The sequence below is a fragment of the Pieris rapae genome, chromosome 9 (genome assembly GCF_905147795.1).
Source record: "Pieris rapae chromosome 9, ilPieRapa1.1, whole genome shotgun sequence".
Classification (NCBI taxonomy): Eukaryota; Metazoa; Arthropoda; class Insecta; order Lepidoptera; family Pieridae; genus Pieris; species Pieris rapae.
The window spans coordinates 8367581-8439669 of NC_059517.1; the positions used below are offsets into that span (position 1 = coordinate 8367581).

The window sequence follows — 72089 nt, forward strand, 5'->3', positions numbered from 1 at the left end:
CTCTCTTTTTTATTTTCAATTCATTCTGCAAATACATTAGTCTTTGTCATGTGCACTTTCTTTTTGAATCAAATTTATAGCGCAGAATTATAGATTCCATCCATATTGTATTCAAAGGCAAAAAACAAAATTACTTATATTATTAACAGCCCAAAGACATGCCAGCGTCTTCAAGATGTTTCAGAAAGCACCGTTCATTGCGGGCATGCAAAGAAAAATTAATTGGTTTAGCTGCGGTCGGAACACACATACTTAGGGTTTGTCTTTTATATATACATGTGTATATATAACATATGTTTAACTGCCATGCTACCTCTTAATGAGTTCATACAATAAACTAAGTACATAATTCATTTAGTACATAGACGGAAGAGTACTTCAGAGCGCAATTATACTAATTAATTGTTTTATTACTTGTATTTTAACACTTTAAGAATCCTGTGTTTCAGTTCCATCACGACATTGCATGCTTTTATTTAACCGTTTAATGGAGATTTATCCATTGAACCTGGGCTAATTACAGGAAGTAATTTATTTTCATGTTTTTGATGGACTTATAAGTTCTGCAAGAAGTTCATTTCGTACGTTTAAAATATTAAATTTATCCTTCTTTCCAAGTTAGAAGTTTTTTATAAAAAAAACTGTCCTCAGTCTATAAAAGCGTTCAAATGGGATTACTGAAACATGTTGTTTAAATGAAAAAGCCTTTAAGGATTCAAGATTATCCTTAATCCCTATAGTATCCTTATAAATGCAGTGAATGCACGTATGTCATATCTATAGCTTATTCTATGAGGGAAAATTGTTTTCACAAACAGTAGTCGCCCGGGCGCCGCCTCTAGTGGTTGTCTATGTTTCGATTTTAAATTTCGATTGCGCGGTCTCGTTTGTTTTTTGTTTGACATGAACTTGACAGTTTAAGAAGGTTTTATTGTGAATGTGATTTTGAACTTTACGGATCGAATAGTGTGCCGGTGAGTTTCTATTGTGTTAATAAATATTATTGGTGATATTAGCAATGGATAAGGCATCATTCCTAGAATAATGTTATCATTTGTTTATACCATGTCGTAAAATGATGAAGCTATATTCATTTTTAAGTTATTAATTTATTTGTATATACATAAGCTCTATTTTTTCTCATATCCGGGGTATGTACAGTACAAAAACAGAGTGTCTACCACTAAATAGTGACGGTAAAAGCGTTGTTGAACACTTTCTTATGTTAAATATCCTTATTAGTAAAATAGGTCAGACATAAAATACTTTAAAGAAATGTTAGATCATAATGTTACATGATTTAAAAAAAACATTGAGTGAAGCCTATTAAATATATAGTCAATATTAAAATTGTGCCGTTCTATAAATTACGATCTAATCTATAATTATAAATTTCCGATTAGATTATAAATGTTAATTTTTTAAATATGTATAAATTAAGTTTATTTTTGGAAGCCTTTCTGATAAAACAGAATATTGCAATGTGTAATATACTAAAATATTTATCTATCCACATAGATTCCAATAGAATTGTAGTTTTGAAACAGGTAATAAATAAATAGAACATCCATATATATCCCGTCTGTTATACAGCTGAGATGAAGAGCTCTTCATATATCATTCCCTTTTAAGTTGGAAATCTCTATGCCACCTCTATTCCAAGATCTATTTCATAGCAAGCTTTGAAAGGCCCACCATAGCCTTTTTCTGGAATGGAATATTTTAGCGAATAAATTCTAACAGTGGAAATAGAACTTACTTCCATGTCGCAATGACCACAGTAGATGGCGCTGCTCTGAGACGACATGCGGTAAGATATTTATGGGAGTAAAATTAAGTGTTATTAACACGAATTATTTGGCCATTTAGAAAGTGTTTACGTTATATAAAAATGTTTGCTAGTGTATGAACATTAATAGAAAGCATATATATATATACATACGATGCCTAAAAGAAGCATGGTATTGAATAGTGTCTGCGGCCAGGTCTCTGCCTGCCACTTTGACTAACTAATTCAGTAGTTATTTAGTTAATCGCGTTAATAGGCGTGGATGGAATTTCCGAAATCGTTATCAAAATTTGGAGATTATGCCCCAACGATCTCCAATAATCACAAACTACATTTTTTATACCTGGTGGCAAACGGGTTCATCTGATATCGCCGCACATACACAATCACCGTGGTAAAGGGCTCGCAAGTGCGTTGCCAGCCTTTGGTAGACTCTTTTCTTCAACGACCTGATGATAATATTACTATCTATATTTTCGATTTCTATACTTAAGAGTCCAATTAAACATTTTAAAGTCTTGAAATAAAACTAGAAAAATAAACACAAGGTTTTTTGCTTTGAGGTTAGATTTGTCTCGTCAACATTATTTTCGTTTCACATTTCACCCTAATAATTAATTTATCACAGGTAAAGTTTACACTCAGGTAAAAGGATGCTATAATCAGAAGCACCTGTTAAAAAAGTAATTCCCATGGCTTTGGGATCGGAACGGGTTTTGAGAAAAAAATACGCTGCGCTCGAAGGCGTGATTTTTTCCTTTTCGGGTTACAGTACATAAACAAACAGTAACACAAAAGAAGGTTAGATTTAATGGACACTCACTCTCTGTAAATAACTCGAAACGTTGACTGCTCTCTAGTCTTCTCCTTTATTCGTAACACTATTAATTACTATGAGTATGAACGTAAAGAATACGTTAGTATTTGCGGATAAAGACTAAAACAAATGTAAAAAAGTTTGGTCCATATGGCAGTGTACCTTTAATGCTGGCAGCATTTACTCGCTGTATTGCGATACTTATTCATTAAGCAAGGAAAACATCAGCTCTGGGGTCACCGGTACTAGATTTTACTCCAAAGGAAATAAAAAAAGTTAGTTTTTTTAATTAAATAATTAAATAATACTTTTGGTGTACAATTTATTGTCACGTTTAACAAAATTTAATTCATTCAGAATTATTCCGTAATTGAATTTTCTTAAATAACTAATAATTAATGTATGAAGTTATGTTAACAACTTCTAACCTAGATTAATTCAACAAAATATTACTGTGTTATATATTTCACAAACCAAAACATAAATTTATATACAATATATTTTTTTATATATTTTTGCTATATAGAATTTTAAAAGCACACTATAATATTATAAGCTTTTTAGAGTTACTGTTGTTCAATGTACTGTAGAACAGGTGTGGTAATTTTGACAAGGTCGGATACAACCTTATTTCCACTGGTTTTTGTAATGTATCCTTATAGGTCGTTAAGTATTGTATGTGAACCATGAATGAAGTTTTATGAGAATGAAGGGATAGTCGGCAGCATTTATTATGATTATATAATGTGTCTGTATGAGGTGATACAATTTGTATTTACAATAAATATAGACATGCAACATCGCTTGATAAACATAGCCGTGTTCGGGGCCAAACTTAGGGGAGGGCAACCGGGCCTCCACAAAATAGGCTCCCCCACCAATAGATACTTCGGATTTTTCTTTTCTTTTGATAAATTATTGATTGAAAAACTCGCCTGAAATTTTTTATTCATTTTATTTGGAAATAATGTTGGTCTAGGGGGCCTCTACTCCAGGGGGACATAACAATTTATAACATTATTATTGAAACAGATATAGAAAAGATCCTGTTTACTGTATAAATACACAAGAGACAGGACAAAGCTTTCAACCATTTACTTGGAAAACAACATTTAAATGGACTATAAACAGAAATTTTATTTGTTAACAGTTTGCATTAAAGATCCGGTCAGCGATCGCTGAACTAGTTTGTTAGTTAATTATTATATATCTCTGTATTGGTGTGTGTGTCAGCGTCCGAATGTGTAAACTTAGTTGTGTTTTATCAGACACCTCGACTTGAGAGAGCTTTCAGCTTTACATTATTTACTTGTTCGAGATATTCTAATTTCAAATTTAAAATATGCATGGTTTGCCTAGCTCAGTGTTTCCCAACGTGTGTCCCAGTGGGGCCCACGCCATACAGGGGGGTAATTTGATTGTTAAGGGGCAATTTGTTTGTTAAGGGGGCAATTTGATTGTTAAGGGGGCAATTTGAAGTTTTTCATTCTATGTTTAGAAATTAAAAATGTATTTCTGTTTTTCGTTTACGATTTCCCAGCGATGCTATAAGCCTATCATTTAAATTTTCTAAGTGTATAATTTCTACATTTAAGGCGCTAAAAGTGTTTATTTAATTTCGTTACACATGTCGTGATATAGGTACTTTTTTACTTTAAACAAATTGTACATATATTAATTCTAATATAACCAATAACAAATTCTAAAATTTAATAATTAAAATATATTATTAAAAGGAGTCCCTTTAGGCAATGTTCTGAAGATACTGGCAGCGTTCCCCCTTTGAATAGCTAGACTAAATCTTTGTGCGAGGTAGCTAATTATAATAATAATTATTATTATTAGCTGATTGTATAATTTAATTTTTAATAGGTATCAAAAATGATTTGTACTACATATGGTTTTATAAAAGGTCTAATTTAACAATCTTAAACCTATTTAATCTTCCTCATTGGTCTAATAGTATGTTCATTATGAAATGGCAGATATTTCTAAGAAATAAAATAATCTCTATCTCTCTATCTAATAAGTATAAATAATGTTAGTATGGATCGTAGATAACTTTGGGCTCGGACATGATACGCTGTCGGTCCTGCGTCTGCTTCTGTCGTCTCTCTGGACATTCCATGCTTTCCATCCCACTCATGGGACATGGGAACAGATCCAAGTTTGTTTGGTCATTCCTAATAGACTAGAATCGGAGAGCCCATTTATTACGGCATCATATTGTTTATGCATACATATACACATAACATCCATAAGAAGTGCTTAATTGAAGTGTGTGAAAATTTCAAACGTTTTTGACATTTGGAAGTTATAATCAGCACTATGTCTCAACTGGACATTTTAGCCGTAATTACGTAGGTTCAGGTACAGGCTGATCTAGCCTATTAAGATAAATAACTGATCACGAACTAGATAGAAATGAGGCCCAGACATTAAGGGACTGGTTTTTAAAATGTAAACTTGCTTTTTAAACCCACAGGAGATAAAATAAATCAGCTGTTCCTCTCCTGCAAAATCTTGCTTCCGATTTCCACGACAATTTATAAAAGAAATACTTGAATTTGAAGTAAATGTTGAAGAAAACAAGGACAATTTCAAATGCACTCCTCTGGGGACGGCGACTGTTGTTACACGTTGTCATGCCGACCGTTTATTTTCAGAAATGGAACGTTCTATTTTTGTTATTGAGTTTTAAACGGAAACTAAAGTGCGGTGCATAAAAAACAACTTTTTGTATAAAACTAGCGGACTCGGCCAAGCGATGTCTGAGGTTTTTGTTATATTACATAGTAGTACTATTCAAGGGAAACTAAGAGAACTTATAGGAAAGGTAGATAGAATGTCACGATGTAAGAATCCTAACAAATAATAAACAAATATTTGCAATAAAATAAAAATAAGTAAGCTATCCTTTGTTTTAAGTTAGATCAAACTGCACACGATGTGCAAATTTCATTGATATCGGTTCGGTAGTTTAGGAGTCCATAGCGGACAAACAACGTGACACGTAATTTATACCTTATATATGCATATATATTAAATCATTATAGGTATTTGAAACTGTGTTATACCGTGTTTGGATAATTTGCGTTTAGACTCGATCAGATATATCAAACATAAAAGAATCCTCAATTATAAGTTTTTATATTGAGTAACAGAACACTATTTTTTATAATATATATAACTTCCAGATACAGTTAATAAAAATCCATCAATTTGTTTAGTCCCAGCTTCTAAACAAACCCTTTAACGGATTCCACGTAAAAAGAACATTGATTGTTTTTCTTTGAACAAAACATCATTGTTACATCCACAAATAGATGTTCGAGGAATCTTCTACCTTGTTTCTAAAGGAAATTTACTGTAGGATTAAAATGTGTAGCCAATAGCCGAGTAGCTTCAGCGTACGACTCTCATTTCTTAGGTCGTAGGTTTGATCCCCAGCTGTGCAGCAAAGGATTTTCTGTCTACATCTAACAGTCCCCCGGGTCAACATACATCTGTCACACAGAAGCCTGATCAGTAACTTGTCTATAAAACAAAACTGAATCAAGCAACAAATGCCCTCGTGGAATTGTAACCCAAAGCACAATAACCGACTACAAAATTCACTAAACTATAAAATACCTCTATTTTTCGTTAATTATATTGTTGGATCCTGTATTAAAAAGAGAAATATATATTTAAAACGATTATTATATCGTTTTATATATGTAATCAAGGTCAAGAATCTCGAAAAATGAATTGAATGCTCCCTGAGACATCGTGGAACCTTCCGATCCAGCCTAACTTAAGACTAATAAGCGATTTAAGGATCTATCAGACCGCCAAAATCCAAAACAGTACACTTTTCTAAAAGGCCGGCAACGCACTCGCGAGCCCTCTAGCATCGAGAGTGTCCACGGGCGGCGGTATCACTTAACATCAGTTGAGCCTCTTGCCCGATTGCCCCCTGTTCTATAAAAAAAAATTTCAGTTAAGTCAAAGCTTGACGAGGTACAATTTTTCTCTTGTAACGTAAAAAGAGAGAGATCTGTTGTAGCCACTTTTTCAATTATATTGCTAATACTCACAGACCCATAACTGTATAAATTATGAGGTACATTATTATAAGTACTTCATAGGAATAAAGCTTAATATCGCATATTATTTTATCTACCTTTGTCACGTACGGGACAATTGTGCAACGTTTGCGTTTTGTACATCTGTGTATTTTGATTACGAGTGAAAATTGATTCGCAGGTGTTTCATTTACGTAGCGTGATATTAGATCCGCAAAGCTTTAGGGCCTGCGCACATTGGTAATGTTAATAATGAAACGTGTTGATCTACGTTTATATGTTTATATGTACGTAGTTTGCTCTTTGTTAGTTCAGATTTTTGTATGAAACGTTTGATATCAGACATGATGGTTTGAATAATATTTATTGCGATTTTTTTGCTTTATTCGAATTTCGTTTCGATTCCTGATTTAGGCCTCGTTTACGTACACGTACACGTAGACACTAACGGGGACAGAGTTTTTGATTTTCTTATTTTTGATGACAAAGGATGAATGTAAATGGTGATTACGATAGCAGTAATTATTTACTTCTTTAAAACACGTCTTCTTCGTCTTAATTTCTATATGCTTGTAAATGAAATGTATTTTCAAAGATTTGGATCAAGGCCTTCTTCTAAGCTTAATTTCTTATTTCTACATCGATATCTGCTGCCCAAGAACCAATAAAAAATATTATTAAAAGAAACATGAGACAAGGGAGTGGATGGATAAATAATTGTATTAAATCAGCTTACATAATAATTTAACGGCCACTTCATAGAAACATTCAGATAACATTAATATATATTGACAGCACCAAGTTTATAATATATCCTTGAAGCAGTTATGACTAAAAAGCATCCCAAATTATTCAAATCATTTAAAGAAACTGCCTAGTATATACCGAGGGATCCAACAAGCTGTGGGTACCGGCATGCTCTACTACGATGTATGCAAAAAACTGTTACGCCATGGCTATTAAAGTATTTAATCGCCTTCCTAGAGGTTATAGATCTGACGTGGAATTGTTTCAAGGGAAAGGTTAATATTTTGAAAGGCAAAGTGTTTTTTATAGCGTGAGCGATTATCTAGATAAGTTCGTCACAGATTTTAAGTACCTAACTTAACTTGCCTATTATTGTTTGTATTAAATATGATATTACAAAATAAGATGACATTTGCATGCTTATTTATATTTGGCGGATTGTGTGGATTTTTGTTATACCTACCAAATAAACAAATAATAAAATATTCTAGCAGATAAACGATTTGATATGATTTATGTGCCAGAATATTATTTTTCAATTAATCGCCTGGTATATTGCAATGCGTAATACGAAACCAAACAAAACATACGTCGTACTCATAAAAAGCTAAAGTGGATATGGGCAGGTCACATTGCCCGCGTTTGTGAACTAAAGGTGTTGGGATGGCCCAGTGGGAAGAGAGGAGCACAGCCACCAGAAACTGGGAAGATAGAATAAGCGATAGCTGATTGGATAAGTGTGGAGAGTACTAGACAAGTGGAAGAACTTGGCTGCCTTTAAGTCAGCTTAAACATTACTTAATGTTAATAAATAAATAAATATTGCAATGTAAACAATTCAAAACATTTAACCCTTTATAAGGTATACAATAAAGGGATGTTCTCCGTGATTGTAGTGTAAAATGTAGAGATTTCTATCAAATTACCTATTTCCGTTAACGACCACAAAACGTTTTATCGAGAATAGAAATTTATAGAATGTCTATCGGGCTTTCCTGTACAAAGGATTGTAGTCTAAGAGCTGAATTGTAATATCAACGGAGGAATTGGGGTGAATATAAAAAACGTTCTATTTCACCAAAATCAAGCAATGAGAATAGTGATGGCCCAGTGGTTTTAACGACTCTCATCACTGGGTCGCAGGTTCGATCCCCGGCTATGTAGTAATTAACTAAGTTGATTACTACATAGCCGGTAATTACATAGCCACATAATTACTACATTACTACATAACTTAAGTTTATTTTGTTGATACATGTTATTTTATGTTCTATATATAAAATAACATGTAAATCTACTATAATGGAGGTAGAAGATTGTTTATTAGATATTTTATTCTAAACATTATTTAGTACGAGTCAGTAAATTTGTCCGTTTGAATTAGGTACAGTATTTATCAGTGTTCATCTCCTGGACTATAAAGCATTTGGACATCACTACGTGACGTAAGGCCAACTAATGGCTAGGGATGTGCAAACGCTAATCGTGTTTAATGGCGGAGCGTGATTGCGATTTATTTAACTTTCATTACACGTAGCTATTTTATTTCTTTAGTAATACAGTATGGCTTAATAGAATTCATTCAGTTCGCTTGCAACTATTATTAACTAGTGCTTTCTATCTATAATATAGAAAATACAAATTAAAACGACTTAAACGACAATTAGCTGTCAGGATATATCTTGCTACAGATTGCAGCTAATATGCGGAAATATTCCGATAGAATTTTCAAATGTGTATCTAAGATCATCAAAAAGTCTGATTCGCATCTTACAGAGTTATACTAGTCATTAAATGTTAAGGATATTTCTGGAATAGTCATCGCCAGGTTCTGGTGACGCCATGCTGTGAGGAATATGTATACTAACAATACAATAATTTACCTATAATATATATATATATATATATAAAAAGCCTGCCTACCGAAGTATTTCCGAAGTAGCGTTCTTCAAGAAGAGTTCTTCTAAAAGAGCGTACAAATTCTTAAAAGGCCGGCAACCCACTTCCACCTACAAGTTTGCCTCCTATTACATATAAAAAAGATTACATATTTGTGCTAGTTAATCAATATACAGAGTATTTTTTCTATTATAACTGAAAATGAGACCACATAACAAATGAATGTACATTCATTTACGTCAATTAATATGCCTTTCAATATGTTTAAAATGTTTAACTTCAAAGTGCCAATTACGATAATGATTGGTAAAGATACTCTCAAATTATGTTCGGACATCGGTATTTTAAAAGCAATATTAAGTACCTTAATGAGATTTTTACAGTAAATGGACTGGTTTTACACATGTTGGGGTTAAAATTGTTTCCTGTATTTTGGTAAATTAACGATTACAGTTATTTTCGTATACTGATACAAAATATATCGCCAAAATATTGTAGATTTTTTTTATGTAAAGTATTAACTACCAATCTATATTTATATCCTAAAGGCCGACAATATACATATTATATAAAAACTTACTATTCTAGATACTTAAGCCTCAGACGCGCATTGTATTTGACAAACAAGAATGTCTTCTATAAAGATAAATGTGAGTTATTTATAAGAATGTTTTCAAACTAAAATCTTGAAGCGTAATTCGCTTGTTGTAAGTAACTGTATCTATTTCAAATATAAATGTATTCAATTCTTTGTAATCGTTTCATTGACGGAGTGGGCGTTATTATATGAATCTAGCGGCATATTCCGCACAGACATTTTTGGAAATAAATATAGCCTATGGATTATGTAGAGTTCTATTGATGAAATAATTTCAATAGGATTTTGTTATAAGCAATCATACAAATCTTTCCTCTTTGTGATATTTGAAGAAATATGAACATGTAGGTATAAGGATAAACAGCACTGTTGGCTTGGTGCTTTCAGGTGTTCATGCGTCTAAAAGAAGGAATGCTGACAAATCCCTATGAGCATTGTACCGGCCTCCTCCAGCTATATGGAACAGAGCGAGTTGGCCGATGTGAATGGCCCTTGCTGAGTCAAACGTCCATTCCGCATCATTCTTGGCCGCAGAAGACCGTGAATTTTAACGGCAGATCGCGTGGTTGGATGCGGATAAGGCTATGTTGTTACCCTGTCCTGCTTTGGGCGATTGCTGGTGACACCGTGGCGTTTTAGTGGGTATGCACAGTAGCGAGTCCCACATAACCCTTCACCACCAGGCAAGCGGTAGGTCCGATCGGTATATGTTGATAGACCTCTGTATGAAAAAGACAGTTCATCTGTGCCAATATCCTATATTAATATTTTTATTTACACCAGTTTTTAAAATTATTAAAAATCTATTTGATTTTAAACATAGGCAATGTATATTTTAATATTATCAAATATCTATCTGTCTAAAGAGCGAAGAGATTGCATTCTATCCGTCGCCAAAAAAGGATGGGTTATTGGGATGCAGATAGGAGATCGATCGAGTGTCATGGTCTGATCTCAGATTGAAAACGAAATTGCGGATACATTATTGGGTTCGGTTGTGAGTAGATCCACAAAATAAAGTGAGTAATCCGATTACAAAATGCTAGTTCGGCCTGTTTTCTGCTCCAGACTTATCTGAAATTTATTCGCATCCAACGATAATGGAGGCTAAAAATATTTTCTGGCACGTACCACAATAGAAAAAATAATAAACAAGGAAATATTGCATTGCAATTCAATCAGGGTAGAGAGCTCGATCGAAATAATCGAGATGTTTGAAGCTCTCAGCTATGAGTTAAACGAAGGCTGTTTATAGACTAAGCAACTTTGAAAAAGAAGCCTAAGTGCTGTGTATTTGTGAAATGAATACAATAATAAGTGAAGAATTAAGGAATACTTAAATTTCGGTAGTAGGTAACTAAAAATGTTTATCAAATGAAAACAAAATAAACGAACTGTTGCGGCTTCTTGGATTGAGGCGATTATCTCGGGCGATATCATCAGCCCATAACATCAGCAGTGATCGCTTTGATTGACCAATATGTTGTTAATATTACTATACTTAGATTTTTATATATACTCATTATTGTAATTTTAGGAAAAAAAATCCTTTTTTCCTATAACAAAATTTTACCTTCATTTTAACAACAAAGTAGTCATCCTCTTAGTGGAACAACTATCAATGATGAGAAATTTTTGTCAATTACGAAATAAACAAACAAAAACTTATTAATTGTAAATATTTTACTCCTATCTTACCCTTTAAAATTACTAAGAATTTTGAAATAGGTACTTGCAACAATTGCTCAATAAAATCATCTCGTGTATAACCAGCTTTAAGGGCTGAATTCCCATTGTTCAACCACAAATGAATGCAAGGAAGTCTACGGCTCATAAACAGTTAGTAGTATTGTGGTTTTCAACGATTCCGCGGTTTCCAGGCTTGAAGGAATGTCTTATACGACTTGCCTATGCCAAGTCTCCTGTTACAAGGTAAATGGAACGACAATACGACGTATACCAGTTGATTTAGTTGATTTGATATAGTGGCATAACTCATGTTTTAATGGGCGTTAAAGATGCTTAGCAGTTCCATAGCCAGAATAACTCAAACGGTATAACTAACTGGATTTATTTGATGTCAGCACCACCAGTCTTCTGCCTTTCTCTAGCCAAGTTTCTACTCCATAGCAATGTTCTAGCTTCAATTTCATTTTAAATTTATAAAGGAAAATTTGTACAAAGACGACTTGCATGATGATGATCACTAAAATATTTTTTCGAGTTTTGGAGTTTTTCCCACTACCGAGGTTCTGTATGGAAGGATGAAAAATTTAAAAAGTACATTAAGTTTTATGAACAAACAACCAAGTACATAATAAATAAAATAATTACACGATCTTAAGTAATCAACGCTTTCGTCTCTTTCTGTCTTAATGTGTTTACGCTTTATTAAATAGTTACAAAAACCATAAAGTTCGTCCACAGATATCTGTAAATTTTTCATGGTCTATTAGGTTTAGGTAAGTTTCGATTACTTTCTTCGCGATATTTTCCTTCACGGTATTTGAACCCTCAATTTCAGGCCACTACACTGCAGGTTCAATTAAACTAATTAAGGTGTTTTAAGAATATGTTTTGTACCGATTATTAATATTTATTTCTGAATTACCCTGTTTTACCGGTAATACAAAATTGAGTCTGTCAAGTAAGGAAGCACCTTAAGTATACTTAATGACTGTAATGAGTGACTGAGAAGTTGCACACATGCATATGACGTAACCATATTAAGAGAGGAATTGTCATAGATGTTGTAACTACAAAATTTTAACCCCTTTGCGGGTTGTAATGCAGTTTGTTGACGATTATGTTTATTTTTTGTTTTCTCTCTAACCTGTCGCTTCACTAGCCATTTTCTTTTGCGAAGTATAATACAGTATAGAAGCATACTCTCCCATCAAAGGCCGACAATGCAGCGACTAAATGGGCTATACGATTGCATCATATAAAAATTAAATTGTATTTAAAATTTTAAAAATTGTATCAATTCAATATTGTGAAGTATTAGATATTATTTGAATTGAATGTAAAATGGAATTTTATATGTAATACTTGGAAATCGTCAAAAAGGTAGAGTCTAACTGTAAGACAATAAAAATCATACCGATTACATATAATTAATCTACAATTTAATTTACTGGACAACTCTGAGTGGGCTGTACTTTTATAACGAACATAACTGAATCAGCTTTTTATATAAGTAATAAATTTTGCAATTTAAATTCTTAAACCTGTCCTCGTGGGAATATTATCGGAATGCAAATAGACTTCCTAAAAACAAGATTTTAATTTGTTTTTGTCATACAAATACGGATGCATTATAAAAACTACTTGTCCTGAGCTGTCACGTACGACATAGGTTATTATGAACTGTTATTGGAATTTGTGCTTTAATGGACATATTATAATGGCGTGGAAATTTTCACAATAATTTTAATTATCAATAATCAGCACAATGTTTTTTTCGAAAAGTAGAAAAGCTTTTTAAATGCAAGAGAGCTCGCAAGTGTGGCCTTTGAAGAATTGATAGTCAAAAGTCAAAATTTATTTATTCATATAGGTAACATAATGTACACTTATGAACATATATAATTTTACATTTACTGCCAGTTCTCAAATCAAGGGCGTAGAACGGAAGAGAAGAACTGGCAATAAACTCTACGCCACTCTTTTTAATCGCCAAGTTTTTTTACACAATGTTTGTAAGGAGCTGCAACCACTACACCATGTTCCATATGACATATTGAGTAATAAAATTTGAATTTGAATGTGAAATAGGAGCACGCACTTACATACTCGTGAGAACAACACGCAAATACGTAGTATAAACAACTAATATCACCGCATACACGAATTCATGTACGACCAGCCACCACAAGTAGCACCCGTTCACGAGTATGACGCATGGCCAGCCAACGGCCCCCTCGCTATATTTTAGGGAGACAGACAACCCGACGCATGGACGCCGCCACAAGCAATGACATTAAAGTGAGCATGACGATCCTTGAAACGTGGATGTGGCTACACAAGAAAATAGTAATAATACTAATTATACTGAAATAATTTGATACCACATAAATCACGGTTTGTTCCCACTTTACATTTAAATACGCTCTTTTCCTCAATTCCTTAGTCGATTTGATCGGAAATACTTAACTGGGCAACTGGTTCACATAGTTGCCAGGCAAAAATTGCCTTAAAAAAGGTTCAGAATATTATAGATTTTTAAAAACTCTAGTAAGTTATATATTTGACTGTTTTTAGTTAATTCTTATAGGTAATTGTCACAGATTTAAAACAACAAGTAAAGTCCTTAAAACAACACTATTTTACACACATATAGAAAAGCAAGAAATCCAAATAATGTTTTAGTTGTGGATATAGAGATATAATAGATAGTGTAAAGCAAATTTAGTCCTTAAATAACATCGATGACTATTTTCGTGTTAAAACATCAAACTGCGAAATATTTATTTTCTCTCTGTGACGGGTTTGAACATAGAAACTATTCACTATTCGTTTCAGACTTCAGTAAATAAGATATACACATAATTCACTCAGTCAGCTATCTCTTCCAAACCCTTCAAGTTTAAACGATATACATGTTCTTATGATTTAAAATAGCTTAGTACTATATTAATTTGACTTAGGGTCCTTCAAGAAAAGAGCGTACAAATTCTTAAAAGGCCGGCCACGCACTCGAAAATGCCCGTTTGCCCCCTATTCTATATAAAAAAATCTTCTAATAAAATTTCCACTGAAATGTTTTCCGTGTCGGTCTAAAACAATTATCATGTTATCTTCCATACTAATTCAGCAATTCAAGGGCAATTATGGATCTGAAGTCAAAACAAACATTTCACATCACAACGTGATTAATGTAGACCAGTTTCTTACAAAGTATAAGCCATCTTTGGACTCTGGTACAATACAAATAATTTACGTACAGGGATCAAACTAAACTGGACGAGACATGTGGGAACCAAGAGTTCATTGAACCATTGCGTGAGTGAGACGACGTTATCAATTATTATCAGAAGCCTATACAGAATGTTGATAAACAAACATACGAAATATTGAATTAATTTATCTTCAGTGTTTTATAGAAAATCTTATTAGTTGGAACCTTGGCTAGAAAAAAAGTTAAAGATAGGACCAAAGTCAATGTTTTCATTTATCCTGAGCTAACTGGAATTTAGTCATATATATATATATATATATATATATATACTATGAAATTGGCTAGCAAGACTCGTACATATTTAATGAAGTCCCGAGTATGGTGTGTGTAAATAGTGGGGGCAGAGCTGGTAGACGAGCTCGTACATTTTTGGATCGAATTCATAATTTTAGAATGAATATGAGTTCTAGAGTCAGAGAAGATTAACTTTGGGTGATGTTTCGCTTCTAAAGAAGAGTTAAGAATGAATAGGAATAGCTGTTTCGAGTAAGAGAGTGGAGGAAGTGAGAGACGGGTAAAAACCGTAGCAACAGTCAATGATCACACATTGAAATCGATTTTTGTTTAGTTTTTTAAGTTTATTTTTTTTACCAGTAATATTTTGTTTTGTCAAATAGTTGTTTTGATATTAAGATCTCTTCGTGTATGTCATGTTTGCCTATAAGTGCTTGTCACATTTAAAATTGTATTTTGTGATTTTAGGGATGTAACAGTATGCCAAGCTTTAGCAATCTTTTTATCAATAAATAAAAATAAATCAAATTTTCTTTCTCTGTTTGGGAAATAGGCGTGACTTATATTAATAGATGAGATGTCTGGACTGTTTAATTTATTGGGCCTAAGACTCGATGTTTTCTTCCACCTCAGGGTTGAGAACCCAATCCTTAACTACTAGGCTGACATTAATCTAAATCTACTATTTAGTTTATGCTAAAAGCTTTCAGATGTATTTATAAACATCCCGTATATAGCGGTACATATCCGTTACACCTGCGGTTGTCTCGCATCGCAATTGTAAAATCAGTTTCTGATTGATATTGACTTTGATTTATTTAATAAATTATTTCAAAATTGTTATTTAAATTTGCGTTCCCCAATCTCATTGGGGGAACGTGATACACGTGTCGGACATTTCAGTGTCTGCTTAAATTACTTTTTCCATTGTTGGTTAAAATGTTCATGAAAGTCTTTTGTGTTAGAGGGCCTAGCAGCGTATCACTTATTAAAAGGCCGTTAACACAGTCCGGAGATTTCTGGTTGTGTGACTCTATGCCCACCCCAAATATTCTTGATCAGAACTTCGTTCTAAACTATAAAATAGGTTTTAAATAAAACTCCTGTATTTGAGATTCTCCTTATACTTAGGTAACTTGTTTGAACAATAGAAAAAATACTGTGATGTATAAAATAAATAAAAAAATAATCGCGAAAAAAAAAACAATTTTCTATCGCAATACAGAGAGGAAATGTATGTTCTGGAGTTACCGGTACTATATACCAGACATTATAGATAATTTTCCGGAGAAACTTTATTAATTAGTTTTTAATTACAAAAAATAAAATAGTTGGATCAGAAGTATATACCTACTGTAGTTATTTCGAGCGCCTACCGTTATACTGAAAGTTATTGCATTGAGACGGATAGATTTGGTTGAACACAGGCTGCATTATTTATAATTAGTTATAAAAAAGGTTTAGATTTTTGTTTTGTTTATATTGTCTTTTTAGTTTAATTTTTATCGTAATAATTATAGAATAATTTAATTTTTATACTTGATATATTTATTAATATAGTCCTAAAAGCACAATTTATTGGTCTGGTTGACGAGTAGTTGAAAGGGCCTGATTATAATCACACAAATAATCCGACAGGGGAAAGACATCATATGTTATTCTAAATTTAGTATATCTTTAAAGCGCTCACCACCTGTTTTTATGGTATGTGATTTTCTGTGGCCCAAGGTATGCGAATGGGCGATTTGATAATACTACTATCATGGTGCCAGCCAATCAGGTACACGCGAATTCCATGACAGATAAAGCGATGTTTGTTATTAGTGATACTTTTGATGTAGATTAACTGAGTTCTATGATACTTAGCAAAAGAGTATCGTTAAGAATATAATTTTACAAAATATAGAATGTTTTTTAAGAGTCCCTTTCATATAATGTCGTCGTTTCAGGAATGGTCCATTAACGAAAAGAATCAATTTTAGAATCAGACTACATTAAATCTTTCTTTAAATCTTTTTTCTAATTGTAATCGAAGGCAAACGAGTACGGTATATTAAGTGAAACAGCCGCCAATAGACACATTGCCAGAAGGCTCGCCAATGCGTTACTGACCTATTAACAATGGAAGAGAAAGCGTTATTTTCTTGAAAGCAACAACACTGTTTAACTAACTCTGTCTCTTTTCATCGCAGCGTAAACAGAAGTTGACAGATGGAGACGAAGAATGTACTGTATAATAAAAATAACTTTTGTTAATAAGGTTAGGCTGGTATAAAAACAACAATAATATTTAAGTATTTTTTTTAACAATAAGTCATGAAAATTGTAACATACTCGGTAAAACACGCTATTTCTTTTAATTTGAACCGTTCCTTAAATATCATGCTACTTCATTTATGAATTATGATCAGTGCTTGCTCCGAGCTCAGATATAATATACTTATGTAACAATATAGTTTTTGTTATATTACATCGTATTATATTCCAATGTTGTAAGATAATTTAATTTGTCTTTGGTAGTATGTTTTCATAAGGAGCCAAGCGGTTTGAGCGATAGAGAGATCTTAGGTTCGAAACCCGTAATACCCACCCTTAATAGTGAATTCCATACAAAAATCTGTACTATATATTAATATATCAAGTCATATACATCCTTCAAAAAAATTGTTTGTACCAAATATTAAAAGGACGGCACTCACTCGCGAGCCCTATTCCATTGAGCGTGCCCATGGGCGGCTGTATCACTTAACGTCAGGTGATCTCGTTTGCCATATGTTTCTATACCAAACAAAACTCTTAACCACCAACACTGCTATTAATGCATCAAACATAATAGCAGTGTATATGCTAATAATAAAAAGAGAACAAAATTTATTTTGTTAATTTAGTTTTAAAACTTTAAGTGTATTTCATTTATTTGAGTTTCCAAGTTAGTCGTTGAAATTTTAAGTTCCTTTAACCGCTATCTTTTAATTAAGTGTTAATTTAAACCAAACTTTAACAGCTCATTAAATTATTTAAATATAAGGTAGTTAAAAACTTTACGTTTCCGCCGCAACATCGCTCTAACATAGTTTAACAAGTATACATTTAAGCGAATCAAATAACGAGGGCCGTTAGACAAAACAGTTTAATAGGTCCTAACAACGAAAAAAAAACCCCACAGCGCCACCATCATTTGTTCCATACGGGGGGAGTAGACTAAGCTCCACTCTTAGCGTCCTCCGTCTAGACCACTACGAGTTCTACCACTGGCGTGGGTTCTCAGAGGACATGTTTTCTGACGACTCTATGTACTGCAAGGGTCATTTAAAAGTGACTCATTGGCCTATGTGTGTTGACCAGAGCTCCCTCTGGCTTCATTGTTTGTAGATGCAGCAGCATCTCTTCATTATAAATAGCCAAGTTTTTTTTTGTTGCTAGCTAGCAAGGAGCTGCAACCACTACACCGTGTTCCACATGACATCTTAAGAAATAAATTATTAGTAATAGGTAATTAATGTAGGAATTGTAATATGTTTTTTTCAGTTATAATTTTTTTAATCAGTAGTTTCAATTTTAGTAATTAGAGTGCCTAAAATAATTATTTTGTATAAATTTAGTGTGCTTCGTTTTGACAACAAATCTAAAGATAGAGATCTATTGACACCAACACCAAAAATGTACATGACATTTTTTTACGAAAAATTTCCGTTCCATGATAGAGATGTCGCTAGCTAGCTGTAAGGAAACCGACATGTCTTAGACTCAAAAAGTCGATGACGTGTGTCAGGCACTGGAGGCTGATCACCTACTTGCCTATTAGAATTAAAAATGATCATGAAACAGATTCAGAAATCTGTGGCCTAAAGAGGTTGTAGCGCCACTGATTTATTTTATCTGGTAGTATAAATATTCGTTTTGCATGCAAACTGTAAAATAACTTTGTCTAGATTTGTTTTTAAATCTATTTTTGTTCTATAAAATTACAGGCAACTTTTTCTCTAAACAACGTAACGGAGAAATCGTCGTTTAAAAATAAGCTGCATTTTATGCTGCAAAACTGAATACCTAATAGGATAGTTTTACTTTTATTAAAACGATATTATAATCTGTAGAATATACAAACACTTTTAAAAGGCGTGATATCTGTATGAACATTTTAAAATGGATACTTTAGACTGGACGAAAACAATATAATACTAATGAAATCTCTAACAACATTAATATACTTCAAGAAAAATTGGACTTTCATATTCCTGCCTACCAGACTCGTACTCATGCTTTGTTTCACGTTCCTCACATCAACACCAACTATGCAAAAGACTCAGTTTTGTATCGCGCAGCCTGGACGTAAAACGACTGCTACTTAAGCCTTGAATTGTTTAAGCTATCGCGGAATATGCTTTTAGAGAGTATTGAATAACCATAGTACTAAATCAAATGCATTATGAGCACACCCCACATACACACCGTCTCTTTCACACTATCAACAACACAACCGAATTAGATTATACTGAGTTAGAAATGTATTAAATATATTTTATTGATTTATTTCTTTCGTATTCAACCTTTTTATAGATATGATGTATTCCATCTTTGGCTATGTGATTAGTATAAATGTTTTTATTGTATTATGTTAATAAAAGACAATACTAAGTATTTTTTCCCCAAAATTTTTTACTTTTGACGTAAGATCAAGTCGTGAGTCGCCGTTTAGTTAAAAAATAATAGACATTACAATGCTAACTTTACAGTTACGGCTAATATAGTAAATGTTAATAAGTCTCTCTATTGTTTCAGCTTGAAAAGAAAATGCGCTGAACACAAATGGCTGTATATGGATTGTTCACACCCTAAACAAAATGTATCAGCACAATAACGAACTCAAATCAAAGGAAACAAGGACAAGAGTCACGACTAGGCGATCAAATACATTGTTCATTTTACTGAGGACAGTGCTAGACTTTATTGTAGTGAGCAAGCAATGGATGTTTTGTCTATTAATAGTGTCAGTGTGTGCGAAGGAACAGAAGTTCGCGTTGGAGCCACAGGATCAGGTATGTTCTGGTACTATTCATGTATATGTACATTGTACATATACATTTGCACTTAATATGTATTACATTAGGAGGGCGACGTTTAAGAGATTGTTTGACTGAAATTATAAGCATATAGAAATATGCAATTAATAAAAGTAAGTGAGTATTTTTAACAAAACTATTCTGGGATTATTTTGTAATGGATTGACGAAACCCTTTAGGCAATTCACCGGAAGTTTGAAAATGTGGTCGCAATCGTACCCCTTCAACGCGTGACGAGTAGATTCAATAAAAGTCGTGTATGCTATAGAGAAAATATTTCGGAGTTATTAATAATAACTCCGCAGTTAATTTTTTTTACCTATGTAAGGTAATAGAGAAGAGTAATAATATAATAATAATTATAATATAAGGGATGCCAACAGGTTCGAATTTAATGACGTGGAGTGATACCATGATGATCTTATGTTCCAAAATAAACGTATTTTATTTTTTTATTTTATTTTATTATTATAGACTAATCTCAGTAGGCTGAGGAGTAAAAAACACCGCACGTTTTGCCTACGTAAAGTATTTTTCAGTCTTCGTTTTGACTACATTAGGAAAAATGGAATTGAACAGATGTCGTTAAAGCGCAAAGCATAATTTTCTATATCCTATTAAAATAGCTACAATAAACCATAAATAAAAGTCATAGCAATATACATTTGCTATACATACTAAGGTATCTGAAGAATTTTAATATCGGCGTATCCAAGATGTCAACTCGCGAGGTAAAAAATAACGGAAAACTTTGATTTATGCATATCCTAAATTAATATTCTGAGGTCCGAACTTTGATTTTGGGACTTCCTGTGGGACTCTTGATTTATTTATTGGCCCTTGGACCTTTTGAATCTAGTTAACTAATTGGAAATTTGTAGATTTATCCTCTCAGGATTTAAGGGATAAAACTGGATATTCTACTATTGTTAAGAGTTTATACGCGTGTGAATCGAGCATCTTGACCAAATACTAATACGACAATTATATTATCCGTATATTTCTATAACATAAATCCTCTTTAGTGACTTTCATAGAGCATTACATAACTAAATATTTTTTGATTATTTTGTTACAGTACATCTAATATAAAATATCCTCGTGTCACAATGTTCGTTCTCATACTCGTTCGAAACGGCTCGACCGATTCTTATGAATATAAAGTTAGTCTAAGAATCGGCTACTATATACTAAAAGACATAATTTTTATTTTTTATGATCACTAATTACAGAAAAAGTTTTCATTCCGGAAAACCGCAAAGGGGTAGCATTGCAAAATGTCCCTTGGTTAGTTCCTTCTACTAAAGAGGTAGGCTATCCATTAAGGAGAAACGAACATAGCTCGTAGCCTTCATTTTACATTCCAACATTTTGTTTTATAGAACAGGGGGCAAACGGGCAGGAGGCTCACCTGATGATACCGCCGCTGTTCGTTTTTTCCAAATAAAAAAACTATTTTTGTAAATGTATTTTCAAAATTGTCTCTCCATAAAAACCTGCCATCAAAATATAATTAAAGTGTATTTTGTTTATTTAAAAATTTCCTTTTAATTACGATGTGTGTGCAAGCAACTTTTCGTAAAGATTCCACGCGTCATCATTGTTATTATTAACTTATAATCCATTGTTTTATAGAGTGCTGTAGTAGGTGGAAGAGTGATCTTGCCGTGTCGGGTGGTGAATAAAGTCGGCCAACTCCAATGGACCAAAGACGATTTTGGGCTTGGCACACACAGACATCTTTCAGGCTACGAACGATATAAGATGATTGGAAGCGATGAGGAGGGTGAGAAGACTTTATTTTTTATAATTATTAGACTGATTTATTTATTTATTCCACTACATTTTTCTATCTTAACAGTTACTACTAATTCGATAGAATTACAAAATAATTATCACACCAATTATCCTACATCAAAAAATTAAACTTATATTAAACTAAATCTTATAACTAGCAATATAGCAAGCAACTCTTGTGAACTCAGCCAGTGTACAAACAAATAGGTCTACCTCAATAGAAATTTCGTTGATTATCTGTATTGCTCGCGTGAGTGGTGCTTTGCTAACCAAGTTGGAATGTGCGCGCGGTACATCCAAAAGTTTAGACGTAAGCCTCAGGTTTGATGTCTGCTTGTCAATTCTTGGAAACTAAGACTAGCGGTGACTCTCGTATAACATTTATAAAATCTTACCCTAGTCACGCCTGTTTAAATTCAGCTTATATCAGCTATTATCTTTAAAATAGAGAGAGAGAGTACCAATCCGTAGCAGTATAAGAAGAACTTTCTGGACCTTCGCATACAACTACCACAATGTTTATAGCATATCTTGAATGTCTTGCCTCCTTTTTTGTATGTAATAGGAGGCTGGCAGGAGAATAACTTGATGCTAAGTAATACTACCGCCCATGGACACTCACATTGCCCACAGGCTCGCAAGTGCGTTATGTGACTTTTAAGAATGTGCACTCTCTATTCTTGAAGGACCCTAAGTCGAATTGGAAAATTTGATACCTCCATGCTTATAACGTTAACTTAACGACTATTATATTTAAATGAGTAGGATACAAAAAATAACTTTTATGGCATTATTATTTATCGTTATATTTATTTCAGGGGATTATTCCTTGGACATCAGAGACGTGACATTGGATGATGATGCCATGTATCAATGTCAGGTCAGCACAGGTCCAAGAGGTTAGTAAAAATAATTAACTAGTGTTAGATCTTGTATTAATGAGAGCTACATGTCAAGTTGGAACGAACAAATAGAACTAATATATACTTTTACATATTTAATTGAGGCTAGTAAATACATAATTAAAAGAGACGTCTATCGCCATGTTTGATTTTAAATTCATCGTTTGTTTTAATGTATTGCTTGATGCATTTGTGATTGTTATAAAAAGTTTAAATGTATTTTTAATCGCGCCCTAAAAAAAATATATTATTCTAGGAAAAAAAATATATTATAATAGGACTAATATCTGCACATAAGCTTCATTATCAGACGTCAAGGCAATATACAAAATACCATCCGTATAACCTTGCCGTCCGTCGTTCCGTTGTCCTTAAAATCAGGTGAGAGTCCGTTTGGCACCTGTAATTTACAAAAAAAGTACGTTTTTTTGTGTTTGTCGTTAAAGGCAAAGTATAAATAATCAATAGACTAGCATATCCCTTAGTTTCTGTAGTAATAGTTCTCTAACCTGACAATTGCGTTCCGTTTTTCGTTTGTGTTTAATCTATTATACTAAGCGATTCTTAAGGCAATTTCTGCCACGCACCACCACGATGTGGAACTAGCTGCCCACTGAAGTATTTCCGAACCAATTCTACTTAGGGTACTTCAAGAAAAGAGCGTACCGATTCTTAAAAGGCTGCGAGCCTTCTGGCAGTGCGAGTGTCCATGGGCGGCGGTGTCACTTAACATCAGGTGAGCCTCCTGTTCGTCTGCTTCCTGTAACATAAAAAAAAGAATCTAGCATTATTTTGTTAATGAAACTTCTTTAACCATTTTTGTTTATTGATTTTTATACATATAAACATTACCTCTATTTCCGTTAACTTTTTGCGTCACAGAAAAATGACACCGTAAAAGAGTTACCATTTAAAGAAAAAAATGTTATGATTGTTAAACCTGAACACATGAACTTGTTTACAATTCCAAATTTGAAATATTAGCCCTTCCTCCAACTTTTTGCCACTTCCGCCCAAATAGTTTGTACATGTGTTACTCCTAAAAACTTGTTTATTAATTACGGTTATGTGAATTTGGGTTAGCCAAAACTTTATCGTAATAATGTTGAGTTAATTTTCATATTACGTAGTTATGGCATGTATTGTGGGTATAACTTCGAAAGATTTTAAACTATATTCTAGGGAGAAATTCTGAACCTCTTTCGAGCATTGAATTCTACTTGTCTCCATGCCATATTATATATATTATATCTACTGGTAAAGGTATATTTAATTAGAAAATTACTATAGTATCAATCTTTATATATACAATTCTACTGTACGTATATACTCCTCTTATACGGCTGGACAGATTTGAATTAATATTTTTGGATGGTTTAGATTCACTCATCTGCCGGCAGATGGCGATGCAGTCGGTATCTAAGTTATTTATCTATACAGCAAATAAATAGCTGGTATATAATATAAATCTTCTAAACATGTGTTCGTAATAAAACTCCTAACCGGCTCGACAGATTTTGATGAAATTTGTATGGTCAAGTGGAGTCGAGAATGATTTTCATAATTAGTTTTTATTTTCTGAGTCGTGTGTTCTGGACAACGTCGGTCGGATCCCCTAGTATATATATATTGTATCAGTACCAATTTTGTAACAATATACATAGCGATTTTAGTATATAGAGAAGTAAGCTATAAATTTAGGTGGTGGGCATTGGCATGGATTAAGCTCATCATAATTTGATTATTTAGGTAACTTCAGGAAATACTAACATATCTTTTTATTATTTTCCTAAACGTTTAACATTTATTTTGGCTAGGACCTCTAATTCTCTCCTAATTATAATACTGATATAACTTTTTAAGTTAAGAATTGAACTTAGGATTAATTCTACAGTCACTGACTTATTTGCGCTAATATAATAGCCATAGTAGTCTTTGAAACAATTTTTGAGGAATTGGCCTCATTAGAGAAATTTCACGCCTGGAATTAAATTACATCAATTACTGTCGCTGCTTCGCGTTATATGCAAAAGTTATAAAATAATATTTTTAATATTAAAACGTCGTCATAAGGATCACGCTGATAAAGCGTTATATCTATCTCCCAATTTCCTATTCATATAGTAATTTTAAAAAATAAAAAAAAATAAAATTAAAAAAAATAACAAATGTTTAAAATGCAACTCTGATCTGATGTTTATGAATAAATGGACTAAATCGTCCAAGAAATGTAATATATTATTATTACACGTTTCCTTTATATATTTCTTTCTTTGCCATTTTTTTTCTTACCTTAACTTAATTATAGACAGTCATAGACATAGGTAAATTATTTATTACAAACAAAACACACACACATATAGACACACAACCTAGCAGTAATCAAAGATAAAAAATTAAATAAAAGATATAATGAGAGGTATATTTTTTTTTTCTTTTCCCATTCGGTTCGTCTCAAGCATGTAATGCGTGTGTGCTGTGGCTGTAAATGGCCCTGGAGCAGAATGTTCCACAGCTTTGGTCATTCTGCCAGAGACCACATCAGCTAGTTTGCGCCTCAGTCGCAAAAAAGTAATATATTAACACTTAGTAGGAAATGATAATAATAATATTAGTGAAAGTTCGCAATATCGGTAATGAAGTCTTGTGTAATATGGTGTGATGTAAATTAAATAAAATAATGATGTAAATGTATCAGTTGTTTTTTATAACGTTAATTATGATTTATGATATAATGTCAGATATTCCGGATTGCCTATAAATGTGACCATATTAATACAATTAATATTATCTACGTATTTCGCATCTTAATATATTTATCATTGTTCACAAACGTCTTGTTTACTCATTGGCTAGTTTACTAAAAATAGGACACCGTTAATTTCCCTCAAAGTTTCTATTTAAAATATATTTGTGGTTAAAAAAAACGAGTATGCTGGAACAAATACAAGGCAGTTGTAATGGAAAAAGTTTTGCTTTTTATATAGAATACTTCAGTCTTTAATATTATACTTATGTCTATACAACCTCTTTCCCATATTATCCTAACAAGAATACAATTTAATCAAAAAAATATTAACGTCCTTTTGTCGTTTCGAAGTTTCTAACGAAGTTAGACTTCACTTGCCGAAGTAAATTTAACTTTGCGCCGTGGACTTAAAGTTGTTTATTGAGTTAGTTTGTCTTTTCAAATGCCCTTATCTTAATTTCAAAAGCCCTACAAGTTACAGTGATTACTAATTTTCTAACTTCTAGATAAAGTGATTCATTTGAATGGTTATAAGGGTCCAAGTTTTGGCCCTTTATTGGGTTTCAGAGTTGCTCTTTTTTTATGAAATTGTATACTAAAGTCTATATTGGATTGATATTTCATGTTCCTAAATTACCTTTTTTGCAGTGTTAAAAACACGTCATTATAGTTTGATAGTAACTTTCAGATTCCATTTTAATTTTCGTTTATTAACTACCTTTTTTATCTTTTTGTAAGCAGATTCATTGCAATTTCTCCTCCCCTCAGTAAAAGTAAGCAAAATACTCGTACAGGTTTTTTTATAAACGTTTTGTAGGAATCCTCGAAAATGCATTTAGTTTACGAGCATAGACAATGTGTGAAATACACGTAAAAAGTTAATAATTTCTGTTGATGTAATAACCAACGTGCTTACGTATTACTTGACTGACCCCTTATCAAGATATATTTCAATAACATGTCCATCTAATATTTATTATTTTTTAATAAAGCCATTTGATAATTGAATGAAAATGAAGCCTTCTACTTTTTCTCTCTTCTCGCCGGGAAACGATCCCTATCTCCGTTGTCTATGAAAATTGAAATATACAGTAACCACGCTACGGAGCAGTATTTGTAAATAATATAAACATTTCTGTTTTTAGTTGATATCTCATGATTTTATTTGAATATGACACATGTCCCCCAAGTAGAGAATTCGTTGAATAATTCAAGACAATGTAGAGGTAACTAGCTCGTGATATAATGATTCCCCTAAGTCACATTTTGTTCGCGGGGTTTCGGAATATAAGGCTTCAGAATATTAGTCAGCGTTTTGTGAACAGATTCCTACTTATATTACAGTAATACTCAATATAAATGTTATGTTTACTACCTACCGATATTACAACAAATATTTTTGCTTTATTTTTACGATTGGAGCCTATACATTAGCTTATGCCTTATTTTAAATATATTGGCATATTAAATACTTATATTATAACGTTGTTGTTGTTGATGTTGGAATAAAAAAGTTTGGATTTTACCTACAAAACATTTTATTTTGCGGACAAAGTTGAAAAAAAAAATGTTGCATTTTATTTGCATTTACCAAGGATAAACTATTTATAGAACAAGAGAGTTTTGTATAACTCAAATCTTTACAGTTAACCAACATAGTAATAATAAATTTAATGAATTGAAAATTAAAACTATTTTAAAATTTGGTCCCTGTGTACCTTTATTCCTGGCAGCTTTTCATCTCTGTATTGCGATACTTTTTCGTTGAGCGAAAAAAGCACCAGTGCTGGGGTCATCGGTACTATCTACCAGGCACCAATTTAAATCTTTAATTAACGCCTATGCACATGAAACCCACGAGTATACTCCATGGGAACAAAAATGAAGTTGGTTGAAATACATAATTGAGCTATTTATTATTTTCCGCCTGCTCTGTGGCTTTTTTGCTTGTCCGAGGAAGGTAGGCAGAGAAAACGTGTAAACACACACATGTTGCATCCCGTGCTTCGCAGCAGCAAATGGGACAAAAAAAATACAAACAAAGCCAATTTTTGACACTTTGAATTCTTGACGAAAATATATAGAACATGATTTTGAAACCTACACACATATTTTATCCTTACCTTGTGCGGTCTGTTAATGAAGTGTAAGACTAATTATTACATGAGAGGAACTGCAAGAAGAAGCTGTTCTGGAATCTGCTTCTAGGCGATACCTCTCCCTTATAGACAATAACAGAAAAAAGTTTATAAGGTTTTACATTCTTTTAGATTTTTTAGATTCAAAAGCAAACGAAACTCTTGTTTCATTTGAAAGCCTTTTTCACAGTCCCCTGGTCTATTGTAAAACCATTACGTACACATTCATAAAAAATCGTTCGTAACTTGTAAAGAAACGAAGCGCTTCCGAATGGTCAACGCAAACAAACTTGCAAATTGTTCACTGCTGTGGCTTTGTCTAGTGTTTATGGTCCAATTTATAAGCGGTACGCCATCGGGATGTGATCATTTTCAATATATTATGTCATTAAATTGATTTATTAACACATATTAGATAAATTATATACCTAAAATATAAATATAGAGTACTTCCTGATTTACAAAGATTCATAAGATTACAAAAAATATGTTTGTGTACCAGAGTACACAGGTAAGAAGTGAAACTGTTTTACGACATATCATTTTTCTACTATTTGCAACTTAACGAAAATGGGGTAGACAAGGCTTAAGCCTTAAGAAAAACTATTTTTTCAGTCATATTTATTAATACTTGCTAATTATAACAGATTTATAAACATTCACTGATACTTACAATCAAAAAGTGAGGTTAACCTCAAATAAATACTAAAATCATGCTCATACGTGTTGAATTTATAAAACGAAATGTATAATCACTCTCACCTTTCTTGTAAATTCACTTAAATTTGAACAAGTCCTTTTTATTTTATCTCTTTCAAATTAATATATTGTTATTCTTATTTCAAACCAAACTTCAAAACTAATATATTGTTTTTATTATTATCATATATTACATTGTATTCTTTACGTCACTATACTAAACTTCGATAAAAAAAGCAACATGGCGCGTAACCGAAAAACGTGACGTTTTCTTACAAAATTTCTCCCATACGTCGATAAAGAACTTTCACTTCAATAAATTGTCGTTAAACTATATTCCTTTGCTTTGACTTATGCCTCATAAAACAGTTTTGTATTAGTTATTGTCCTGTCACGTTTGTAAGCGTGCAAAATATGAAAAAGAAAAGACATGGTGTATTATATATATCGATAACATGCATTGCTATAGTGTAGAATATTAATTAATTCAAACATCGAACATATATATTATTTACGCTTATGTCTTAATCCATCCCGCAATACTGGATTTACACAGCGCAGTGGCAAGTTGGAAGTTGTTCGTTCTCTGTCACTGTTTGTCTCACCACTCTCCATTCTCGCTCCCTTACTACGTTTTACTAAACACAAATTTATAGACTCAAAATTACGTTTACTTATATATTTTATAAGCCCTCCGAGGAAGACTCGATGCTTTAACCGATGGTTCGTTTTTCTACAGATGGTCAATGTAACGGAGTCGCGTTATATTAGTGAGCGTTCAAGTATTACGTAATTAATGGGAGGGGTGGGGGGAGGTTGGGAATTATGCGTTATTGTTAATATTATTTTTGACTTTTCGATACTTTACAACACAAAAATGGTAATTTTTCGGTTTAATGAGACACTGGGTGGTAACGAAACGTGTTACTATTGGGTACAGAGAAACGTGACGCGGCGTAACATGTGGAGGGGGGGTCAAGAATCTCCAAAAATTGCGTGACGTATTACTCGAATGCTCTTTCATACACTTTAATTCTTACTTTGGAAATTTTTATCAGGAAATATATTAAAGCAGTTAATAGACAGAAGATAAACGAAAAACTTTAAGACACCTGCTTCCCAGTCGGCATGAACTAATACTAACTGTTATATTTTATGAAGGAAATAATTTTCGTACGATGTATCCATATCATTTTAATTATACGGTTGACGTATCATTTTTAATACCCAGTATAAATAAGTAGATCGAGCCAGAATGTTTTTGTGTATCACTTCGATTACGATTTTCGTTTAGTTGTTCTAATTTTAATTGTTTTGTTTAATATTCTGTAATATGTAATAATTGTGTATTCACATGAAACATTTTGTGGTTCTATACCAATGTATCAGTGTACCGAGCGTTGGCAAGCTTTTACCAATAAAAAAATTTCTAACGAAGTCATATGACGGCACTGTGTCAGTTACAAAGCCAAATTGGCTTAATATTTCATGACACCTTTAAGCAACATCTGAAAGAAAAGAGGAATCAGCATCAAAGCCAAAATAATATTGAATTGGATTGATATTCCATGTCTGCCTGTATGAAGTATGGATCATGGACTGCGAAGGGCACCAATACATAGATCATGATGCAGGAAGGCCTCCTCTAGTTCACTCCACGCTTTTCCATTGTTTGAGATTCTGCTCCAGTCTTTACCAGCTACTTGAATTATCTCGTCGATCCATCTGTTCCTTGGCTGGCCTCTTTTTCTTCTTCCCGCAGGTCCTTCCCATGTTGTGGTATCTAATGTCCATCGGTTGTCCTTGTATCTCGCTGGGTGTCATGCCATTTTTGTCTTAGTAAAAATTACACTAAACTAGCATTATAATGAAGATGACTAAAATTAACAATTAAAATGGTACAAGGTAGAAAGAATGCTGTCGTTCCATAAGTTAAAACGGAGCATTCTTAATCCATTTAAGGTGCGTCTAAGGTTGTGAGAAACCTTATATAAAGCTTAATTAGTTTGTCTCCTTGTTTATAGTTAGCCTACGCCTAAGTCAACGCCCGATGAGAATTAAAGACTGTTTTGTTTAGCGGATATATTGTATTACCTTGTGTATTGTTTAAGTTATCCAATAATTTTGTTACGAATTAACACAGATTGAAGCATTTTATAGTGTATAAAAATATCAAAAAGTAAAATAAAAATATGTTTATTCATTACAAATAATTAATTATAATGTGTAAGGTATTTCTAAAGGCAGAGTGTCTTTACATCGTGGGAGAGTATTTAGACCACAAGTTTTGACAACACATATACTTAAATGTTCTTGTTATCATGATATTATGATAATTAATGTGACATTTGAATGCCTTTTTTTATATGAATGTACCATTTTCTTCGCAAATAAACGATTATTAACTCTTTTAAGTAAAATACATGACGTGTTCTCAGCATCCTACAAAACAAACTTAATAGTAAATTCCATAACAATTTATTTTTTTAATAACCATTTTTTTGTTACTGTTCACAACACGTATGAGTGAGTGTAATGTGTAACTACTAGCTAGGTGTCAGTAGCATCCAACACTGCATATGATATATACGCAGTTATATTAATACTCTCCTTTTAAGATATCAGAATTTCTAAAACGGAGTAATAGAATTTAGCCGAACATTAAAAAATCACATGTTAGCAATGTAAAAAAATCGAATAGGTCAAATGCGCGCGGGAATTTTTAGTTGGGTATCTGGGGTATTTCACTGGTCTCTGTAAAATAAACATTTCTAAAAAGTTTCAAATCGAGTTGTGTAAAATAAAAGTTTTTCTGTCATTTCTATATACCAGTGCTAAATGAACGAACTTAATATGTAATCACAATTTTAAAATAATTACATTACTCATGTGTGTCACCGCTTATCTGGTTTCTTTATACATAATGTCAAAGACATTTAAACAGTGTTTGATAATACGAACCATGACTATTATATGTAGGAGACTACATGGGATAGAGGCCACACCGCCTGCTGCTGAGCTGAGCAGTCAAGGCCCTTCAGGCCAACAACGTGGGTGAAATGTTTAACTACATGTATACATTTCACTCACACACTCACTCAATCATTCACTTACATATACACTTACTCATGTACTAACATGCACGCACACACTCATGCCCAAAGGCGCGTTGAAAACAATTGAAAAACCAAATTACAAAGTTTTATGGAATTTACTATTAAGTTTGTTATGGAAGAGCTGGGAACCCTAATACAGGTATTTCTTTACTTCAAAGGCTTACTAAATCGTACACATTATAATGAATTGTTGTCAAATGAGTAAACACATTTTTCTTGAATTCAATTTTTTATACAAAAGTTATATCAAACATGTTTGTAACTTGTTTTAGTAATTTTACGTAATTTATGAAACGCGTCAATCAGTCTGTTGTCTGAGGTTTTATCGCTAAGATAACGTCAAACATTTATATATATTTTTACAAGAAAATATTAACTTTGTCTTTAATGACGTCAAAACAAAAAGCTACTTTTTGATTTAATGAACGGATAAATAAATATCTGTTCCTAATTAGCTCTCAAACTTACGTGTCCTGGTCTTTCCCAACAGGTGAAGCGGCAATCCGGTCTAGATATGCACGCCTAACGGTGCTGGTACCACCTGAACCTCCGAAGATCCTGAAGGGACCAGTATTGAATGCTGTGGAGGAGCGCGATGTTGACTTAGAGTGTGTCTCTGTTGGGGGCAAACCTGCTGCTGAGGTAACATCCAAATTCTTAATTCTGATAAAGATTATAGCATGAACTGATAGAAATTGCCAAACAATAATAACCTCGTAAGTAATTAAATTCCAAGATTTGTTGGTGTCAGGACTATGATATTCAATTTGTTAATATACTAAATATACGTTTTAGACAAATTCATAAAGGATTTATATTCAGTCTAAAATAACGCGTTTTTGTCCCGAAAAGTGAATTTAAAAAAACATTTATTATATGTCCCGCGGAAACCCGTAATCCATAAGAGATTCAGTTCAATCAGACTCGTCAACGCTGACACAAAACACTTTCACTGTCAAAAATCTTTCAAAACCAGTGTATCGAAATCGATTCTTATCTGGTTTATAAATAATTCCTAATAACTTTCAGATAACGTGGGTTGATAACGAGGGTGGCGTACTCAACCAGGGAGTGACGTACGCTGTGGAAGAAATGTCTGATGGTAGGCGGTATACAGCAAGGTAAATTACTAAAATTTATTACATATTAATTACGAGCCAATTCATTTTGCAGCTATTGTATGTAAGCCTTTTCTGTTGGTACTAACGGTTTAGCTTCTCACAATGTTTTTCGTCTTTTTAATAGAAAAGATGGTGTTCATTAGAATCTAAACCTAAACTCCTAAGGTGTCCTTATAAGCAAGGAGAAATCACCCAAATAATAAGGGACACGATATTTTTTAACTCTCATACTGCGAAGAAAATCACCAATTCTTTTCTGTATAACTATTATATTTACATAACTATATGTATCGCAAACTGGCCCATACTGGCTCCAGATGGCTTGTTTAAGGTAAATATGCTATTCCTTGGAGGAGGATTATACCTGTGAAATTGATATCATCATATATTTTTACCTATATATTGCTTTGAATTTGTTTTTTATTTATGTATCGCTTATACGAGTATACAATGTATTGTTATATAATTACTTTTACAGATCAATACTACGTTTGCGTCCGCGAAGGCAACATCATAATCAGACATTTATTTGTCAGGCACAGAATACAGCAGATCGAGCGTATAAGGCGACTACAATTAAGATAAAGGTATATATAATATTATATTTTCATTTATAAGTCATACTGGCTAGAAACCCTAAGGAAATATATACAAATACAGGCAATACATTAAGTATTATTGATGATATAGTCTTTGTATAGACAATTGAAGTGAAGTATTTGATGATTTTAATAAATTTTATTTATTAACACTTCGTTACTATAAAATATAAAAAATGTAACATAATTGTGGAAAAGGAGGACTACTGGCGGCCTTATCGCTTTCGATCGATTTCTTCCAAGCAACCACTAAAATTTTGAGTTCGTGAGTTGAACCCCGGCGTTGCTTCAATTATCTTTCTATGTGTGCCATAAACACTCATATGTTAGATCGTGAAGAAACCTTCTTAAAAAAGTCGGACGTTTATGAAGCACATAATTAAGTATTTGCTTTAAAATAAACAAATACAATCTGAGGCGCCAACGAATCTTTCGAAATATGCACAGATAGTTTCATTCACTTGAATAAATTGCATTTTATAAATTATAACTTTCGTGAATCTTGGATAGCATAAGTTTTAAAATACAAAATATTCTGTATATCTTCGGCGCTGACTACGTTAAGCATAACACTTAAATTATGCAAACAAGATGGTCCGCTCAGCAAACTTTTCGCATAAAATCTTAAACGTCTGCTTAATCGCCGCGCCAAATTATGCCATTTTTAGCGAACATCGGAACACGCTTTTTAGGATAAGCGGTGCGTATAATTTATTGTTTCAAACAATTATAATTTTTATTACAGAATTAAACATTTGCAGTTCATTTAACACGCGATACGTAAACTCACAAAGCCTTGACTTTGCCTTGTTAAACTTTGTTTTTTTTTAATTATAGTTTTTGTTACGGCGAAGGAAATTAGATGTGTCATAATTGTTTTGACAAATTGAACGAAAATAAGTACATACACAAATTAAAGCAGAAGGGACTGTTTGCAATTGGCCGTGTCGAGAGAAAGGTTTAGATTAGTTTCCAGATAATATTCTGAGAGACTGTTTATGACAAAGATGGAAGTGGAAAATATTTAAAAAAATTAAATCAGTGGCGCTACAAAATCGCAGGTCTGAGCTTCAGATTTTTGTATCTGACATATAATCATTTCTTTTTTTAATATACAAGTAGGTCCCTGTGCTTGCCACACGCCTTGGACTTTTTGTGTCTATGGTCTGCCGGTTCTGTCACGATGATTTGCAAAACCGAACGAGAGAGTATTTAATGAGTACGTATACAAAAATTTCATTGCACAGCCGGAAATCGAACCTACGACCTCAAGAATGAGACTTGCCAAAACTGACTGAAAATGTCAGAAATATAAAATTTGCCTATATTAAAAAATCTTCTGTAAAAATATTGTAAAATGATAGCGAAATACCTTGAACACTGGCTTCGTAAGTTATATGTTCGGAACGCAATAAAAATGACAATCGAACGATTATTCGATTCAACAATCGAATCGGTAACTCGATTATAAAATCCATTCGGTCGTAAAAACATCGCTATACCTAATGGATTGGGAGGAAAAGTTGTAGGTAAAGTTCTTAAAGATTTATTACTTTGATTGAGTTTAGTGGTAAAGTCGAAGGGGAAATTTTACAGTTAATCTCTGTCGATTTGAATACTGCATTGTAATTAATCGTTTCGATATCGAACCAAATCGATTGTCGCGGTTTTTTCGCAAAAACGAATTCTTTGAATTCTTTTCATTTTTTCCGTGTTTCGAATACATAATAATTTAGCTTTTACAGATTAAGATGACTAGCACTAGGCTTGAACGTGCCTCCGATTCCAGAAGTCATTCAGTTTCACCATGCAAATCCTCTGTGCGCATTTAACAGTCATTCTTAGGGTGAAGGAAATCCTCATGAGTGTGACCTAGACTCAAGTAGTCGATGGCGTATACAGCTGATCAGTTACTTGTATATTAGGAAAGCAAATCCACAACTGCGCGCTTTTCTAGGCAGTTTTCCCGTTTTTTAGCCTGGTTTTCCAAACCAATTTGACTTAGGGTCCTTCAAGAAAAAGCGTACCAATTCTCAAAAGGCCGACAAGGCACACGAGCTCTCTGGACAGAAATATGAGGCAAATACCAAAAACGGAACCTAAACGAAACCTAAAAGAAGCTGATAGACTCGAAAATTTGGCTTTACTAATTATTATATAATAATAATAAATATAATAGGTAATTTTTGGACCTAAAAATTCCATAGTGAAATTTTGAATGCCTTAAAGTATGAAGTCGCCGTGTTACACGCGCTATATAAAACATCAAACTGAAACTAACTCCACATCAAAATTACGCAACTGTATTTAGTTCGTAGGTCAACACATTATAGCTTTAATTTACCCTAATTGACACCATAGACAATTTAAATTGTCAATCTGAAACCACAGATTATAGACGCATCGATTACCTAATCTGTGACCGCAACACATATCACATACAGTCCATACAAAAATCGCGATCTTATATTATTCCAACACGTTTCATTAAGGCGTAATAATCTGTCACAAAGTATGTTCTGTCCGAGCCTTCTGGCGTATCGTCACGAAATTAGAACACTACAACGCTCTTATTTTCACTTTAGCAGACAAGGGACCAGATTAACCTGACCTCCCCCATCAGCAAAACTCCCAAGCCGCCCCTATAATTACTGTAAGCAGCCAGGTCAGCGTACGTTGGACGGTTACGGGAATTTTCCGAGGGAAAAAAATTGTGGTTGGGATTTTTTACCGTCTGTTTCTTTATTACGTTTCTTTTATTCGTTTATTGGTTAAGCTTAATTTATGTGTGCAAAATCGGCTCTCTATTTATTGATTGTCTTTGAATTGGACGGAATTTACGACGTTTTTATTGGAATGAGATGGCTTCTCGTTTAGGGATCCTCATGCTGTCTTTGAAGAGCATAAAATTCTGATAAAGAATCAAGTAACTGGATTTGCTGCATTTATTCTGTACTGGGCTGATCGGTTTTAGAGAAAACATCGTTGTATTGTATATGTCTCGAACCTAATTTTGCTGATATTTTTTTTTGTTTCCAAAAAAATTACTGGTATTTTTAATGTATGCTTATTTTGTCTTGTTTATATTTTAAATGTAATTTTTGTAACACTTATGTTAACTTACATTGTCATACATTTTAGATTAAAGAGTTTATAAAATATCCCGTAGATTTACTATGTATGAAGTGGTAAACTTTAATAAATAAAAGTAACTAGTCATATGGGTACAAAATCTTTTTTCTTGTTTTAATAATTTTCTAGTTTCTGGTTTTGCTCGCAGTATATACTTTTAATATCATTACTTGTTATAATGTCTCTTTTTACTGAAATATGCAAAACCTTTTGTTTCATGTTACGTGTAAAAGTTCATAGTCTATTATAGAAAATATGTTTATTGACAGAATTCAAATTCAATATAGTTGGCTTGAGCGATACTACAATTATAGCGGTTATACAAATTTATAGATTTATAGCAAGACTGTTGTCAAATACACGTGTTATTTAAGGTTGGGAATACTTAAACTTAATATGATGATATTTGCATTCAAAAGCAAAATTGCTTTGTCCTAGATTCGAACAACTACATTAGTCTTAAGATATTAAAAGCACATCGTCATGCAACAAGAACAAATTAAATAAAACTATCCTTTATACTATGCTATACAGAATTTTACTTGGGGTTTTACTATCAGACTTTATGTTGCGTAGAGGTCATAAAATCACCAAGTATTTATCTATTCTTTATGATAAAAACCTATTTAGTCTTTACTATAGATAGCATTGGAACCGTGTCTCTTTATATAAAAAGAACGATAAAGCCTTGAAAACTTCTTTTTTAAATACGCAATTGTATAAATGCAAAAATATTGCCGTGAATTTTGTACTAAACTTTCTATCGGAGTCTCTATAATCTAGTCTCTATAAGGTATTGTTATGAGGTAGGGAATCGGATAGAAAATTCCACAGATCTCTTCAAAGATTTATTTCTCAATGAGGGCTCTAATTACACACACAGAAAACAGTTACTAATTACATTACACTTCACACATTACTTTATCACTTGTCTTCACTTTATTCACACTTAACCTATTTTGTGTTTATCTCTTGAAATCGCATTCGAAACTGAATTAATGCCTTGGATCGATTATATATCTTGAACGATATTCAAGAATCCTCAAGGCAGGATTGCTAATGAGTAGCGATTGCACACCTAGAAAATTCGGTCTAGAATCTTCCTTTATTAAAGGGGTATAACTAGTTCTGAAAACGGGTCTCCTCAAAACTGCACTCACACATTTTCTTAAACTACTTGAAAAAATGTTTGGCCATTACAATTTGGCCAAAAACATTATGCAAATTACAGATTTCTAATATGTGATTGCCCTTCTCCTGAAACGGTCAGAAATCATATTTCTGCCTGCTGAAAAGTTCTCTAAGTTATGGAAATTTCTAGAAACATTGCAGTCGACCCGTCTTTTTTAACAGTATTATAGATTTTCATCTAGAAATGCATCGTTGTGTGATTGCTAACATAGACCTCACTAATATTATTTCTTATTCTTTTGTATTGCATCTCAGTTCTTGAATCTGTGAGTTTAATTTTCGAGTTATTTTATGCATTCTTTCGTATTATTTTATATTAATGTTGGTTTTTATGAGATTAGGTAAACGCTTTTTTATTTTACACGTCACATTTCTTTTTTTAGCTTTTTACCTCACTAGGGTTGCCTGAAAGAGATTGCTTGATTGTGATAAGGCATTCCTCGTATTTTTTTTTGTATAATGTCATTTGTTTTTTCTATAACTGCTCGTTACATTGTACATTACAGTGTAAATAAATAGGACTAAAAAATGAAACTTACTTCTCTTACTTCAGTATTTATTTTTATTCTACCCTACAAAAATTTGATTGCCCTCTTTCAACTAAAGTACTTTTTTATCCCTTTTTGTCAAATTGTATTTATGTTGAAATGAAAAGAGATAGATACTTGACGTATAGTTATAATAACCATACAACAAAATCACAAAACTACTAAGTGTTTAAAACTAGTATTAGACACATTATTATGAAATTCAAATTTTTGAAAACCGCTCTTACAAAGCCATCCCAATATACTTTTACAAATATATAGTAATTCTAGTTCTCAATAAAAACAAACTCATTTGTACAAACTACATTGTCGTAAGAGTTTTATTGGCCACTAAACTAGGGTTCACTAATTCGACTTTTCGTGTGCAAACCGCGTAATACCATCCTTGATGATTAATGAAAAAGGTTTGTCGGTTTTGTGTTGATTGCTTTTTACAAGAAGTCCTTTCGGTAGTAAAACTATCGGGAGATTTATGTCACGAACATACAAATTTACAAACTTTACAGTACTTGTGCAAGACGGAAATTATAATAAAAATATGAATAAAATTTCCAAATACAAATTTAAATAACATATTACACTTATGTCCACTCTTAAGATATATATAGTTTAGCTTTGGCTTAGTAACTATATGTATTATGTATATTTATATATATGACTGAAATATTTCCGAACCAATTCGACTTAGGGTCCTTCAAGAAAAGAGCGTACCAATTCTTAAAAGGCCGGCAACGCACTCGCGAGACCTCTGGCATTGAGAGTATCCATGGGCGGCGGCATCACTTAACATCAGGTAAGCCTCCTGCCCGTTTGCCCCTTATTCTATATAAAAAAAAAATTCTTCTTGCTTACCTTTTCTACTTTAATACATTTTTCAGTGGTTGCCTGGAAGAGATCGCTGAAAGCGATAAGGCCGCCACTTACCCTCCTTTTCATTTATATATGTAAAAAAATTATTATTTAAGTACAACGTAGTGTTAATAAATAAATATTCTAAGTATATACTTACATTTAGTTGAATTTTTAGGTGCTCATTTAAGTTGTGCTACTTAATACAAGCAAACTAAGTTTTATTATAAGCTTTTACATCCATTGTAAGCATAAATATCTTTCATTAGCGAAGTTTCCCTTATTTCATGCAACTGAAGAACTTTTTTTTTCTCATACATTTACTTTTTACGATTATTACGTTTTCGAATAATCTTTTACAATCTCCTCTATGAATTCTAAATGTTTTCCATTCAATATTATTCTTACAAAACTATGAGAATTTTTATAAATAAGGGAAGTAGTCAACCCTAACACAAGTGTCTCTGTCTACGGGGGCTGTCCCATACTCATGAATTAACGTAAAATCTGAGATACAATAAACATTTTATTTATTTATTATTAAATATCTCTTATCAATTTATTAAATATCTGTTATCAATTATTTTATATGTCTTCTAAAGTTTGTCTTTTCTCTCTTATTAATCCTGACTATTATATATATATTATATTAAAATATTTTTACGTTATAACTCTAGCTATCTTAGTACGGATTGCCTGAAATACAGCGCAAAACTTTTCACACAGTATGTTAATTGTAATATAGTGGCCGGATGGGATGTCGTTGATCACTTGGGAGATGGGACGGTCGTTGGTATGAGACCTACCTGTGTAGACACGTTAGCCCAATCATCTCCCTCAGACCAGCAAAAAAGCGGGCGGTATTAATAACTTTCCTCCACTTCGATTTGTTCCCTTTGAAGTAGAGACTCTTGAGTTTAAGTGCAATGGCGCTAATTCAAATGTAAATTGGCGTCTAGTAGATAGTACCAGTGACCCCAGAGCTGGCACTCTCTTGGATCAACAAATAAATATCGCAATACAGCGAGTAAATGCTGCCAGAGTTAAAGGTACAATGCCATAGGGACCAAACTTCTTTAATTACATTTATATTATTTTTTTACTATGTAAGTTAAAAAATGTAAATTTGTAACTCTTTTTTTTATAGAAGTTTTTTATAGAACAGGGGGCAAACGGGCAGGAGGCTCACCTGATGTTAAGTGACACCGCTGCCCATGGACACTCTCAATGCCAGAGGGCGCGTACGTTGCCAGCATTGTAATAAGTATTATTCAATTTGCATAGTAAACCATAATAAATATTGATTTTATTAACTCCTCTATAAAGCACTACTTTCCCCCAATACGAAAGGGAAAACTTGAATTTTAAAAGCGTACACGCCCCTACCCTGAAGCGTTAATCACTAAAATGGATATCACGAGTCTAGACGAAGCCATGCATTGGATTAGCTTAAAGTGTAAAAGTGTTTTATACATTGTACTATTGAAGATTATGTGTCAATTAAGTACTTTTTTACCTTTGAAGCAATAAGTTATTTTAGCAGTTGTTGCATTTATATTTCGAAGGGAATTTTTTAGGACTAAGATCCCACTGCTCCATTCTGTAGGTGAATGTTATTTGATGCAATTATTTTTAATGAACGTTGAGTATGCATTTGCGATAGGTTGACTATAATTTGTTAATTTTTTTTTTAAATTAAATTAAATTTTATCATCCTTTGTCCTTCCTTTCAGAACAACACGTTTTGGCCAAAATGGAGGCCAGATTGAGCTTTCAAATAAACGAGCTAGGTTTGGTATTTCCCGATATTTTGAAACCAATTTTCCTTTAGCTTGTATAATTTATCACGATGTATTTTTTGTGTTAGAGTTTGTTATGTTTCCCTATAAGTGTTTTTCACATTAAATCTGGTAATTTTTTCTTAAGTACAAATGTACCATTGTGCCGAGCGTTGGCAACCTTTGTAAATAAATGTATTAAATTCTTGTTTATAGGCATTATATTTTCTTTTGCGTTTAATCTTACCTGGAGTAATAGTCGTTTATTACAAACATGGCAACCTTATTTGCGATAATGGATTACAGAAAATATAAAACTTTAATGTTCTATGAAGAATAAAAACAAATGACTGTGTATAAATTACAGTAGGTACATTAGGCTAACTTTTAAGGTTATTGTGTGTTACGCTAGAAGAAATATGAAAGTCTATAGCAGACAAAAATCAGAAGAATTATTAGATAAAATTTATAAAAAATAATATTATAGCATCAAATATGTGACGGTTATTTAAAATGTTATCATTTTTATGATGAGCACACATGAATATATTCAGGGATTCCTGTATTTCCATAGAGTAGGTGTTAAATACATACATTTTATTTCAGTCTAGTTTAAATCGAATTAAATAGTTAGGGTTGTTAAATCTACGTTTCCGAGCGGAATGTTCGGAAAGTTTTAACTGAATTTACGTACTTTAAATGCTTAGGTTTGCCCCAGTACAGTGTTATGTAAAAAACTAAGTTTTGATGTATACGAGAACGACTAAGTACATAAATATGCGCGAGTAATAGAGTAATACAACTGTATCTTAAACCATATCATCAAACCATCATATATGTTATTAGTTAACCTAATGACACGCTATGTTAGTTGAAAATTTTGAGCTGTCTGAGTGGTACCTAAAGCTCTATCATTTATAGAAATAAATATTACTACGCCGTTTTCACTAAGAACTTGTGGCGACACCTACAATCTATGGCTTCAACCGGAAAGGCACTTACAAAGTCTGACCGCAAAAAAATTACTGTTGGGTATTAGCACCTCCTTCAGGCCAGCAGTGGTCTGTAGTCTCCTTAAGGTCAGACGAATAGCAGCCTTCCTTTCTCCACATACTTATCTATCTTTTTTCATCACAGCATAAATACAATTTGACACATTTAAAACCGTGCAATTAGACTAAATTTGATAGTACAATCATAATACGAGAATCGCTCTAATACCCAGAGAACATAATTAATAATAATAATAAAACAGCTAGAACCTTTTTAGGTGTCGGCTTTAGATTTCTATATATATAGTATTTGAAACCCGGTTTCCTTGCGAAGTCCATTGATGCGCAGCTGGGGATCGAACTTACGACCTCAGGTATGAGAGTCGCTCGCTGAAGCCACTACACTAACACGGTTTACTTTTGATAATAATATAATTGATTATATATTATTTTCAAAAGCTATATGAAACACAGTGCCTATAAAAAAACTTTTAGTGAAACTGGCAAGAAGCTATATATTATATTATCGTATAAATGAATTTTAACGTTGTTGCGATACAATTCCAAAATAATTTTTGATACACCCAATTTCTCGCCATGTCTCAGACAGATATCCATTCCGGTTGACTTAAAAATATTTAGCAAGCGTTATTGCAAATATAAGGAAAAAAAACAATTGTTCCCAACCTTAAGAATTTGCATTTAAATAATTTTACTCTACTAATCATGATGATATTTTATTTAACATATGTTGTTCCAGGTTCAATTCGCGCCGAGAGTGAAAATCCATTTCAGGACTGGTTCAAACAGAGTTCATGAAGGCGACACAGTAGTTTTAGGTTTGTTTTCTTTACGAAACTAACTAACTTTTTTCCATCGATTCTTAAGAGAATTTTCTGATGTTTATATGTAACCTGGATTTAACGTGATTTGGGAATATAATCATGCCTTGTTATTTATTTCAGTGCTATTATAAAGTTATATATATAATTACGTATTAATTAATACTCCAGAGTGTAGCTTTAGTTAATTTAAAATCGGTATCATAGCTTAAGAGATTACTTTGTTTTATAATGCATTTTACAGCATAAATGCCAAACAATAATTTTAATATATGCTAACTTTTATACTACCTAGAACTACTAACAAGTTGTATTTCCACTTAAAAAACAACGTACCTATTTAAAGTCTTGAACTTAGGATACACTTGAGTAGCGAATTCATAGTATTGTCTTTTTTTAACATAACTTTTACACATTTGAGAAAACCACTTTTTTAACGGATTAAAGTTATGTATTATTGTAAACTTATAATTATTTAAACATATTATAAACAATAAATTTAACCGACGTTTAGTGAAATCATAGTATATAATTCAGACAGCAGGGCATGTGCAATCCTTTCCACCCCACAAACTATTACTATAGTCAATTGAATACTGCGTAAATAGTGTTCATTCAATATTGCTTAAATAGTCAACTTTGGTTTTAATAATAGCTTTTTATAGGTTGTCAAGCGATGGCGAACCCAAACAATTTAACATACAAATGGTATGTGAACAGTGAACCTGTTGTTGGAACCTATGGGAATGAATTGGTAAGTTTTATTAAAAAATAATAGTAAATCATGTTTAATTTTTTCGTTTTATTCTTATTATCGAACTATAATTATTAAAAAAAAATATTTACAAACATTACATTTGGTACATTTAGATTGATAAATTATATGTGGGTAACACTGAAAATATTTAGAAGTGGCCCGTAGAAAGATTGCTAATGAAAACTTTTTTGAATTTCAATTTTAGAACTCTTTGGTAACTTAATATAATATATTGAATTCATTTGTCATTTGTTTATGTTAATTGGCAAATCTAATACTCTTGTTACTCGAACAATCAGCCATAAAAGTATGCATGCAAATTTCATACTAATTTTCTGATGAAAATTAGTATGTCACAATAATAAGTTGAGTTATATAAAAAACCTTTAAGAAATAGTACACGTGCAACAATGCCTTATATCCCATAATTATTCTGTAAGCCTATTCAACTCTGTTTAGCGTTCAGTTTTGAGTTTGTTAAAGAGTTATATTTTTGGTTCTGGTTCCCAGCTCTTTCTTTTTGACATTTTAAAACTGTTTACAAAATTTCTTATCATGTTTAAAGGCATGTGATTGAGTGAAATGAGTGTGTAATTGTTAGGTCTCAGTAGCTTCTCTAACTCTGAATTCTGTAAGTGGCTGCACAAGCTGTTATTAGAAAACAGACCCTTAACTGTTTTTTTAAACCTGAGTACTCTATATCTTATACTCGTGCATAAAACTTATTTAAATAGCCTTGTAAAATGCTGAAAAGCTTTTAAAAACTATTAAAAACCATAATCCGTCTCACATTTACGATGGTAATTTTCTAGAGCGTCTGTGTCGCATCTTTATACTCGTCTCAAAAGTATATTTTTATATTCTTGGCTCAGAAAAATATCTGCAATATGTATGTTACCGGCAATTCGTGAAACAGAATAGAGTGGGTTTCGTTTGATAAGTAATACTTGTGTTCGAAGTTTTTGGACCAAAACATTCACACCATGAAATTGCCACCAATCTAATCCAGTAATTTAAAAAAAAATTGAATCTCCAGACTTAATAGAGACTACTTAATCTAGCTTTACATATGACAATGATAACCGGGGCGATATGAATTCTTTTTTACTTTAGTTTAGTACCACGACAACAAAGACGACAGTATTAAAGAAACTAACGCATGCATGGCAAGTAAACCTCAATATGGACTTGCGAATGAATTGCGTGACGAATACTTTAAAAATAATCGGTGATCTATATTCATACTACGTGGTCTAATTCACTATTTGACAAAATATATTTAAGAAATGTCTTTAAATTTAAATTAACGCAATATAACTCTAAAACTAATAAAAGAGGACAAACACTCTATAAATGTTAAACCTAATTAAAATACTCTATTTTTTACACATTTTGAACATAACTTAAGTCATTTTGAAAATAACACAAATATTGTGTCACTTGCATATGTACCTACTAGTACAGACATCAGGTATTCATCAGTTTTCAACTTCTGTCGGTAACATATATTTTGCATCAGTAGCTGATTCATATAATTTTCAGCATAACAGTAAGAGGATCAAAAGCTTAGTGACTGAGACATACTGCATTAAGACTTTTGAGTTATAACTTTTCGTCTAGAATCAAAGATAAGAGGTTTACATCTGTATATCAAGTAAAGCAAAATCACTAAAATTACTTTAATTAAAATGTGATGTGAGGGTAGCAAAGGTGGGTAGGTTCTCGTTTTAGGAATGAATCTCTTACGTCGGGATATTTATATAGTAATATTATACAGTAATATTTTTCTGAAGATGTTCCTCTATTTTTGTTTAGATTTCGTTAGTTGGAAACGCTATAGCGCTCCGAAGCTCAAAACAACATTTTTACCTCACCTTATCTTGTAACATTTCATTGGAATATATTTGTATATATGTATTTGAATCAATTTTCTTTTAGGTTATAAAAAACATTACACGGACATACAACAGTGCTACTGTCAAATGCGAAGTGTTCAATGAAGTTGGGAAAAGCGCTGACACGAAGGCCTTTGAAGTTACATGTAAGACCAAAAAATTAATTAATAAATCCCATTTTAGCAATACATAGCTTACTACGTATAAAGATATCTCACGTTTGCGTCGTCACGAATACATCTAATTTGGGTTTCGTCATGCTTCGCTGTAAGCCATTATTTGAGTAAAAACTATTTTTTTTAGTATTATTTAAATAATTTAGTCGTTCGGGTTACGTGGTAGGCTTGCAGACAGTGACTTACGAAGTAATTCGTTGTTATAGTCTAAAGTCTTACTTACCTATTTTATTATTATTCAGAGGTGATTTAAATATATATAACTATATAATTATATAATTATAGTCGTAACGTCTTAGAAGGTAAATAACGAAGTAAGGAAAAAAAAAGGGCTTACAAAATACTAGCCTATCCTTATTTTAAATAATTAATAGTATAATAGGTAAGCATTTCACAGAATACATCTTCACCTGGATAGTAAGTACAAAAGCAGTAATGATAAATGTACATACAGAATTTTCCGTAGGCGAACGAAAGTCTTAGAAATTTTCCATAAACATTTACTAGTTAACGTGATTACATATTACGTACGTAGGTAGGCTTAAAACCTTTTTACCTATTTTAAGATACGAAACAGAAAGGACTTGGAAAATTTCATAAAAATCTTCAAAAAGAAACACAGTTAAAAGCGTAAAAAGTCAAATAATTAAAATGAAAGGTCAAGCAGAAAATAAGTTGAAAATTACAAAGTTCTTTTGTTGAAGTTAAAACCTGAAGAATGTAATTATAAGCAATTATACTTTTCATTTTACTTTCAATCTCATTACAAGTACTGTGTACTTGGAAATGTGGATTTAATATTCACTTATATTAATTGTATTAGGCGAAGACCTACCCTCATAATTAAAAACTAAAACAGTTTAAACTCTTCTAGAAATACTCATCCAACTATCTCTTCATCATACCATAATAATTATTTGCCAGAAAAAGACGAAAGTCAAGACTTTTTTAAACAACGACTATACAATGAAATAAAACTTATTTAAAATGAATATATTATACTACGTTTCTAGTGATATTCTCGTTACGCGCTTTAAAAGTAGGTAACATCACAATATCACCATTACAAAGCTTTGAAGTCGGCATTTAGACTTTACACGATATAATAAGCACAGATTATATCCATATGTAAAATAGAATAGTTTTTGGAACGATCCCTGAAGAATTTACATCGTTCATAGCATTCTAATTGTAAACTGTCATGTATGTGCGAGTTGTCAAAGTGACATCGAAGTTTATATTTGTCAGTAAAACTGTTGCTGTGTGTTACACAGCAAGCTAACGATTTAATTAGACGCATTTATTCTACGCGGTCAATACGTGTTTTATTTTAATATTTACACGATTCGTGACAGACAGACAGATCGACAGACTATCATTGACCACAATCGATGAAAAGCACTCGAAACGACGGGTGATATAAATAACATATATATTAATGTAAAAAAAATATTTTAATGCATTCATTACGCATGCATTAAAATATATTCACAAAGGTTTATTTATGTAGTTTTAAATGAAATTTTGGATTTTGTTTTGTCACAGACGGTCCCGCCTTCAAGAGTAAACCACAGAACGTGGAGGGCGACGCGGGCTCAGTGGCAACACTGACTTGTTCAGTCGATGGTCACCCCCATCCGAAAACTTTGTGGCTGAGATACGAGAATGATAGAGTTATTGTAAGTACATGCATTAGTTTTCCTTCCGTCTCTTGGTTCGTATTATAGATAGATAGCTTATTTTCTTAGATTATCAAGATCTTAGAGATTGTTCAGTTTTCCGAAATAAAAGCTTTTTAGGTTGTTCTGTGAATTTTTCTCTTTATAAAGGTGAATGTTAAGGGTTGTATGTATTTTTGTATGTTGTATCATAAATATATATAAATATATATATATATATATATATATATATATATATATATATATATATATCGCTTAGGGGTTTGAAAGATAGATAGTAGCCGATTCGATAGAGATAAAGTGAATAGCAGCCGTATTAAGCCGTGACACAATGTTTCACGTTTTATATTTGTATAAGTATTGAGTTGATCTACAAATGAGGAAATAAATATACATACAGTAAGAGAAGTTCTAAAATTAAGGTGACGTGAATGTTCTATGATTAAAGTATGTAAATGTTTAGTGTGTTTGTTTGTCGTACTAAATATTCTCTATGGTATCGTTGTTTGCCAACGGTCGGAGAATAAAGTTTTTATTTATATTATTATTAATAGGTTTATATTTATATTGGTCTTTTACATTTATTTTATTATGTGATTTAGATAGTGGGAAAGTCATCAAATCTGACACTGACAGTGACAAAGCAATCCGCAGGACAATACTGGTGCAGAGGTAGTATAGACGGACGGAAAGACATCGAAGCAGCTGCTATGGTATACATAAAAGGTATGGGACTCAATCCGATATCTATTATAGGTTGTTACTGCTTACAAGGAAGCGCTAACAAGAAACGATCATATTTGGTATTTAATATTTCAAGCGCTTTGCTTAGTTAAGACATAATGCGCCTGAAATCAATGATATATATTCCAGCGCTGTTTCTTTTGTTTCCTTCACTTAAGTTTTTTTAAAGAAACATGATAAGGCTGTTGCACTTACCATATAGATATGAATTCTTCTAGTAATAGCTTCAGGATATTCTGTTTGTTGACCTCTCTCAACACGGCAAGCTCCGCGGGATAAAATGACTACTATTTCATTCTGAAATGGCTACGAATTTAACTTACCAAAAACTATACATATATACAATGGAAAAACATTACATTTCCCTCAATACCTGAGACTGTTTCAACTCTTATTATCCAATATTAATTATGATATTAACGATGGCACAAAATAGAATTGGCTAGAAAGACAGGGTCCGCATCTTAGAGTAGTTAAAATTAACTTTTGTTAAATGTGTGTCAATAAGATGTGGATGAATAAAGGATTATTATTATACAATGTTTGTTATTTTAGTTAAGTTTATTTACTGACTGGTGCAGAGATCTCGGAGATAGGAAATATTTATACTTCTGATCCGGAAGTATAAATATTTCCTATCTCCGATATTTATACCTCTTCCTTGACATGTATGGGACGTCAAGGCGGAATACAAAATACCATCTGTATATGAGCGTTTCTTACGGCAGTTTTGTCGCGCACCATCTACGTGGAAACAGCTGCCCACTGAAGTATTTCCGAACCAATTCGACTTAGGGTCCTTCAAAAAAAGCGTACTAATTCTTAAAAGGCCGCGAACGTACTTGCAAGCCTTCTGGTAGTGTGAATGTCCTTAAGCAGTATCACTTCATCAGGTCAACTTCCTACATGTTTGCCTCCTGTATTTAAAAAAAAAGAGACTTTATGTTAGTCTATAGCTTGTATGTACTCTGATTTGTTGGTACTGCATTACATGTGATGGTAAACCACCTGGTGCCGCAGGAAAGACTTTTATTTTGAAGTCGCAGAACTATCCGTTTGTATATATTCTCTGATATCCTATACACTATTATGTTTTTTAGACAATTATTATTTCATTATGCCCTGGAAAATAGAAACCCACAATGGAGACGAGGGATTCAGAGTTAGGAGACTATATATTTTATATATAACCACAGTAAACTAAAGGAAAGTTATGCGGTTGTCAGTTTTAACTTGTTTAACTAGGAAACTGGTTGTAAAATTTACGAGTAAAGATTAGTTTCCGTTTATATGATATACATGAAATGTTATTTAAACTGAACTTCGTTAGGTGTTCACAAATATAACGTCAACACCGAAACGTTTTCATATAAAAGAAAAAAAGAAGCGGGAAGACTTTGATTTTGTTAAAGTAGTAATTTTAAATTCTATGTCTTATTTGTTGTTTCAAATTTTACATTTCAGCTTATTTAAGATATATTTTTTTTAAATGTATCTTTGTCTATTAACGTACTGGCTTGTTTTCTGTTTCATATACATATATTCTTTATCTATGTAATCTGTTTTGTCTTATAATATGTATAAGTATAAACTGTAAGATAACTTATAAATAAGTAAATAAGTATGTATTTTCGATATATTTCTACGAACCCTTTTTATAGCTACCTGATGTTAAGTGCTACGACCGCCCACTGACGGGCACTCTTAATGCCAGAGGGCTCGCGAGTGCGTTGCCGGCATTTTAAGAATTGTTACGCTCTTTTCTAGAAGGTCTTACGGTCTTTGTTGTATGAATCGCCATCTCGATACGATTTTGGCCAAAAGTACCTTTGTTGAACCGGTTGTACCTTCCACAGTATCACTACCACATTTGACAGTCACTGCCTTTTCCTCTGGAATCGTTCGTTTTTCAGTTAATCTGCGGGAAATCAATCTAACTTCATCATTCAAAGCGGCAAAATTGAATTCGTCCCAATTCCAGTTAAACTGATCCTCTGCCATATTTTAGGGCTCAAATTTTCGTTATTACATGTCTGTTTTAAACGAATACTACGCTAAAATAAAAATAAAAATAAAATACGTTTATTTTGGAACATAAGATCATCTAGGTATCACTTATTCCACGTCAATCAATTCGAACTTGTAGGCATCCCTACTCATCGGCAAAGACAGAGGGTGTAGGCCGAGAGAAAAAGCGGGCGTAAAAAACTCTCGGTACTCTTTTAAAAAAGCAAATCATCAAACAATATTTAAAACAACGCTTCTCGTGTTCACACTTGAAATCGGCCCGGTGCCGCAACAACGCCGCTCGAGTGCCTAGTTTGTAGCTGCTTTGAGTTCGCATTGTACGAGAACGACTATATTAATTAGGTATGGTGTTAGCTATCGCTTTAGGGACTCACTATACTCACTCACACACTCACACCTATTTAATATTACGTTCCTAATTTAAAAATAATCTTGGGTAATAATACTTTTATCTACAAATATATGTTATAAATAAATTTTCTTTGCAGGACCTCCAAAAATAGTCTCCAATAACACTCAATATGGGATAGAGGGGGATAGTGTTAGAGTCGAGTGTATATCCTTCTCTGTTCCGAAGCCCGATCTTGTGATGTGGGCCTTTGAAGGGGCTGAAATTAATTCTTTTCACAATCAAGTAAGTGTAACTAATAAAGGCATGCGTCAACAACTCTATTCATAAAAAGTCATGATCCATGTTAAAAGTAGGAGTGAGTTAAAGAATCCGAAAACTTCACTTAATAACATTTATAATATACATACTAACCCCGATTCATCAATGCAGAGCCTAAACCACAAGGGCTGTAAACTTGGAATTTCGGAAGTTGATTTATCTTATTAACATCTATGAAGGGATATTGAAAATTCCATCCCTAAAAGGATTAAGGGATTAATATGGACACTGGATTACATGTACAGAAGACTTTCATTATAAATATGTTTGAGCTTTTAAAATAATTTCGATTCGATTAATCGCTAATATGTAATTAATAAGCTTAATTTAATATAATTTACATTCAGTATGTCTTTTATTAAGGTTTGATCTTCTTACATATATAACCGACGAGTGCATCTAAAACTCTTAAAAATCAAATAACTTATGACAAACCGACGATGCGTTTAAGTTATTTTTTTTAATACCTGAAATAACAAATGAATACATACATTCCTAAGTAAAAAATTGCCTTACAGGAATACGTATTTCTTGAAGAAACACTAGCGGATCGTTTGACGAAATCAACGTTAATCGTTCGAGATAGTCAAATAAAACACTTTGGAAAATACAACTGCACAGTTGTGAACGCGTATGGCTCTGATAATATGCTGATACATTTGGTTCCCGACAGTAAGTGCCCTTCATATATTTATTTTTTTTTAAATAGAGGGTACTTACATTCACTTTTTCTTCTCATAGAATCTTCATCACTTATGGTCATCATCGCTGGAGCTTCATCACTAACCATCATAATTCTCGTCATCATGTTCGCTGTGATGCTGTGTCATCGTAAAAATAATAAGTGTGATGTCAAAAAACCGGATTTGACTGACGTAAGCAAGAGTTGCCCGTATAAAGAGAGCGATCGAAATTCAAACATCAGTGATTTGAAATTGGAACTTCGACAAATTGAGGGTAGCTGTGATATGGTAAGTTTTTTGGACACGGCAGCCATCTTGATTGCCATTCGATGCATATGAACTAACGAACATCCAATACATAAATCTTGTGATGCTTATGAGTCAAGTCAAATCATTTATTTAATTAAGGCGTATTAAGGAGGCACTATTTAATTTCTGACCTAAGCGTTATCGTTATATATAACTTATAATTTATAGGACACCTCACATGAATCGGAAACCGACTTACGTTCAACAATGCATCTAACAACGAATCTAGGGCTGCCTCTGGCTGGTCCAGTACCACTACCAGAATCGTATGATGACCAACTCAGGTACAGCGGCGATTTTCACCAACCAATCAGCAACCTCCAATACAAGGTATTTACTAGGGCCACTAATTTAATTTATATAACTTTCATAATTCCGTATTTTCAATTCCTTTTATTCTACAAGGACGTAAATGCTAATTGGCGAGACATGTCTTTTATATAGCAGAATATATATTACCTATAACTTAATTCGGTTCTAATAGTTAATTCTAATACATTCATAGTGTTTTCTTTTATCAAAAGCAAGTGTTAATTTCACATTTAGAAGCCCATTGGTGTATAGCAGTCAAATCGCACGCACAGCTCTTTGTTAGGAAACGATTACAAGAAATTCTCAACAAACCTGGTCTAGACGAAGCGTTGAGCACAATTTTAATGACCTAGTTTCAGCGAAATTACATTAACACTTGATATCTTAGTCACGTTTTGTATTATATCTTGCTTGAGCTTTTTATTATTCACATTTGCGACAATTTTAAATTTATATTGTAGTTACAGAACTTTAAATTTATTTTAATTATATTCTATTCTGTTATTTATATTGTCGATGTCTCTCTGATTAAATAATGTCGGGCACTGGACATCTTATTTCCATTTGAGACATTAAATAACAATTAATAAAGTAATGGAAAAAAAATTATGTGTAAAAATAATTTTCTATTACTTTATTATTATTAATGCCACAATAATGTAAGTAAATGCCATATAATGTAAGTGTGCCTTCCAACATCCAATGTCAGGAGCAATGTTAACTTACGGGATATGTCTTAATCAATTGGATAGGTGATTCTCTATATAATCAATTGGATAGGTCACGATTAGAAATGTTGAGTGTCGAACGTTCTTTTGTTTTTGCTACTGATTTCATATGCGATTTTGCTACGATACAGTTTATTTTTGAATGCTATTTTACTTCATTAGCTTTACTCAATCTCAGCAAAACAAACGACCAAAAATTCTATCACTGTCCTCTATGCGGTAGACTCGTGACTTGCACTAATAGTGTGCATTCGCGAAATTCTGTTGAAATATGACGTCATATTATAGCGCGGATAAGCCAGCTTTGTGTTTCACTTGATGTTTTAATCAAACGAGAATGACCCGGTTTTGTTGCTTTATGTTGTGTTAGTGAATTCTTGGTGCATTTGTTACTTTGTGTTTATAACATACACTCGGGGATTTTTAATCATAAATTGCTATACTTAATTCACCATAGATTTAATAGGAAGCTGTGATCAATTGAATTTATTTTTTTTCCCAAAAATACACCTATACGATAATCTCAAAATACATTTTTAACTATATAATACTAAATAAATGGGTTACACAATATCGCTACTGTGAACTCACTGCGAACATATTATATGTCGATAGTGTCGTTGTTCTGACCATTAGTATCGCAAACAGTCTTCGATATCGTACATATCCCCTAGATACAAAGACATCGAGTTCTTGTAGTAACACTAAGAAGTCTTAATAAATGATTAAGAGGACGACCGAGGGTCGACTTAAGTCACTTAACGCTAAGTATGATTCCCGTTTGACCAATACGTTTTGACATACGGAAGTATTACTTAGCAGTAAGTCTCGACCCTAAATCTTCAGTATCGTAAGGTTTATTGTATTTTAATCAAAATCTGCTAAATACAAGATATATGTAAAAATATAAACTTAATCTTAAGTCAAGTTCATGTTAACAATAACTTCAATAGAATATTTCATTGTTTTGCGGGTAGATACTAAAATTTGTGTCAATTTAATAAAAGCGCTGATCACGATTCCTTTGTTTGAAAACTTTCAATATGAAAAATTCTCAAAAATCAAAGACAATAAAAAGAACGTTTGTTTTCCATCGAGAATAACTGTTTTTACTTTTATCTACTGAAGCGATTCACACGCTTTGCGAAAATAAGATTATCAACTAAATCCAAAAACTTAAAATGAAGTGTATTTGCAGAGCCAAACACAAGCAAATGGTTACGTACCATACGTAGATTATTCGCGTGATTATGCGCCGCCCTCCAACGATTCACATACAGGATCGTTATCAAGGAGTACAGATGTGACCTACCAGAGTCACTGTGGATCGCTACACCGACAGCAAAGCTGTGGAAGGCTTAGTGGAATGGTTGGACCAGACTGTAAGTATTAACCCTAGTAACTCTATAATTAAGTTAATTTTAATTTCTCCATTACGTTTATGAACACATTGTAGTTACAATATTAAAGTCTTAAAACATAATAAAAAAATTATAAAAAAAATTAAGCCAAATTTAAAAAAAATTCATCAATAATAGGTGATATGGAGTTCACCAGATCATCTTATATTATATAAATAAACTCAACCTGTAGCTTGAAGCAGGCGAAGTGTTCTAATAGTTTAATAATAATTAGTTTAATTGCCTTTATTCAGATACATTTACATTTAAATAAATTTCCATTTTAATCCTCTTCTAGTGTATCTGTGTGCCCTTTTTTGGCAAAGGCCTCCTCCAAATTCCGACATTCCTCTATGCACTGTGCCACTGACAGAGACGTATTTATTTATTTATTGGAAAACAAAACAGTTACATCTATACAATAAAAACGTTAAAAATAAAACATACAATAATCACATCAATCCATAAAAGGTTTTTTTTACTAATAAAAAATATGATACAAAGCAAAACAAAACATGACAGCTTAAAATATATAAATCCGGACAACGATAAACATACCTGTAGCTAAAATGAAGAAAGATACAAGGATTAGGATATTCACAGTTGTTTTAAATTATTTTTAAAAGAAGCAGTAGAGGAGTGCGTGAAACAATGTTATATATTTTTATTAAAAACATTTTAAATTTTACGGGAGTACTTAACTTTGTTTATCATGTATATTTCTTTAGTGATACCAATGTCAAATCCTGGAGTGTTGATGTCGGGAGTGGACGTGCGGTACGCAGCCACATACGGAAATCCGTATTTGACAGGAAATGGGCCCGGAATCGGTAAGTGTGGGAAGGGATATGTGTGTGTTATATGTGTTAACTACTGTATATGAGAAAAAAATGTTTGTACAATCTTAAATAAAGAACTTGTACTCTGATGTTTTATTCCGTAGAACTTTGACATTTCATAAGTGTTGCTACTAATAAAGTTCACCGAAAAAGGGAAAAAAATTGACCTATTTGAGGGCAATAAAAAATTAAATTCCACGTATTGTTTTGGTTTACATACAAAAAGGTAAATGTAAATATTTACTTAATAAAGTAGCCTAATACAAAAATAACAAATATTTCAATATCACGAACAATATATTATTACTAATTCCAGGTTTAGTAAACCTTTAAAAAAATGTTATCTTTACTTGTGCGTCTGTTTGTCATGGTTCAAAAGGGACTTATTTATCACTCGCCATTAAAGTACTTTTAATGTGGAGCACTACACTTAATAAAAGTGTTGACATTTCCTAACAAATAAAATGTATGTAAAGAATCATGCTCAGACGCGTATTGAAATTGAAAAGTGCCCGGCTAAAAAGGTTTGCCATCTCTGACACGTCAAAAAATGATAGCTGTCAGAATTTTACGTAATTAAAAATCAGAGTATAGACATATCGCCTTCATAGCATATTGCTTCAAGCCGATGGCATAAAACTACTATAATTAGATGGAAACTATTGGCTTTTTTAGATCACATAGTTTTAGAAAACACGTTCGTATCATATATTAGGTTACGAACATTATATGAAATTACGGTTGAAGCAAGTTAAGTTTGTTTCTAAGGTCCAATTAGTGCAAAGACCTAACTAAAGAAGCTGTTTAGTTTAGTTTACTTCCATTATGATCAATACATAACAGAACGCTTGCTATGTAAATGACTTCAAAAAGGAGATTATATTATTTAGGGTACTTGAATATTGGTTTAGGTTGTTAGTGTCTCTAATTTATAGGAAACTAACATTAATGATATGTTATTTGTGATTAGTTAGTTTATAAACAGTTTAAAAGTCATCAAAATTGGTCTGTAGTTTTTAAAACATTGAGTTGAAACTCATTTATTACTTGCCAATAATTTTTAAAATATGTTCTTGTTGTTGCAGCCTATGCCCCACAACCAAACACATCATCAAAGAATGCACCACCACCATATTACACATTGAAAAGTCTTTCACATCAACAGTCAGGTACAAATTACTTATAAACAGCCATTGTTATTCTGCACCACATTTTGTTTTTCATATATATATCTATATTAAATTTTCGCTTTGACAAATTAAGCTTAAATTTAATTTGGGCCATCCAATTACGGAATTATAATCCAGTGACGCTATCGCCATATATAGGTATGGCGATACATAGTATATCTTACGACATCAATGTTGAAAGTTAAAAGTTTTTTTAATCCTAAACGAGACTACTGGTAGCCATCGCAGCCCATGGACAGACAGTTTTAGTGGATCCGTTGCCGTCTTTAAAGAGGCGAGTAACTTAGAATAGTTGGAGGTCGAATCTCGCAAAAGAAAGCGACTAGTGAAATGGACTGTAGAAGACTTCCCAGCTATTAAGGTCATTGATCTTTGCTTTGATACGGTTCGTACGGTATTGAAACGAGGCAGGAGGCATCAACCCAAACAGTTCTTACAAACACCCACCATGGTACCCTTTGTAGAAAACGCAAAAAGGCGCAATATCTCTACGTAGAGAGAAAGGTACAAGCCGATCAGTAATATGTTGGAGATTGATTCGACTTCGCTGCATGGTTAAAAGGAAGAATCTTGTAATTTATTCATATAGGTGACATAATGTACACTTGAACGTCAAAAAAAAAAAAAATTACATTTACTGTCAGTTCTCAAATCAAGGAAGAGATAAATAGATAATAGGAGAGATAGTTATAGTCACTTCCACACCACTCCCATAGAGTGACGTCTTTCATACATACACTGTTGATAAATTATTTCTTTTTAGGATTAAAATGTATTTTAACAGCTACCAATAAGTGTCGGCCAATTTATAACATTATTTCAAATTATTAGTGTATTTTATAACTAAATGTTATAAAGAAGTAAGCAAATGTCCGTTCTTCAATACGACTGTTTTTAAGTGATAGAGTATATTACTCTCAGAGTACGCTAGTCTATCATAATAACTTAAGTCGATTAAATAATTTCTAGGCCTCTCGTTGTCGCCTCCATCCTCACTGCCAGTTACAAGCCACACAGGAAACCCATCACCAGCTCAACCACAAGTAAGTTCTATCGCTATTCTATAAAGTATATAATCAGCTATTATAAAAAGTATATAATCAGCTATTATATAAAGTATATAATCAGCTATTATTTAAAGTATATATTATATCAGCAAATAATTTTTAATCTGTTTAATTAAATATTTGACAATCCTTTGTTCACCAAAATAATTTGAGCTTACATATTGAATAATTCAAAGTATTATGCGCCATTATTCGATAATTTTGATATTGGATTTTAATTTTGTGAAGCTTGCCAACGCTCAGCACATTTGTTTATTTATTTGAAAACAAAACAGATACATCTTTACAATAAAAACAAAACATAAAATTAACACATTGGATGTATCCACAATAGGTTTCACTAATATAAAATATATCAGTGAAGCCATATTGACCTCCTCTTTCGTAATTTTTTTAATATTAAAAAAATCTTGTCATAACTTCCCTTTTCTCGTAGAATTTAAATTTACAAATAAACATTACTGATTTCGCTGGTCGTGTCCACATGTTTTAGGGACGACACCGCTTTTTATATTTTCCTATGTAAGTTAATGTAGACATGTGTTTGTCCTAATTTTGTGGTCCAAAGAAAAAAAAAAAAAATTATGAGGTTGAGGTTTAAGGCGTCGAATCGTCACCTTAGTACGTAACGACATTACCCCTATACGCACTTAGAGCACGCATTGACTCTTCAAGTGCAATTACCCCGGAGGGTCGCTCTGATTTCTCTATTTATGGATAACGAGATATTTCCCTCACAGGGGTGGTTTTATGGAGTTATTTTTGAAATAGGAACAAATGTGAGGGTGCGTTTCAATTCTATTTTTAAACGGAATTAATAGATACTTGGCGTGTATTTTAAAATAATGACATATCACTCGTGAATTAATACCTTGAATATTATTTCGATTTCTTTTTAATCATCTATTTTATTATAATCGAAGAGTTTTCACCATAGTACCTGTAATAATTCAGCGGTCTGTAGAATACTATATATTACGATAAATTAAGTTTATTCTCTATTTTCTTTAAGAATCCACTCGCCGTATATATCTATCTATTATTGCATTAATTTTTAACAAAAAGCAGCTTTTTCAATAGTTTGAACTTCGACTGTTATTAAATTATTATTAAATATATACGTGTTGCAATATTTATAAGTAACAATTTACTTAGCTAAAACTTTGTTCAAAGGTGCCTAAGACGTCGCAGACAGCCCATTATATTCTGTCAACGAACCAAGGTTTGCAGACGTCGAAATTAACTAAAGGTAAAGATATCAAATTATACACTTGCGAACAAAAAAGTTGTAACGAGTCCCTGTTAAATAGTTTAAATTTGTTCTATTTTGAATTTTCATTTGTAAAGTTAAATTGAACGATTTTTAAATAGTTATTTTGTTATAGTTATGAATAACTATATTTTATTTTGTATGTATATGTGAGAGAAGAAATAAAGATAATTATTATTATTTTAACAGGCAATGGAACGGGAACTCATGTGTGATGGAATAGTTTAAGTATAAGAAACAACGCAGTTGTGAATTTAAAAAGTATTCGGTCCTAAGGAATTCGATTAGATTATTAGTAAGCCTAAAATTTTAAAGCTTTAAAACTGATGTCAAAGAGTGTATTTTAAGTATTTACTTTATCACGTACTATAAATCTGAATTAGTTGAGTAACGTCACTTTAAAGACAAACAAGTCATAAGGAGAAAAGATACAGTAACTTTTTCAGGTATATAATACGTTTATGAGTAAGGGATTTAGTAATTATTAGATAAGGTTATTGTAATAAATGTAAATATTGTATATGATTTGTGTCAAAGTGGCTCTCTAAACATTGATTATAATATTATTACAAACTGCTGTAATTTTTTCTTTTGATATAACTCTAATGTCCTCATCCTCTCATGCAATGAATGTTTTAAATGTTTGATCATTATATTGCCGAATCAATTGTTTACAGTTTTCTAAAACTAGTCTGAACTACAATTTGTTACTAGACGCAGAATTTGAAAAATTGCCTAAATTAGTAAAACAATTACATTTATAATAATTTTTAAAAAAGGACCTTGAATGTGGTACATGGTGTTTAAACCTATTCATTCACAAACACAATAGTTTTAGTCTATTTCCGATACATCAGAATAAGTAAAGATGTCTATAAGTATATTCCAAAGAATGTTGTCTACCCACTAGTATTTATATAAAATACACTTTGCGTTAAAGCATTGTTGATTTAACTTCAGTGTGCTATTTTATTGGTTGTGCACCAGTCGACTTTCTATGTGCGTATTTACGCGTACAGCAAGGGATAGCTTCATGAACCTGCATGTCCCAAATACAAAAATAGACAGCACAGCGATAGTTGCCAGTACTAGTATTTAAAATTCAATGTAATTAATCGCGTTATAAAAAAAGAGTGTGTGTACTTATGTACACGCGTTAGAAAATATACTTCTTTGGCGTATGGAAAAAAAACTAAAATGCAATAGTGAATAACGACATATAATAAAATTAATCAAAAAGATTTTATTTAAATAAATAAATTATTAGTAAATACTATCACCGTCGTATATGAAATATGATTTAAAAACACCAAATTAATATTTATTTATTCACACTGTTTATTTGTACTGTTGCGAAACACGTGTTCTAAATATAAAATTACTAGAATATACAACCTGAACATAGTTATCAATTTCCATGCCACCTAGACCTAAGATGTCGAATTTAGGTGTTGGTGTGCGCGCGCATCTTTAATTAACTTCACTTAGATTCACTGTCATCATTTTTCTCCATCGCACCAAAAGAAGTATAACTTCTAAAAATAAAGTGTATTTTATTTAAAATATTTAGCTGCTAAATTATTCAAATCTCAGAATAGATAACTCTATCGTCAGATTTTATAACCTATGAATGATAAATTTTAACTATTACAAGATCTCAAAGGTATTATTAAGAGAACTACTGACTAAGACTGAAGTGTGTACTATTAGTATTATTATTGTATTAACTGCCTATTTTACTGTAATACAATGCATATCGGGATTGTTACAAATAAATGTCCAAACTTCGTTAAATCATAAAAACTTATCGATTGATATTTTTTTCTCTAAAAATGGCAAGAAATTAATGAAATTGTAACAGTCCTGAAGTTTTTGCCTACTAGTGTATAACAAAAACGACTGCTTTCTGCACGAGTTTTTCTACGCACACAGTTTTTAAACCATTAATTAGAAATCTAAAAGGCCTCGACTTCTAATTATTTAATTATAAATTTTGCAATTAAAACTTATTTTATGATGAAATTATTTAAATGCATATCAAATACCGTCCGTATATATTTTATTCTGACGTTTCTATGACTATGCTGTTTATACTAAGCAGTGCTAAATAAAATGTTTTTTAAAATACATCATAAACTAAAAGCATACAATTTTCTAAAACTATTAATTTGGCGTATATTTTACATACTTTAAATTGTCTTGTATTACCAGTTCCAATAGATTCGTACAAATTTGTAGTTTTTTTTCTATTCAAGAAATAATTTGTCGATACAGCTAGACAGTTCACTCAACATTTAAAGTATTATTTTGTTCAAAATAAACCCGAGCGAAATCACTAATCTTTAAGCTATCAATAAGTTTTATACAACTTAGTTAGTCGGCTGTAGGTAATGTTTTTCGAATATTTTAGGCAGAGGCTACTCAGCCAAATTGTATATTATTTTACAACGTGAACATCCTGTTTACGTCTATACTAAGATACTTTGCTGGCATTATATTTGTATCATAATTTGTGTGCATTTTGAAATAAAAACAATTGATTAAAAAACGTTTTTCATTTTAAATCAATATAACAAATTCAAAAGCGATGCAACCCAAAGTGCATTCAATTCTTAAGTTTTCCTTTACGTGCGCAAATAACACTCGTACGCCGAAAGTAAATATCATGAGGAAACCGACGTGTTAGGGTTTGATTTAGCGCTAAGTACTACTGGAGTAGAGTAAAATAGAGAGAAAAGAAAAAAGAGAAACTTCCGACTCACCAAAGGCGCAGATAAGAAAACTAACAAGACAGCAACACTGTACAACCCAACACCCATACAACCCAAAACACATAGAGAAACCATAAGACCAAACATACTAAACTAAAAAAAGAAAAATAAATCTCTCAAAAAACTAAATTCCGGACCACCAGAATCAAATGATAAATACACCAACAATGAATTATATACACATACAATCAACAAAATGTCTTCCACCTCGGCTGGTCCCAATAAACCCGATCCAAAGTCGTAGTAAAGGCGAAATTATAGTTGCAGAGTTACGTCACATACATAATGAAAATACTTATATTATAAAGGCTTTAAAATTTAATTATATATTAAAATCATGATAACTTTAATATGTTTATACCTTCGTGGGTTTAGTTCGATTCTCAGTGATACAATTATTGCTTCAATTAAAGTCAAGCAGATACTGAATTTTCTTCTAATTTGCCTTTTGCTGAAATTTGAAAAATTGAACCCTAGTTTACCTAATAATGTTACTTATATTAGTTTGTGCTGATAACCCTAACACATCACTGTTTGGTATGTGATAAAATTCTCTCAAAATAAAATTACCTTGTCAAAAAGCAAAATCGTTTTTATTATTTCAATCATCACCTTTAAACACAGAAACAAATATAAGTGTGTCTTCTTGATGGTATATTAATTTTGGCATTTGAAAAATATTCTTAAATTGACTTCTGCAGAATAGGTATAATCAGAATAGATCAACAATAAAGTGGAACAACGATAGTTTTCCTGAAGAACCCCAAGTACCTGAGTAATGTTATCTTTATTCTCATCTATTGCATATTGCAATATCCCACTAAATAGCAATCGACGAAGGCAGTAATATCAAGTGGAGGCCGACAAAAGCCTTGCCTTGTGTTTACGTTCAATCTCGAGCACTGCCTGGCTGCTTCACTAGTGATAGGGGATGAATTAATTAGCTATGGAGGATTAATTTCAGATCCAATATTCGGTTAAGAATAGACTTCAAAGGTAAAGAAAAGAGACAAGGTATGGTTATATTCTCTTCAATGTATTATCATATTGGATTATATTGAAAAAAACATTAGTTTATACTGTTTACTGGCTTGTCAGTCTTGGTCCAAGTGAAGCCACATAATTAAGATTATAAATTAGTTTGTATAAAAATAAAAACAAAGGAACTTTAACAAATAAAAAAATCAAATCGAATGGGTATTTATTTTGTGTGTATTGCAGACAGTATCCTGAACTTTCTATTTGGTTCTATTTCTTGCTTTCAGCTTCATCTTTCAAGGTTTCCCACTTTTCTCAAAAAGTGGCGAAGAGTGTACTGCCAGTTCTTCTTGACCGTTCTACGTCCTTCATTTGAGAACTGCTAGTAAATGAAAAATCAGAAGTATTTACTATGTATTTTTTTTTATTGACGTTTATAAGTGTACATAGTGTTACCTATATGAATAAATGAGTTTGAATTGAAATTTTCTTTTCTGGAGATCCCTTGCAACGGGTCCGATCCTTCATGAAATCATTATACATAATATATATTTAATTCTCATTAAAAATCTGTGAAGCTAATTTATGTTTTTATTGCAAATATAAATACAGTCTTAAATATAAACTTTCTGACCATGTAGGTTTATATGTTAGTGGTAATCATGATTATAACCAGATCGCAGCATCGGTGACCGGAAATGGTTACAAGCGTTTCCGGTTGCAGGATAACTGCGTTAGCGTTTCCGCATCCGTCGAGTAATACACGTATAAATAAATATACATAGTTTTAATGCCTATTAAGTGTGAACATCTTTATTATATTAAAACAAAGGAAACTGGCATTTTTGAGACGCAAAATGTATACTGTGTAAATCTCTTTGATTTTCTTGATTCGGTCGCCTCAAAGTCCGCGATAAAATCTATGCAATAACTTAAAAATATTTGTGGTATGCAATTAAAATGACTAATAATAATAGTAAGTACTATTTATTATATTAATGCTATTTCAATCTGCATCAAAATGCATAACTATGAATCGATTTACAAATTTAGATATCTCGAATAGAATGTAATGATCGATAAAAGTTTAACGAAGAGCTTAATAATTGGAAAAACTTCCAACCCACCTTATTGAATTTCAGAGACAATAACTGTTACTAATAGATTAAAAAGTTAGATTTTTAAACAAATTTACTTCGCTAAAACCATTACACAGTAAACATTGCGCGCGAACTTCGCCTTTATACTATGCAAATAGATTCTACAATCGCGTGCGTATATTTCTAAGTCGTAACCCAATTAGGTGATACCTTGTACTAGATGGTATTATCCCACCTGATCGTAAAAAATAATTGAATGGCTTATACGATATTACAGCGATGTAGGTATAAGGTTCAGTGCCTGCGACAAGGTCGTTTGAGGGCTTACTGAATTTGCAAATTGGAATTCGTCCCGTTTGTAAATATTTTATTAGGGATAGAAATGCCTGCGGTTCGTATGTGGGTTGAAACTTAATTAGACATGTTAATCAATGAGCAGTATATGCCTAGATATTTGAGCTTGCGACCCAATAACCCGTCTTTTAAAGTCTTAATGCATCCATGCAATTTTCTATCTTTGTTCGCATTTTAGATTTAAAAATTCGATATTTTTATCGAGAATCCACTGGATCAAAAAGGTGGTAAACGCGATTGGGCCCCAGCTTGATTGAGCTAGAACGTCCAGGCGGATCTGTCCTTTATACTTTCAGCTCGTGATTACAATGGTTTGAAGGTGCTCAACATCATTCAGCGATTGTATCGATTGCCGCGGCTTTTCGGGGTTCATATAGATCTTGTACGGTAGGAGAAATGACCAAGGCAACAGATAGACAAAGATATGCGGGTAGACTAAAGTATAAATTTCTCTAATGTCGACTATTTCACTGTAATTATAACGTAGAGGTGGAATTGATAAAAAGAAATCCAATTTTATATTTTATTTATTAACTTTTTACATTGACTCCAAAACTTTATCGACAAACTTGTAATGTACACCTCATAGTTCAAGGCATAAGAGACAAAATATATTGAAAGTATTTGGCTAAGAATTTGGTTTATTTACACACAAAGGTATAGGTACTTTTTGTGTGTAAATAGTATATTTATAAATTGGTATGGAAAAGACACTATCTGTCTAAGTTCAAATAATATTCGTTTGCTTAGTATTGAGAAGTAATCTATATGTTACTTACATTTGTTTTATTAGAAAATAATTTTTATAATCACAAATATGTTCATAAAATACTGTGACCATATCTGCCTGGTCACTCTAAGTTTATAACTTAGAACATTTTACATGGAAAATAGCACAAACGTATAAAACAGGTGCAACGCGATTGCACAAGCAATTACTATATTTATTGTACCTAACTCTTGTTTTCGTTGTAAGAGTTTTAATCTCGAAAACTTTCTCAGTTAAACTTTATATGTTGTATTCGCTTGTAACAAAATTATTTTGAGAAATATGCACAAATTTCTCTCTTTTATTGTATCTTTGACTAGCAGACTCGGCCAAGCGTTGCTGTGGCTAAGGTTTTTGTTATATTACATAGTAGTAAATTAATCAAGGGAAACCGTAGGAGAACTTATGTGAAACATTGGTACCACGACACGGACCTAAACTAAACTACCTTTAACTCAGCGCCATCTGTTAGAATTGTATCAAATAATAAACAAATGTTAATGTTATCGTAATTTTAGTAAGGATGCCTATTTTTTTTGAAAATGAAATATAGCCTATGTCACTCAGGAATGATGTAGCTTTCCAACAGTGAAAGAATTTTTCAAATCTGCCAAGTAGTTTCGGAGCCTATTCAATTCATACAAACAAACAAAAAATCAAACCTTTCCTCTTTATAATATTAGTATAGATATATTTTTGTGATTAAAAAAAAGTTTTTATATTTTTATTTAAGCTTGTTTATATTTTATACCATTTACAGTACAGTACTAAGATGTGGTATTATTTAATAAATAAATAACTCAGTACTAACTTAAAATACAAAGATTTTTGGTCGCCCAAATTCTAAATGCTCTCGGAGATACAAGAGTAACCTGATGATTTATTCTTATACAAATAATTGTGCAGGAAATTCAGGACTGTTTGCACGTGTTTGAATTTTTTTTTATGTGTAGTTTCACATGAATTCAATAACCAAAGTTAGCGGCTCAACTGATAAGTAATTAGGATTTAATCAGGGCTATTTCATTTATTTTGTAATATTTTTTGTTTATTTTATCTTAATTTAATTATTTTTTTAATGTATAAGCTTCATATAATTAGAAAGTTGTATGCGCCTATAATTGGCGTAGCACTTGGCTCGTTTTTGTGTTACATGCACGTATGAGTGACGACTTCGTTGGTGCAATAAAAAATATTAAATAAAAATAAAAAAAAATAAATAAATAAATACGAGTGATTTGATGTTGATAAACGATAACCGTATATACATACTTTTGATTTTTCTATAATAGTCATTTAATGTGTAGTTTGTACGGTTAATAACACACTTTAGGGAACACGCAAGAGTCCAAGGGCACTCAGTAAACAACGAAAGTCACTCAGACCGACTCCCTTTTACATTACTCGGTAATTAGCGGGGATTATGAATCTTTGACATTAATCGGTGACAATTATTTTTACATTTATTTACTAAACTATATTTGCCTAAACGGTAAAATGTTTAAATAATATAAAAAACTGTTTATAAAAGTACTGTGTACTACTTATTGTGCTAAATATTGTAAGAATTTGTAAATAAATTCATATGTAAATATATTAATGTATAAATATAGTATTTAGTTAACAAAAACGAGTTCCATACTTATCAATAGTTTTTAGTTTACCCGAGAACATAAAACGTGATCTCACACTTGCTAAATTTAATAGTTTATTAAAAAAAACTTGTTAAATACGTTGTAACTATTTACGTAAATTAATTGTATTAATATCATTTAATTTTGAAATTATAAGTTATGTTTATGTAAGCGAGTTACTTCCAGGCTAACTGCGTAAGCAGTTTTGTAGGTCATGGTTTAATTGAAAGTAACTGTTTATGAATATAACACACATATCGAATGACTTGTAGTTTTTATGAAGGCTAGCTTATACGCCTTCAAAGGAAAATTAATGTTTGTTTTGTGAAATTAAAAGTGCCAGTGTATGGGTTTAGCACGAGTTGGAATCTGTATGTTTGAGAATGTAAACCGTGTCTCTTAGATAATACGCGTCAAATTCGCGTGTCACAAGTATGTTACCAGGATTTAGTAGAAGTGAAACATAGTACAAAAGGAGATGTAGGTTTCATTATATTACGATTCATGTTGCACAGTAAGTTAACGTATATTTTAATTTAATATTATACGCGCAAAAGGCATTATCATTAAAAATCCAGAGTAGTTAGCGTATTTTTTTTATAAATAAATGATGTAATATTTCACTTCAGAGAGTTAAATGATAATGAATCAACGTACCTATATGGCTAGAGCACGTTTCGGTATTTGATACCGCGGCTAATAAATAGTCTAATGCACAATGTTAACAAGTTTATTACGATTATAAAAAAATAATTAATGACCAACCAATACGATAACAGCTCTCTAAATTTGAAGTGTCTATGTGTTTGTTTGTTGCCTCGTAATTCATATACTTTGATGAGTATGGTTTTTGTTAGATAGTTGTCATTAAACATTTATAAAGATCAGGCATTTGAAAGACATTATGTGTTTTTGTTAGAAGAGAAAAATATCTTGCGATTCCCATATATTTTAATATACAAGCTGCATTGAGCTGCTCTACAGCTGAAAGGTATTGGAATTTACTCTATTTATTCTTTTACTATGGCACACATTTTTGTTTACGTATCAGAATTGGATTTTTTCTCAAATTCCTTGACAACGATACGTCTCGGGGATTTAATAAAATGAGATAACAATGTTGTTTGTTTTCTATATTTTCATATCAAAGTTGAACATTTAAAAAACAAGTCAGTTTTATTGAAATATACTTACAAATGTTTTTCGGCTGTTTCAAAAATAATACATAATTATATAATAATTACTGTTTACAACTGTGTAGTTAGTATTGGGGTCTATCTACTTTCTAGCTATTATGTTTTCAGCTTCAATTGAAATTTTTAATCTTATTCTTTGTTCGTTATTATGAATGAAATCTGTATTTATTTCCCCGGAGTTGGTATCGACTAAAAGATGAAGGGTTTCTGCAGAAATTGCTCACTGTGTCCTCCATTTTCGCGGATTATTTGTGTTAAGATTTTAATTTGGATATTATTAGAGAATAAGGTAATCAAACAACATATTATAACAAAGTATGTCGTAATATCAAGCATTCACGGTATTTCCGGGAAATTTCCCAAACTCCTCTTAAATAAACATTCGTTGTAAGAAACCTTAAAAATGTAAAGGATAAAAAATTCAAAAGGCAAGTTGCGATGCCATTACTAGCTCGAAGTAGGGACAATTACAAAAGTTTTCAGTAAAAAGGGAATTTTCAAAGGTAATTTATCGAGGAACGCTCGGAGGTAAATAAAGTTCTAACAGATTCGAGGGCCTCTTACAAGTTATTTTTCGTAATTTACTTTGATATCCAGATAATTGGATCAATTTTTCTGAGATCGGATTTCGAATTTTACCAATCACTTAACGTTTTTGTACGAGTTCCGTTTTTCATTTCATATTTTCCACGTTTACTTTATTTTTGAGACTTAAGAACTTATACTTCTTTAGTCTTTGAAAAGCACCTTTAATTAAAGAAAATGAATAGGAATAATCATTGCTTTTTTTTTTCTTTAAAATATAATGCCATTAAATTAAACCCGATACTCAAAATCAACAGAAATATAAATTTAAAAATTCAGTTGATTCTCTTTTTATATCCATAAAAAATCCATTTTACATTAAAAATAGGGGTTGATCGTGAAGGGTAGATTAAATAAAGGGTTGTATGTATCTTTGTATGGTGTATCATAAAAAATAAAATAAAAAACATGGTGTGTATAAAATAAAATATTTTTTTGGAGTGGACACCCCTTATCACTTAGCGGTTTGAAAGATAGATAAGATAGAGACATACTGAATATACATTAAAAATTCATAAGAATCTGTCGAGCCGTTTGGGAGAAGTATGGGAACAACATTGAGACGTGAGAATTTTATATATACCTATAGAAATAATACCACATTTATAACTTGTATGATAAATACAGTATATTTAGGGTTTAGTTCTTTACAAAGACATTTCTTAAACATTTCCCTCTGCAAATATGCATAAAAAGTTTTATTTACATAATAGCAATGTCTCGAGCGAAATGGCGTAAATAAACAATGTGTAACGAACGAATAAGGGAAAATAACGTTTACATGTCAGTTGTCACAAATATCATTTGATGAGACAGGCATCAAAGATTAGTATTTACATTATTATCTAACATAAAATTGACATAACAACACAACAATAATACAAGCATACAAGTTCAAAATAACGTTAAATTGGCGCGAATTATTATTATTATTATATTAAGCGTATTGGCATTAAAATGTACCTATACAAACCAAAAACACAGTAGATAGTGGAACTACAACAAAAGAACAAAAGCAATGTCAATTCGTAACTATTAAGGTCACACAGTAAATATCTTACTAAGATATTATCTTCTTGGATATAAATTTAATATAATTAACAAAGCAAGGCATGGATGTGTGAAATTAGGGATTTCTACTTCTAGCCTATTAGATAAAAGTAAAACGAATGTTAGCGATAAAGCGGCTATGAACAAAGTTTATTTATGATGATGATAAAAAGGAAATTATAGATTTATATTTTAACAAGTGACTGTTAGATATGTCTGTTTACGAACAAATTTTTTACTATATGGAAAGAAAAATATGGTTATTTACCACTAGTTTTACATATAATCAATGTGTAATAAATCGACTTTAAACTAATATATACATTTCTCTCACTAGGTACTCCTAGTTCCTGAAATGGAACGGACGTAGCGCCTTCAAAATAACAAGTTGAGGGGCTCTCAAATGGAAATAATGCCTGTCATTTTACATACCTGGAATTCACTTGATGTTCTCTATACAATAGTGGTGTACATACTATGAAAAATATTTTGGTTATATTAAACTTTCATTGTGACCATAATTTGAATTTGTGTTGCGTGAACAACATAGTGGAAATTTCGACGTTTCTATGGATGTTTAGATTTACATTTTTTTTTTACAGTTTAGTTAAAACTATGTATGTAATAATGATAAAACATAATTTGAGTGGATATTGCACTAGCGTTGTAAAAGAACGAACTTAATCTAAATATTTCAGTTTTCATTTTTCACTCGTCTCTTTAGTTGACAACGCAACACCGAAATGCCTTTTAAATGTGTTTATTATATTGAATGTTACGACGGTAACCTAACTAGCGTAAAAATTAATTAATAAAATTTAGAGTAAAAAAAAATTAAAGGTCCATATATTTGCGAATTTAGCCCGTACCTGATAGAAACATTAAAAGGCCCATTCAGAGGCTTTTCATTAAAAATAACAAGTCATTTTGCTATTCAAAATCTACATAATCGTTCCTTACAATTTTCCTTAAGTAATTGAATACCTCCATCCCGACGATAACCTTTATTTAAATGAGAAAGGTTTTTCGTAATTGCTTAATTTTATACCTATGTTTGTACATTTTTAATTATAATAGGTAAACATAAATCGGAGTACGCGCATAACGCCTGCACTAAATTAGATAGTTTGGGTGAAGATTTGTATAAAATAGAGCTACAAAAACGATGGATTTTTTATACTCTTAAAATTAATAGTGACTGTAACTATGACAGCGGGGAAATTTTTATATCGTTTAACTTAATATTATCTTCAATACACGCAATAAACAACCATGATTAGCATGTCTAACTCAAGGAGTCATCAGTACCAGTCTAGTGGATATTATGAAAAAGATACAAGTGTAAAAAAAATCGCGTCGTCTATTGACGAAGTTGTGGTTATTTCATTTATTTTACTTACGGCAGAATTTTGATGGTAATTTCATACAACGCTAAACCCACACTAAAACTGTTAATAACCCGCAGATTATAGCGACCTTTGGGATTATACAAAATCAAGCAAACTGGGAGTCCAAGCCTACAACTGACCAAGGCATGGCTGTGTGAAATTATACGTAGTTAGTTAAAATTAAAATGAACTGGTATATATCGATTGTTAGCGATAAAGCGCCCTATGAACATTAACGTTTATTTATGAGCGTAACGATGAAAGGAAATTATATAAATTAAAAAGTGACTGTTAAATATGTCTGTTTACCAACTAATTTTGTACCATACCGGCCATAAAAAAAGTTATTTAAATTTACATTAGGTTTATATATTATATACACTTGGCCTACTACGTACTGAAAGTCTTCAGGAGTGTAGTGTGCAACCCAAGTGTACCAAGACTGGGTTTCTTAGTAACTATGGGATACGCGTGACGGCGAAGGCCTAGGTTATTTGCGATGCCAAAGAACCAGTCTGTTGCACAGATCCCAGTTATGGACGGACGTTGGGCCTACTGAATGCTGTCTCCGACACTCTCGACATATTTGTATGTTCGCAGAGTGAATTCACAGTACGATATTGTTTATATTATGTGTTTAATATTATACTTAATATGTACTTTATTATATTTTATTTAATGTTTCTCGACATTCTCGTATTGACATAGTCTGTTAGGATAATATACGTATTTCTGTAATAAATATAATCGATGTGTAATAAATCTTCTCTTTAAATAAATATATTAATTTTTCTTCGACATTTTCGATACTACAGCTGATAAATATCTCTCAAAAACATATTACAAGGTGACAGCTTCGTGAAGTGGCGTCTATTATACGATAGAACAATGGGCTCTCAGGCGGGCTTCTAAGGGCCCTTCACGCGAGCGAAGGCATGAAAAATCTGCACCACAGCTTTACAAGATACCCTGTTATCCTATTAATTCATGAATTTATCATACGTCTAAGGACGCATTTTGAAGATTAGGCCTTGCTTAGCAAGTTTAGCATTGCTGTGAAATTGGAATAGGGAAGTTAATGACAGGTACAGTTTTGGTTTTCGCTCACAAAGCAAATTAACTCATATAGATAAACGCACATTGAACGTGTTGTTAATGTATTATTTTGTCATAATATTGTGCGAATTCTCTTTGTTCAATTAAAACTTATACTAGTAATCTTTTCTTCGCACGGCAGGTCAATGGTAAAATAATATAAATTAACGGAAGGGTCAGACTGGGAACCGAACCCAGGTCGTTTGATTAAGCGACCCAAAACTCGTACCTGAAAAACCAGCTGTGTAGTTTCTGTGTAGATAGAACCTTGATACCGACTGACGCACTATCTGCGGGGAAACGCAGACTCGTACAAAAACAATTCAAATCGGTCCAGGCGTTTAAGAGGAGCTCAGTGACATATACAGGTACAGTAGTATACATATAAAGATGAATGTAAATATTAGGTTATTTAAATAACTACTAAATTATGTTGTTTTTGAAAACACCCACATTGTCATACTGGACTTTAATACGGCGATATTGACTAAGTATTCCTTATGTCAAATCGTAAATGGGAGCCATGGTTAGGGCCTAATAGTTAAATAAAATTATTTTCAGTTGAAACGGCACCTGAAGCAAATCGTATGTATATATGATGCATTTATATCTGTTAAAGATTTTTTAAATGTTGAGTTGTAGATAAAATTCACTACATAAAAAATATTTTAAAACCAATGAAAACCAAAAAAAACAAAAAAATTATTTATCGTAGACATCTTGAGACGATAATATTCTTAGAAAAGGTACTTCAATTTGTAAAGGCATGAAAAATCACTGAAGATTCTCCAAAGA

General features: G+C 32.1%; 1 protein-coding gene across 1 annotated transcript; it reads left to right on the top strand.

Annotated features, from left to right (window-relative positions):
* Positions 1–831: 831 nt before the first annotated feature.
* LOC111000233 (irregular chiasm C-roughest protein-like) lies at positions 832–58942 on the top strand. Its single transcript, XM_022269608.2, has 22 exons — positions 832–974; positions 19894–20150; positions 21810–21960; positions 22790–22870; positions 32066–32217; positions 32605–32696; positions 33175–33283; positions 42546–42624; positions 43293–43381; positions 45323–45425; positions 47001–47134; positions 47737–47860; positions 50395–50540; positions 51095–51248; positions 51318–51547; positions 51737–51898; positions 53807–53990; positions 54737–54838; positions 55933–56016; positions 57007–57080; positions 58278–58353; positions 58564–58942. Exons 2-22 carry the CDS (start codon positions 19956–19958, stop codon positions 58587–58589), a joined length of 2547 nt encoding a protein of 848 aa, XP_022125300.2. The 5' UTR covers positions 832–974; positions 19894–19955; the 3' UTR covers positions 58590–58942.
* Positions 58943–72089: the final 13147 nt, after the last annotated feature.

What these genes read in the sequence shown, in the direction of transcription:
- LOC111000233 (XM_022269608.2), top strand. Translation starts at nt 19,956, where the DNA reads ATGTATCAGCACAATAACGAACTCAAATCAAAGGAAACAAGGACAAGA. An exon ending in GGGGCAAACCTGCTGCTGAG is followed by an intron (nt 32,218 to 32,604) that starts GTAACATCCAAA and finishes AATAACTTTCAG; the next exon opens with ATAACGTGGGTTGATAACGA. An exon ending in GAACCTATGGGAATGAATTG is followed by an intron (nt 43,382 to 45,322) that starts GTAAGTTTTATT and finishes ATTTTCTTTTAG; the next exon opens with GTTATAAAAAACATTACACG.